General features: G+C 53.4%; 2 protein-coding genes across 2 annotated transcripts; both read left to right on the top strand.

Annotated features, from left to right (window-relative positions):
- The first annotated feature begins 10237 nt into the window (after positions 1-10237).
- Bcl2a1 (BCL2 related protein A1) lies at positions 10238-14360 on the top strand. Its single transcript, XM_048369092.1, has 2 exons — positions 10238-10651; positions 14075-14360. Exons 1-2 carry the CDS (start codon positions 10238-10240, stop codon positions 14180-14182), a joined length of 522 nt encoding a protein of 173 aa, XP_048225049.1. The 3' UTR covers positions 14183-14360.
- A 7649-nt stretch (positions 14361-22009) lies between these two features.
- Mthfs (methenyltetrahydrofolate synthetase) lies at positions 22010-32841 on the top strand. Its single transcript, XM_048329604.1, has 3 exons — positions 22010-22226; positions 23805-24066; positions 32436-32841. The coding sequence occupies exons 1-3, from the start codon at positions 22110-22112 to the stop codon at positions 32687-32689; spliced, it is 633 nt and encodes a 210-aa protein (XP_048185561.1). The 5' UTR covers positions 22010-22109; the 3' UTR covers positions 32690-32841.
- Positions 32842-69851: the final 37010 nt, after the last annotated feature.

Below are 69851 nucleotides of genomic sequence, written 5' to 3'. Positions count from 1 at the left end.
TCTGCCCACACAGCTCTCAGTTGCCCATATTACAACGACCCCCAACTGTGCTAACCTGTCCACCTTCCCTGTGCCTGTGTCAGCCCAGCAGAACCCTGCCTGACCTGCAGGTACAGATCCCTGCCTGCCCCCACCCCCACCCCCCCACCTCCCCACCCCCCACCAAAGAGTCCCTGCGCTCTTCCCAGAACTGTCTTCACCCAGAGGATTCACCTGCAGTTGACTGAAAAAGTCAGAGGTCCCATTCTGCTCCCTCATCTCCGCTGCCCAGGGAAGAGTGGTCCCACTCTGCTCCGTGTCCAGGCTCAGGCCCCAGCCAGCCTCTGCTAATGATGCCCCCAAGAGCTTGCTGGCTCCAGCCGGAGTCTACAAAAGACCCTGGGGCTCCCAGCCCGCCAAGGCTCCAGGGCTCTGCTGCAGTTCCACTGGATAGCACCAGAGGGTGGCACTGTACAGCCTTTTGAAGTTGGGTTCTAGATGCTGTGTATATAATTTGGGGGTGATAGTGGTAATTAGCCAGCTCTGCTCAGCAGCAGCAAGAGCCCTCCCCATCCTGGGGATTTGGTGGGACTCAGTGCCAGTTGGCAAGCTAGGATGAGTAGACCATCACATAGTTGTATTTATTAATTTGCATCCACCTGGGAATTTAAGTGTGCATCATTTTATCTTTATATTTTCAGATGGATTTTTTTTCCAGCTGATTCTGGGGCTTGAACTCAGGGTCTGGGTGCTGTCCCTGAGCCTCTCTGTGCTCAAGGCTAGCATTCTACCACTTGAGCCACACCTCCATTCTAGCTTTTGGCTGGCTAATTAGAGATAAAATTCCCATGGACTTTGCATCCTGGGCTGACTTCAAACCAGGATCCTCAGACCTCAGCCTTCTGCACAGTGAAGACTAGAGCATGAATCACCAGTGGCTGGCTAGATTTTTATTGTTTTATTGTTTGTTTGTTTTGCCAGGCCTAGGCCTTGAACTCAGGGCCTGGGTTCTGTCTCTGAGCCTCTCTGTGCTCAAGGCTAGCACTCTACCTCTTGAGCCACAATGTCACTTCCAGATTTTTCTGTTTATGTGGCATTGAGGAATGGAACCCAGGGCTTCATGCATGCTAGGCATGCGCTCTACCATTAAGCCACATTCCCAGCCCCTAGATGTTTAATAAACATTCATTTTCCTCTTTAACTCGTATTTCTTTATATACTTTATGAACATACATTGCTTCCTGCATCTTGTTGTTATTTGCTCTCTCATGAAGCCCAGGGTAGGCCTGACTCGCCTTGCTCTTGCATGGAGCCTGGGGCTGACTCTCGCCCCCCCCCCCCATTCACACACACACACACACACACACACACACACACACACACACGGAACCTGGGATGGGCCTGGCCTGACTCCTCTCTCTGTGTCTGTGTCTGTGTCTGTGTCTGTCTGTCTCTCTCTCTCTCTCTCTCTCTCTCTCTCTCTCTCTCTCACTCTCTCTCTCTCTCTCTCTCTTATTGGCCCTGGTTGTGGACTTAAACTCAGGACTTGCTCCTGGCATTTTTTTTTTGCTCAAGGCTGGTGCTCTACTACTTGAGCCAAAGCTCCACTTTGGCTTTTTTGGTAGTTCACAGGCCTTGGTGCCCTGGCTGGCTTCAAACCATAATCCTTCCACAGATCCCAGCCTCATGAGTAGCTAGGATCACAGACCTGAGCCACCAGTACCTGGCAAGCTTTTCTTTATATATGTGATAAGTGAAGTGGCCTAAGAAATGAGCAGTGGGAAAAGAAGGTTCTAGAAACCCCTTTCACCCTCAAGCTTCTGATGATGGAGCAGTATGGTTGATGGTGGTGTATGTGGTATGTATTATGTAGTGCTTGTGGTTTGTGTGCATATGTGTGTAATGTATATGTGTATATGTATGGTGTGTGTTTGTCTGGGTATGTCTGTGTGTGTGTGTGTGTGTGTGTGTATATTGAAGATGACAGAGGAAGGGGGTTTCTTTTGGAAGTTACCTTTTAGGATGAATTCCTTCCCCCTGTGGTATTTCAAAGCAAAGGTCATAAAGATATGAGTGCAAAGGAGATTGTTTTTAATATCTTTTGTATTATGGAAGTTTTTTGGGGGGTTTTGGTACCAGTCTTGGGGCTTGAACTCAGGACCTGGGTGCTGTTCCTGAGCCTCTTTGTGCCCAAGGCTAGTGCTCTACCACTTGAGCCACAGCTCCTTTTCTGATTTTCTGGTGGTTCATTGGAGATAAGCGTCTCATGGACTTTCTTGCCCTCCCTCCGAATGTGTACTGGGCCCTGGCCACAGAGTGTGCACAGGACCCTGGCCTCCAAGTTTGCGTGGGGTGTGCATGGGGTCCTTGCTTCTTACACAGAATTGTCCCTGAGAGTTGAGTTTCTCTTGTCACTGGAAATTTCTGGCTTTGCTGGGCACATGGCCTGTGAGCCACTCGGGGCAGGGGGCAGGGTGGGAGTGGAGTCCAGGAATCCACCCTCCCACCCCACCCCCACCCCCCACAGGGGCAGCTCACACAGTTTCCCCACTACTTCCCCCAGGGTCACACCGGGAAAAAGAAGAACATTTTTTTCTTTTCTTTCTTTATTTTTGGCGCCAGTACTGGGGCTTGAACTCAGGGCCTTGAGCTCGTACTTAACTTTGTTTCTTGGCTCAAGACTCTGGGTTAGTGGCTTACTAATTGGACCACAGCTGGCTTTTGGCTGGTTAACTGGCGATAAGAGTCTCTCAGATTGTTAGCCACCAGGCTGGGCTTTCAACCGCACTCCACCTATTGCAGCCTCCTGAGCACCACCAACAACAGACATGACCCACCAGCAGCCAGTGTTTACTTTTGCTTGGATGAGCAAATAGGAAAGATTTCTTTCACTGGGGATTAAAGATTGCACGACGTGATTATCTCTGAGAAAGCCCCTGGCAGCGTGGGTAGGCACTGCAGGACGCGACAGTGAGCTAGGGTTGATCAGAGCCGGAAACAGCCTTTTACAAGTTTGGGTCTGGCTGGGCACTAGTGCCCACGCTTGTAATCCCAGCCACTCAAGAGGCTGAGATCTGAAGACTGAGGTTCAAAACCAGCCTGGGGTAGAAAAATCTGACCGACTTTGATCTCCAGCAAAAAGCTGGAATGGAGTGTGGCTCAAGTGACAGAGCACCAGCCTTGAGTGGAAAATAAACAACGGAGAAGGTGAGGCCTTGAACTCAAGTTCCAATACTGGCATGCACACACACACACGAAAGAAACTTCTTAAGCCTTGCTCCCAAATTCTGTCAGAAAATCGGGGTATGTGCTGGGGGAATCTTATTTGCTTGTAAAGCCCTACCTGAACCCATTTCAACAGGCCGCTGGTTTTACTTTTTTTTTGGTAGATCGTGGGACTTGGACTCAGGTCCTGGGCACGGTCCCAGAGCTCTTTTGCTCAAGACTAGCACTCTACCACTTTGAGTCACAGTGCCACTTCTGGTTTTCTTGTGGTTAATTGGCAATAAGAATCTCACAGACTTTCCTGCCTGGCTGGCTTTGAATTGAGATCCTCAGATCTCCGCCTCCTGAGTAGCTGGGATGGCAGGTGTGAGCACCCAGCTCCAGTGAGTTTTCTGACCATTAAGGCTCTGCTCCCCCTAGGACTGAGGAGATGAGAGGGGAGGGGAACAAAGGGGAGAAGGGAGGAGGGAGGGGAGGGGAGAGGGGAGGAGAAGGAAGGGGAGGGGAGGGGACTGAACCTGGCTCTCTCCCACATGCCCCCCTCCTCTGTGCTCCCCACATCTGGTCAATCTTGAAGACCATTCTCTCCAGAGAATGGCCATGGTCTTTGGAATAGGGAAGTCATTGTGTTCAGTTTGAGGAGAGGAAGTGCACACCAGGGGGGTGGGAGTTCCTCCCATGTGCCATGTGTCAATCATCAAAAAGCCCAGCTGGCTTCAGGTCCTGTCTTTGGGGAAAAGAGAAGTTGAGGCCCCAGGGTCACTTGAGGGTGACGTATCTTTGTTCCAGACCTTGCCATTTTCCAGGTAGTCATCCCTCAGGCCCTTCCTTTGTGGTCTCCTCAGAGCTTAGTACTCTTCAGGACAGAACAGAGCACTGGGTGCTTACATCAGAGAGCTAAGTCCCAGAGGTCAGGAGCAGTGGCTAATCTGCCCAAAGCACCAGCCATGGCACTGGAATTAGCATCTTTGTGGTTGCTGTTTTGGTACTGGTCCTGGGCCTTGAACTCACAGCCTCAAACTTGCACAACCTTTTCTACTGAAGTCTGATTGCCACGAGCCAGCCGCAGCACAAACAAGGATTCTGAGGGGCAAGGGGATTGATGATGAAGGAGACGGAGAGAAGGCTGATGGCACAACTCTGTTTATGTCAGCAAAAGTCTTTAGCTATATACATCTGCTATATTTGTCACAAGTTTGCATAATGCTGTCCTAGGACCCACTGCTGGCAAAAGTGCAGACAGCAGGCATCCTTCCTCATTCTATTTCAATCAATCCCTGTCTACCATGCCTCCCCAGATAAGCCCCCAGGCCCAGAAGCTGAAAGAAGCATTTCCCCAAAACAAAAGGGCAAATGGGGTGGAGCCTTTGCCAGATCCTGGCACCTCAGGGTCTACACAAAAGGGCAAGCAAGCACTTGCAGCCTTGAGGGTTGGAGTCCATGGAGGTGGAGCCTTTGCTCATACCCTGCCAGTTCCTGGCACCTCAGGGTCTGCAACAGCTGATAACAATACCCTTGAGCCACAGCTCCACTTCCAGCTTTTGGGTGGTTAATTGGAGATCAGTCTGTTGAATTTGTCTGTCCTGGTTGGCTTTGAACGTCAATCCTCAACAGTCAGCCTCCTGAGTTGCTAGGATTACAGGTGTAAGCCACTGGCATCTAGCTTGATGATTGTCTTAAGCCTTGATGTGTGTGTGTGTGTGTGTGTGTGTGGATTGATCCTGGGTCCTGGGGCTTGAACTCAGGTCCTGGGCACTGTCCCTGAGCTTCTTTTTTCTGAAGGCTTTTGCTCTATCACTTGAGCCACAGTGCCACTTCTGGCTTTTTGGTGGTTAATTGAGGATAAGAGTCTCATGTATTTTCTTGCTTGGGCTGACTTCAAAGCATAATTCTTAGATCTCAGCCTCCCTAGTAGCTGGAACTACAGGCATGCGTCACTGATGCCCTGCTGTTCCTTGTTTGGATCAGTCAGAATTTAGGTTCACAATCTTGTACCATTTTCCAATTAGAAAGGGGTTAAAAGTGTATCTGAGCAACCACCCAAACCAGGACACATGGCCTAAGCAAGAGCTTGCTAGGAAAACAAAAGATGTAGCTTAGGTAAAACAGCATTCCTGTAAAATGTAAGCTACCCTGAAACAGCCGTGCTGTGCCAAGTAGCCATTTGACAGGAAAGATTCTAGCTTCTACACTTGTGTGGGGGTGGTAATGGGTTTGAACTCAGGCCCTTGAATGTGGTAGGTAGGCCTCCTCTACTGGAGCTATGCCTCCAGACACACTCACGCACACACACACTCACGCACACACACGCACACACACACACAAGTCAGGCTTAAAGCTGGACTATGCTTTCTATCAAAAATTCCAGAGTGAGGCCCGGTGCTGGTGGCCCACGCCTGTCATCCCAGCTACTCAGGAGGCTGAGATCTGAGGATCAGTTTGAAGCCAGTTTGGGCAGAAAAGTCTGCGAGATTCTTATCTCCAATGAACCACCAGAAAACTGGAAGTGTTGCTGTGGCTCAAGTGGTGGAGCGTTAGCTTTGAGCTGAAGAGCTCAGAGACAGCGCCCAGGCCCCGAGTTCAAGGCCTACAACAACAGTGAAACAACAACAACAACAAAGTTTTATTTATTTATTTATTTATTTTGCTGGTACTGGGGCTTGAACTCAGAGCCTGGTAGTTTGGTAGTTTCCTTAACTTTTAAGCTTAAGGGTAGTACTCTATCATTTGAGCCACAGCTCCATTTCTGGATTCCCACCTCTCCCTCTCCCTGCCCCCCCCCCCCCACTGGTTAATTGGAGATATTTTTCTGCTCAGGCTGCCTTTGAACCTCAATCTTCAGATCTTCAGATTTCAGCCTCCTGAGTAAATTATAGGCATGAGCTACCAGTGCTTGGCTTAAATGACCCCCTTTTGTGGTCAATTTTAATTTTAAATATTTTATTGTTATTATAAAGGTGATGTTTAGAAAGCTTACAATTACATAAGTCAGGTAAAGAATACATTTCTTTCTTTATTTTTTGGACACTGTTCAATGACCTTTTTAAAGTGAGCAATTGAGTGGCATTTGAGTCACACGGAATGAAACCCTGGCAATAGCTAAGTAGCTGTGTGTGCTTCCCCTCAGTCAGTGGCCGCCCGCCACTCTCAGTCCAGTGGTTTCATAAGCCAAATTGGGGACTAGACTACTTTTTCTTTCACCACCTTTCATTTGCCTTTTATTTGTTGAAGTCCATCCATATGTTGTAGCATAGATCATTACAGCATTCCTTTTTTTTTTTTTTTTGCTGGTTCTGGGGCTTGAACTCTTGGCCTGGGTGCAGTCCCTGAGCTTTTGTGCTCAAGGTTAATGCTCTATCACTTGAGCCACAGTTCCACTTCCAGTTTTGTTTTTTTGGGTTTTTTTTTTCCTTTTCAGTTTTTAGTGGTGATAAGAGAAGCAGGGACTTTCCTGCATGGTCTGGCTTTGAACCATGATCCTCAGATCTCAGCCTCCTGAATAGCTGGAATGACAGGTATGAGCCACCGTGAGTGCCTGGCACCAGCATTCCTTTTTAATGACTGAATACTGTCCCATAATTTGTACATCTATTCATCCAGTGATGAACTTTGCACTGCTTAGAAACAATGCCATGAGGGCTGGGAATGTGGCCTAATAGTAGAGTGCTCACCTTGTGTGTACATGAAGCCCTGGGTTCGATTCCTCAACACCACATACATAGAAAAAGCCAGAGGTGGTACTGTGGCTCAAGTGGTAGAGTGCTAGACTTGAGCAAAAAGAAGCCAGGGACAGTGCTCAGGCCCTGAGTTCAAGGCCCAGGACTGGCAAAAAAAAAAAAAAAGAGAGAGAAAGAAACAATGCCATGAATATTCATGTATAAGTCTCTGAGCACATGTTTCTGATTGTGTTAGGGACCTTCTACTTCTCCTTATGTCTCGTATGTGTATGTGTCTCTGTCTGTCCTGGGTCTTGAACTCAGGGCCTGGGCACTGTCCATGAGCTTTTTTTTTTTTTTTATGAGCTTTTTGCTCAAGCACTCTACCACAGCTCCACTTCTGGCTTTTTAGTGGTTCATTGGAGATCAAAGCCTTTAAGACCATCTGGGCCCTGGCTTCAAACTTCAATCCCTAGATCTCAGCCTCCTGAGTAGCTAGGATGACTGGTATGAGCCTCCAGTGCCTGGCTCCCCTTAGGTTTTGTATCTACTCTTTGGCTAGCTTGAAGACCCTAACTAATGTAAGAAATGACAAGTAAAAGAAAAAGCTTGAAGTTCAATTTTGAGTTTGGCACTGGTGGCTCATGCCTGTAATCTCAGCTTCTCAGGAGGCTGAGATCTGAGGATCAAGATTCAAAGCCAGCACAAGAAGAAACATCCATAAGACTCTTATCTCCAATAAAACACTCAGAAAAAGTTGGAAGTGATGCTGTGGCTCAAGTGGTAGAGTGCTAGCCTTGAGCACAAAAAGGCCCAGAGACAGTGTCCAGGCCCTGAGTTCAAGCCCCCAGACCAGCAGAGAGAGAGAGAGAGACAGAGACAGAGACAGACAGAGAGACAGAGACAGAGAGACAGACAGAGACAGAGAGACAGACAGAGACTGAGACAGAGAGACACAGAGACACACACAGAGAGAGAGAGAGAGAGAGAGAGAGAGAGAGAGAGAAGAAACTAGTGGACATTATGCACGACTTCAGAGTCTAACCTGGCTCTGGCTCTGGTGAGCCATGTGTTTTAATATCTTGGCCTGTGAAAAGTTTCCCTCCCTGAACAATCAACCTGGCATTTTGTTTTATCTGGAGAGACTGAACCACAGACCTCATACTTGCCAGCCAAACTCTTCCCCATTTGAGCTGCCCTCCATTCCAGATCTCTTGTTTTATTTATTTATTTATTTTTCTCTTCTTTCTTTCCTTCCTTTCTTCGTGTGTGTGTGTGTGTGTGTGCTAGTACTAAGTCTTGAACACAGGGCCTGGGCACAATCCCTTAGCTTTTTCACTCAAGGCTGGTGCTCTACCACTTGAGCCACGCCCCTACTTCTGACTTTGTTCTGGTCTATTTGGAGGTAAGAATCACATAGACTTTCCTACCCAGGCTGACTTTGAACCACAGTCCTCAGATCTCAGCATCCTGAGTACCAGGGATGACAGGCAGGAGCCACTGAAGCCTAGCTTGATCTCAAACTTCTGATCATCCTGTCCCAACCTCCCAAGTAGCCAGGACTACAGAAGAATAAAACCCTGTTGTTGGCAGGGAGATGGAAGGAACTTGAGATGAGCAGATTTCAGTGAAACAAGGCAGACACAGTAAGGCAAGTACCACAATTTATTATTTAAAATTTTTTCTCATATGGGAAATCTAGGTGGGAAGAAAAACCAAAGACCTGAAATTAGAAAGGGGAACATGAAATTAGGAAGGGAGTGTGGGGGAGGGGTGCAATAAGAGAAGGGATGGGGGATACGAGCAGAGCATGTTATATGCTCAAATGGAAATGTTGTAATGAAACACGTATGATTAACAGACACTAATAAAATACATACTGATAAAAATAAGACTTGCTGCATGTAAGAAAAGGCAAGCCTGTAGGCTTTTTTTTCTGAATTTCCAGTTCCTCAGGCAATTCAGCTAGAGTAAACATCGTACCAGTATTGCTATTTTTTCTTTTCTTTTCTTTCTTTCTTTCTTTTTTTTTTGGTGCCAGTCCTGGGGCTTAAACCCAGGGCCTAGGCACTGTCCCTGAGCCTCTTTTGCTCAAGGTTTGCAGTCTACCACCTGAGTCAGACCTCCATTTCTAGCTTTTGGGATCGTTTATTAGAGATAAGAGTCTCATGGACTTTCCTGCCCAGGTTGTCTTCCATCTGCCATCCTCAGCTCTCAGCCTCCTGAACAGCTGGGAGGACAGGTGTGAGCGCCGGCACTCTGCTCAATATTACTATTTTGAGTTGACATGACGTCAACAATTTCCAAATCCAGGAGTGAAAACTCTGGGTATTTCAGTAATTCCATTCTGAAGTCTTTGAGGAACTGACAGAGTTTGCACAGGAGTTGTACAAATGAATATTCACACCATCAAGTTACAAGAATCCAAATTTCTCCATTAAATTCACATCAGTACTCTGTGTGTGTGTCTGTGTGTGTGTGCCGGTAAGGGCTTGAACTCAGGGCTACAAGCTCTCCCTTAGCTTTGCCTCTCAAGATTGGTGCTGAACCATTTGAGCCACACCTCTACTTCAAGTTTTAGTTTTACTTTTATTATTATTATTAATTTTCTAGGTTGTGGGGCTTAAACTCAGGGTCTGGGTGCTGTCCCTGAGATCATTTTGCTCAAGGCTGGTGCTCTACGGCTTTGAGCCCCGTGTCACTTCTGGTTTGGGGGTAGTTCATTGGCGATACGAGGACTCTTCTGCCTGGGCTGGCTTTGAACCAGGATCCTCGGATCTCAGCCTCCTGACCAGCTAGGATGACAGACAGGAGCCACCAGTGCCCAGCTCCCGGTTCACGTTCCTTTTCTGGTTAGTTGCGAGTGGACTTTCTGACCTGGACTGGCTTAGACCCCCGGCCCTTGGATCTCGGCCTCGCGGGGCGGCGGGGCGGCGGGGCGCATGGACGGCGGGGCGGCGGGGCGCATGGACGGCGGGGCGGCGGGGCGGCGGGGCGGCGGGGCGGCGGGGCGCATGGACGGCGGGGCGGCGGGGCGCTGGGACGGCGGGGCGGCGGGGCGGCGGGGCGGCGGGGCGGCGGGGCGCATGGACAGCGGGGCGCATGGACGGCGGGGCGGCGCCACCCCCGCGCCTCGGCTGGCCCGGGAGGAGGAAGTGGCTGCTGTCTGACGGCGCCCCCCCCCCCCGGGGTGATTTCCACTTTTTCTTTCACCCTCAGCCTACTCGGGAAAGTCGCGGGGAGGAAGGAGGCCGACACGTCCATGGGGCAGACATTCCGCCTCCCCCGAGGGGTGAAGACGCGCGGCCGCCGCCGCCGGCCCCCGGAGCGGCCGCCCTCCGCCGCGCCCCGCCGCGCCGCCGCCCTCGGGGGGGACCATGGACCCCGAGTTCGCCCAGACGCACGGGCTGGTGCGGGACTACCTGCGGTGGGTGCTGCGGGCCTCGGGCCCCGCGCCGGAGCCGGGCCGCGCCGCCCGCGCCCTGCGCAGCGCGGCCGCCTCGGCGCAGCGGGAGGTGGAGCGGCGCCTGCCGCGCGCGCTGGCCGGCCTGCGCGTGGCCTCGCCGGACGCGGCGCGGGCCGCCTTCGACCGGGTGATGGCCCGGGAGTTTGAGGACGGCGTCCTGAACTGGGGCCGCATCGTGACCGTCCTCGCCTTCTCGGGGGTCCTCGTCAAGAAGCTGCCCGCCGAGCAGCGCGCCGCGGGCGCGGGCGCCGACCCCGTCTCGCTCTTCGTGGCCGAGTTCCTCATGCGCGTGGCGGGGGACTGGATGAGGCGGAACGGAGGCTGGGTAGGTGCCCGCCGGGGGAGCCCGGGAGCCCGGGAGCACACCCGCCCCCGCCCCCACCCGGGAGCACCCCCGCCCCCGCCCCCACCCGGGAGCACACCCGCCCCCGCCCCCACCCGGGAGCCCGGGAGCACACCCGCCCCCACCCGGGAGCACACCCGCCCCCGCCCCCACCCGGGAGCACACCCGCTCCCAGCCCCCACCCGGGGGCTTAGCCTAGATGGCTTTTGATTTCATGTGTTTAGCGCCAGGCCTGGGGCTTGAACTCGGGGCCTGGGCGCCGTCCCTGAGCCTCACCCCGCTCCTGACGGTTTGCGGGTTCACGGGGGACGAGCGCCTCACAGACCTTGCGGTCCAGGCTGGCTCTGAACTGCAGGCCTCCCGTCTCGGGCTCCACCGCCAGGCCAGGAGTTGGACTTTTTCGGATGAATTGATAGAATGGCCTCGAACATTTAGATACACATTCTCGTCATAGGCGACCACTTCCTTCTAGTTCATTATCTTTTTTCTTCTTCTAGTTCTTCTGTTGACTATCTCTTGAAACTATAGGTATCTCCAGGCATTAGACATGTTTAAAAATTCCATGCAGTCAAGTGTTATTACTCTTTCATTTGATGCCTTTCTATTTTGTTGGAGGATTTCTCTTCCTGCCACAGGTCTTTCTAGCTCAGATTTACTCAGGGCTTGGGAGACCATGTGAGTTACTTGGTCATGTATTATTATTATTAATTTGTGTATGTGCTGACACCGGAGCCTGAATTCAGGGCCTCATCCTCTTTCTTAGCTTTTTCTGCTCAAGGCTGGCTCTCTATCCCTTGAGCCACACTTTTACTTCTGTCTTTCTGTTGGTTCATTGGAGATAAGGACAGAGTTTCTTCCTGGAAGGGCTTCAAACTGCAATCTTCAGATCTCAGCCTCCCGAGTGGCGAGGACTACCCGGGTAAGCACAGCACCAGTCTTGTGGTCATGTTTTCTTCAGGACGGCATTGGAAAGTTCTTGGAAGGACTTGGGGAAACCTCAGCTGCACTGTGTTGATCACAGCAAAGGGAGATGATGGCCAGTGCAGAGGTAGGGAGAGAGTGGCCTGCCAAGGGGCTTTCTGTGGGCACATCATCCTGGTTAAACTACGGAAGCCCATGACAATCAGAAATGACACGAGGAACAGTTCCCACCAAAGGGTATTTCAGGCTTGAAATCATTTTGGTCACATTTTGAAGCAATTACAAGACTGTATGGGAACTTCCAAAGTGTTTAAAGATAAACTCTCACCCTTCCTGTCAATACCAACAGAAAGCCCCTCTGAAAGCAGCAGGCTATACAGAATTGAGGTACTTCCCTAGGTTCACACTGTGAAAACTTGGGTCTTTTTTATTTTTTCAATCAGTCCTGGGGCTTGAACTCAGGGCTGAGCACTGTCCTTAAGCTTCTTTTCTCCAGGTGAGTGCTCTACTACTTTGAGATACAGCACCACTTCTGGTTTTCTGGTGGTAATTAGAGATAAGAGTCATGGGCATTCCTGCCTGGGCTGGCTTTGAACTGTGATCCTCAGATCTGTCTCCTGAGGAGTAGATAGGATGACAGGTGGGAGCCACCAGTGCCTGGCTAAAGGATTTCTTTCTCCCTCCCTCAGTACCTCCCTCTCTTTCTTTCTTCTTTTCTTCCTTTCTTGGTCCAAGACTGGGGCTTGAACTTGGCACCTGATGCTTTCACTCATTGGTTAGTGCTCTACCAACTGAGCCATGCCTCCAACCCCTAAAGGGTTGGTTCTTTCTTTTTATCTTTCTCTCTCTTTGTCTGAGACTGGGACTTGAACTTGGTATCTGATGCTGATTGCTCATTGGCAGATGCCCTACCACCTGAGCCATGCATCCAATGCCTGGGGCGTGTGTGTGTGTGTGTGTGTGTGTGTGTGTGTGTATGCGTGCATGTGTATACTGGGGTTTGAACTCAGGGCCTGGGTGCTGTCTCTTACCTTGTTCACTCTAGGCTAGCATTCTTCCACTTAAGCCACTTCTGGCTGTTTGCTGGTTCATTGGAGATGAGAGTCTCACAGACTTTCCTGCCCGGGCTGGCTTCGAACCGCAACCCTCGGTTCTCGGCCCCCTGATTAGCTGGGATGAACGGCGTGAGCCCCCAGTATCTTGGCTGCCTCTCTTTTCAAAGGCATCCTCCTCCTTCATGACAACACTTGATGACATTCTCTTGGATTTGCACAAATTCTTTCATGGCTGATTAAGTATTTTCCAGTCCATGCTTCTCTTTATTGGTTTCTAGCTTGTGAAAACATCTTTTCCTCTTCGTGTGGCTGACGTGTGTCTTTCATTCATGACCCCTTGGGAAGTGGAATGAATGTAACATGCTGACAGGCCCCTGCCCGGCCGGCCCAAGCCACATTCATTGTCAGGAATGAGTCACCAGGCCTCCGAGTGCCTGTCACGTGTGTGTCACCAGGAAAGGGGGAACAGCATGTGCCGGCGTGTGCCTGGCGGTGACTCCACGCCAGGCAAGGCAGAGTGCCTTTCTTATGCAATTCTTTACAGCCACCCCTTCTGTTGTGGACCTGATAGTAAAGACAGTTTCAACACTGTAGGATTCTTCTGACTCTGTGTTCTGCTTAACTGACTCTGTGTGCGCGCACGCGTGCTCACCCACACACACGTTCGTGAGCATGTACTGGGGCTTAAAATTCAGTGTGTTGTGCTCTTGCTTAGTAATCAGTGCTGGAGTTCTACCAGTTGAGCCAGGCCTCCCATCATGCTTTTTTGCTAGTTCATTGGAGATGAACTTTTTTTTTTTTTTGCCAGTCCTGGGGCTTGAACTCAGGGCCTGGGCACAGTCCCTGAGCTCTTTTTGCTAAAGCCTAGCACTCTACCACTTGAGCCACAGCGCCACTTCCAGCTTTTTCTGTGTATGCTGTACCAAGGAATCGAACCCAGGGCTTCGTGCATGCTAGGCAGGCACTCTACCACTAGGCCACATTCCCAGCCCTGGATATGGATTCTTACAGACTTTTCTGCCTGAGCTGTCTTTGAACTGTTATCCTCTAGATTTCAGCCTCCTGAGTAGCTAGGATTACAGATAGGGGCCACCAGTTCCTTCTCTCCCTCCTTCCCTCCCTCCTTTCCTCCCTCCCTTCCTTCCTTTCCTTCCTGTGCTGGTATTAGGGCTTAAACTCAGGACCTCAAGCCCTCACTTGGTTTTCTCACTTATGCTGGCCCCACCACCACCTGAGCCATGCCTCCCATCCTTCTTTTTCCCAGAGAGAGGCCTAGACTTGGAGTGGAGGGCAATGAGGAGGCACTGAGTGCACACACTGAAAGCACAGAGAAGAGCATTTGCACGACTGAAAGCAGCACCATTACTTTTCCTGTGAGCGTACTGAGATACAAATGCTTTTTACAGATGCGAATTTCATTCTCTCCTAGGAAAATGGTTTCTTGAAGAAGTTTGAAACAAAATCGTGCTGGCTGACGTTTCTGGAGGTGACAGGGCAGCTCTTCGAGATGTTTTCTCTTCTGAAGCAATATTACTGACCATGAAGATCACTGCAAAGATCACCAGTGCAGGCCACAACACTTGTGCAGCCTGGATTTGAACTATTTTGAAACATTGGTGATGCAACTTACTTGGAAAGTCAAGTATTGTACAATGTACAAGGGTGTACACTTTGTCTCCATTTGAATGAATAAACCCTACGTATTTGTATTCATACTGGATTTTGGTCTTCATTTTCCCAAGCCTGCTCAGAACTTCAGCCAAAGCACAGAGCTGGGTATCTATCGGGCACCAGGCTGAAGTCAGGTGATGAACAAGAAGATGTGGTGTTTTCCTGCCCTGTAGTAGGCTCTTTCTCATGTTTAATTTGTGTGTGTGTGTGTGTGTGTGTGTGTGTGTGTGTGTCCACGCGCTAGCCTCAGGACTTGAACTCAGGGCTTTGTTCTCTTGCCTGAACATTCTGCTCAAGGCTGGTGTTCTACTTCTTGAGCCCCACCCCCTTCTGGTTTTTGTTTTTGTTTTTGTTTTTGTTTTTGCTGGTAAATTCAGAGATAAGCGTCTGGGCGTTCCTGGCCTTTCCTGACTAGGTTGACTTTGAACTGTGATCCTTAGATCTTAGCTTCCTGAGTGGCTAGGATGACAGGTGTGAGCCACCAACCTCTTGCTTAATTGAGTTTTGTTTTCAGTCACACTCGGGTGGTAGGAAGCTGGGTGATAGGAAGCGATAGGATGACAGAAAGGGAAGTACAGCTCCTGTTTTCCACGGGGAACAGATTTACACAAGGGTGCACACAGTTGGTCACAGCCAGCTACGGGTTTTACAATGTGACACAGGATAATCTGTCACCCTTCCCAGTCTGGCCTATGACCTGGACTTTTAACCTGAATCTGTATGTTTTGTTTAGTAATTTACTTCTGAAGCTGATTTAAATGGTTTAAGCTAGGTGCTGGTAGCTCAGGCCTGCGATCCTAGCTACCTAGGAAGCTGAGATCTGAAGATCCGGGTTCAAAGCCAGCCTGGGAAGAAAAATCCATAATATTGAGACTTTTATCTCCAAGGAACTGCAAAAAGTCAGAAGTGGAGGTGTGGCTCAAGTAGGAGAGACGCCAGCCTTAAGTGGGAAAGCTAAGGGAAGAGATTGAGGCCCAGTATTGGCACTAAACAGAAAAAAAATTACAAATTTACTAGGTTTTAGGTTAAGTTTTCTTCCTGAGGCTGAAATAGATTCAAATCGCATGAGAGAGTAATGATGCTGGCTGGTTTTTGTCCTTGTCCTGGAGACTTAGTTTCCTGCATTATTTTATTTTATTCTATTTATTCATTGCTTTTTTGTCAGTCCTAGGGCTTGAACTCAGGGCCTGGGTGTTGTCTCTCAGCTCTTTTGCAGAAGGCTAGCAGTCTTCCACTTTGAGCCACAGTGCCACTTCTGGTTTTTGGGGTTTTTTTTCCCTGAGTGGTTTATTGGAGAAAAGAGTCTCATGGACTTTCCTGTCCAGGCTGGCTTTGAACTGCAATCCTCAGATCTCAGTCTCCTGAGTAGCTAGGATGAGAGGTGTGAGCCGTCAGCACTCAGCTTACTTATTTGTTCATTTTTGGTGCTGGAATTGTACCCCAGGGCCTCACACGTGCTAAGGATTCTGAGATACATAACGTCCTGCCTTCCTCATGGCTGCATCGGAGTGGACATTTTCCCCACTCGACTAAACAGGCTCAAAGAAAGCCAATGAGAAGGTTGCCCAGGCCCCAGGCATGGTGCATGGCAGCGGCCCGTGTGGCCCCGGCTGCCCTGGCCTTGCCCTTTCCCCCTTGGCCTCGCCTCATTCCCCTGTGACAGGCTGAAGCTGGTCAGCAGGCAAGTCCAGCTGGTCGGTGTGCTGGCTCGCCTCCCCGTCCCTCCTGCCCTCAGCATGTCCTCCCAGTGAGACCATGGCCACTGCTGGGTTATGATTATCTTATTTTTGTGCCCCCTACCTTTTTCACTCCAGCTTGGTGCTCTACCACTTGAGCCACAGCCCCCCTTCCAGTTATTTCTGGTTGGAGATGATGTTAGGGTTACATCAGCAGCACACCCTTCCACAGGGCAGGTGAGTTTCCTGTGAGTCATTTGCCTCGTGGTCATTGACAGGACCCTCCAGACAGCTGACAGAGTGTGGAGTTCGGACTCACACACACCAGCTATGGTGAGAGGAGAGCCAGGCCAGGGTTCCCCGACCCGGCTGAGAGGCGGAGGTGGACTACCGCTGTGTGAGCAGCCAGATAATGTATACGTGAAAACACACCAGGGTTGTGAACCCAGTGCCAGGTGCGTGTGCTCACACCCATCCGCCTGGCTTCTCAGCAGGCAGAGATCTAAAGTTTGAAGGCACCACCCTGGCAGACAAATCCAAGTGACTTTTTTTCTTTGTGCCAGTCCTGGGGCTTGAACCCAGTGGCGCAGTGGGATTCACTGGAGGTAGCGTCTCAGGGACTTTCCTGCGCAGGCTGGCGTTGAAACTTGGTCCTCAGATCTCAGCCTCCTGACTAGCTGGGATGACAAGTGTGAGCCACTGGTATCCGGCCCGAGACACTATTATCTCCAATTAAATCATTGGGGCTTGAACTCAGGACCGGGGTGATGTCCCTTTGTGTTCCTGCTCAAGGTTGGGGCTCTATCTCTTGAGCCATAGCTCTACCTTCAGCTTTTTCTTTTGGCCTGGGCTGGCTTTGAATTGTGATTCTCAGACCTCAGCCTCCTGAGTATCAAATTATTTTTATAAAACCTTGTATTGTCCTTCCTCCCGGCTTGAGTATAAGGAGACCCCCTTCCAGTGGATGGGGTGTGGGAGGTGCAAGCTGTAAGAAAATGTTTCCATTATTCAGAGCATGAGTGAATGAAAAGAGCGGAAAGATGAACACAACAGATGAATGGGTTTTACTAAGGATGAAAACCTGGGAAGGGCTGGGCACCCTAGCTATTCAGGAGGTTGAGATCTGAGGATCAAAGCCAGCCAGGACAGGAAAGGCCATGAGACTCTTACCTCCAATGAACCAGCAAAAAGCTGGAAATGGAGTTGTGGCTTAAGTGGCAGAGCACCAGCCTTGAGTGAAAAAGGTAAGGGGACAGCACTCAGGCCTTGAGTTCACACCCTGACATTCTCATGATTCTGAGAATCAGAGCCGTATCATTCAGAAGTTCAATGCCAGACTGGCAGGAAAGTCCTTCAAAGTCTTATCTTCAATGAGCCACCAAAAAGCAGAAGTGGAGCCTTGAGTTAAAAAGCTAAGAGATAGCACCCACAAACCCTGAGTTTAAGCTCTAGTAATGGTTCGCACGTACACACACACACACACACACACACACACACGAGTACAATTTAATGGATTTTAGTATTCATTGTACAGCACTCACCGCAATCTAACTTTAGAAGATTTTTATCCATTCAGTACAAAACCTTTTCTCTGATTTCCCTCCTCCCCATCCCCCAGTTCCAGGCAAACCTGGCCTCACTTTGTTTCTTTGTGATTGCTTGTTTTGGAGATTTCACATAAACATGGTCATATAATGTTATCTTTTTCATTCAATAAGATATTTATTGGTCTTTCTATATATCAGCACTTCATTCTTTTTTATAGCTTAATAATATTCCAGTGTAAAATTATATTTTATTATATTTATATAGCTGTACAAAATGGCTACCATTCAACAGGAATATATCACATTTTATGTATTTTTGTTTGTTTTTTTTTTGTTTGCCAGTCCTGGGACTTGGACTCAGGGCCTGAGCACTGTCCCTGGCTTCTTTTTGCTCATAGTTAGCACTCTGCCTCTTGAGCCACAGCGCCACTTCTGGCCTTTTCTATATATATGGTGCTGAGGAATCAAACCCATGGCTTCATGTATAGTAGGCAAGCGCTCTTGCCACTAGGCCATATTCCCAGCTGATATATCACATTTTAACCCATTAAAAAAAAATCTGTGTTGTTGGAGTGTAAAATGGCAGAAACGGGACTCAACCACGATGCCCTGCATACAGAAGTGCATTCATCAACTTGAAACCTCCAGAGCAACTATTTGAAGATAATGGAAATGGAAATCTGGGGCATTCCACAACCAGACTGTAACTTATGAACATTCATGTACACATTTTTCTTTTTTTGGTGGGGATTAGCTTTTATTCTTCAAGGCTGGCCCTTAACCACTTGAGCCATACCTCCAGTTTCAGCTTTTTGGTTATTAGTGGGAGGTAAAAGTCTCATGAATTTTTCTGCCTGGGCTGGCTTCAAACCACAACCTCAGATCTCAGCCTCCTGAGTAGCTAGGACTACAGGTGTGAGCCACTGGTGTCTTGCTTCATTTATACATTTTTGTGTCAACTCACATTTTATTTTCTTAGGAATAGACATCAAAGTAGAATTACTAGGTCATATGATAACTCTATATTTAACTTTTTGTGGAACTGCCAACTTATTTTTCCAGAATTCTGCTTTATTTTCCATTCTCATGGCTATGAGTGTTTTGGCTTTTCTACATTCTCCCCAATCCTTGTATTTCCCTTATTTGTTCTTTATTCTTTCTTTTTTTTTTTTTTTTTGGCCAGTCCTGGGCCTTGGACTCAGGGGCCTGAGCACCGTCCCTGGCTTCTTCCCGCTCAAGGCTAGCACTCCGCCACTTGAGCCACAGCGCCGCTTCTGGCCGTTTTCCGTATATGTGGTGCTGGGGAATCGAACCTAGGGCCTTGTGTATCCGAGGCAGGCACTCTTGCCACTAGGCTATATCCCCAGCCCCTCTTTTATTTTCTTTTCTGTCAGTGATGAGCTTGAACTCAAGGCCTGGGCGCTGTCCCGGAGCTCTTTTGCTCACGGCTAGAGCTCTACTACTTTGAGCGACAGAACCACTTCCAGTTTTCTGGTGGTTCAATCGAGATAAGAGTTGCAGGGATTTTCCTGCCCAGGCTGGCTTTGAACCACAATTGTCAGGTCTCAGCCCCCTGAGTAGCTAGGATAACAGGTTTGAACCACCAGTATCTGGCTTTCCTTGAAGTTTTGTTTGCATTTCTTTAGTAGCAAATGACGATGAAGCTCTGGTCATGTGATTTATGGTGGTTCCCATGAGCTGGGTGGAGGAATGTCTACAAATCCTGTGCCCACTTGAAAACTGGGCTCCCTGTCTCTTCATTGCTGAATTGTAGGGCTCTTCCCATATCTGCACCCAAGCACCTTGTCAGGCATGGGGCTTACAGTGAGCTTCTCCCATTCTATAGCTTTTCTTTGACACACAAATATTTTTTACTTAGAGTATTATTTACCACCAAGGCCGCTTTTTTTGCGGATCCTGGAGCTTGAACGCAGGACCAAGGTGCTGTCCCTGAGCCTCTTTGCCCTCAAGGCTAGCACTCTACCACTTGAGCCACATCACCAATGCTGGCTTTTTCTGAGTAGTTTAATGGAGATAAGAATCTCATGAACTTTTCTGCCCAGGCTGGCTTTGAACTGTGTTCCTCAGATCTCAGCCTCCTGAGTAGCTAGGATGACAGGCCTGAGCCACCAATGCCTGGTTTGTCCTTTTTTCTTTTTTGGGGGGGAGGGAGGGAGAGCATATCATTGCCTGATCTAAGGTGATGGGAAGTTATGCCTGTTTTCTTCCAAAGATGTTTTTGATTTCTATTCTGGCCTTTGATCTGTTTTGAGTTACTGTGTTTGTGTGGACATGTGTGCACCAATGCTGGGGCTTGAATTCAGGGCCTTGACCTCTGGCTTGGTGTTTTCACTCAAGGCTAACGCTCTACCATTTGTACACTTCCACTTTCTGGCTTTTTGCAGGTTAACTGGAGATAAGAATCTCTTGAATTTGTCAGCCAGGGCTTGCTCCAAGCTCTTATCCACAGAGCTCAGCCTCCTGAGTAGCTAAGAAGACAGGCGGGAGCCATGGGGTGCCCGGCTGCCTTTGTTCTTATACCTGTAGGTAATTTTATTATTTTAAACTATGACTATATAAAATTGTCCCAGTACCACCATGAAAAAAAATTATCATGCTTGCCCCAGTGACAGGAGATGCCTTCTTGATCAAGTCTCCATGTAATGTTGGCTTATTCTTATTCCACTCGCTCCTCTGACATCAAGCACTGATCACACAGGGGTCCAATCACAGACACTTTAGGTGTGTTTGTGTGTCTGTTAGGACCAGTCCCTGCTTGATCTTTATTCTGTTTGCCTAGCCATTCCTCAATCCCTCCCCCAATAAAAAGCTTCTGAAAAGTTCATTATTAACATAAAACTCACATCAACCTGCAAAACTTTATTACTTATTTATTTTTAGTGGGACTGGAGTTGAAACCCAGGACCTCATGCTTGTGAAACAGGAGGTGAATGACAGAACTAGATTACTGAGGGGGTCTCACGGGGAGGGGAACCCAACCCCCCGGGGGTCTCTACACCTGTCAGCCTGGGACCCCCATGGGGGTCTCTACAGCCGTGGTGAACAGCCTGCGGCCCTGCGGGGGTCTCTACAGCCGTGGTGAACAGCCTGCGGCCCCACGGGGGTCTCTACAGCCGTGGTGAACAGCCTGCGGCCCCACGGGGGTCTCTACAGCCGTGGTGAACAGCCTGAGCCCCCACGGGGGTCTCTACAGCCGCGGTGAACAGCCTGCGGCCCCACGGGGGTCTCTACAGCCACGGTGAACAGCCTGGGCCCCCACGGGGGTCTCTATAGCCGTGGTGAACAGCCTGTGGCCCCAGGTGCAGTGCCTGCCACCCCATGTGGGTCTCCAAGGTGTGAACTGCCTGAGTCCCCAGGTGCAGTGCCCTGCCAGGGAATGCACACTGGCCACCTCTGTGCCCTCCTCTGCCACCAAGAGCTTCTGAAACAGGAGCAAGGTCCACCTATTCTACCGTGTGGTCCTGCCGGAGTCTGAGCAGCTGGGCACCAGTGAGGACAACTTACTGTGGATTTGTTGTTGTTTTGTTGGTTGTGGGTCTTGAACTCAAGGCCTCAGTGCAGTCTCTGAGCTCCTCAGCTCAAGGCTGGCGCTCTACCACTTGAGCCACAGCTCCAGGTCTGGTTTTGTGGTGGTTCACTGGAGATCAAAGTCTCATGACTGGGCTGGGAATATGGCCTAGTGGCAAGAGTGCTCGCCTCCTATACATGAAGCCCTGGGTTCGATTCCTCAGCACCACATAGATAAAAAAATGGCCAGAAGTGGCGCTGTGGCTCAGGTGGCAGAGTGCTAGCCTTGAGCAAAAGAAGCCAAGGACAGTGCTCAGGCCCTGAGTTCAAGGCCCTGAGTCCAAGCCCCAGGACTGGCAAAAAAACAAAAACAAAAAAGCCCCCAAAGTGTCATAACTTTGCTGCCCAGGCTGGCTTTGAACCGAGGTCCTCGGAGCTCAGTCTCCCTCCCAAGCAGCTGTGATGGCAGGCGTGAGCCCGCGCTCACTCTTTGACTCTGAAGTCTCCCAGAGGGGAGGCGGCCCCCTGCTCCAGGCCTCCAGCACGGAGCCGCCTGCAGAAGGCGGGGCGCACAGCAGCTCGCGCCCCTCTTCCCAGCAGGCCCCCACCTGCCGGTGGAATCGCATGAGTTTATTTCGCCCTCCGCTTCCCCTTCTTTTCCAGCCCTTATTGCTAGGGACGAGGCGGGCGAGGGTTGGGGCGTCGCAATGCCCCTGCGCCGCCGGGCACGGAGTCCCTCGTCGCTGAGTGACGCGAGGCCGGCGCTACGTGAGGGGCGGAGCCAGGCGGGGAGGTGGAGCTCGGCTGGGGGGGGCAAGTTCCGGCAAGGCCAATCAGAGGAGCAGAGCTAGATTGGGGGCGGAGCCAGGGGTGGGGGCGGGGCCAGGCGCCACGGCCGTGGCCCGAAGCCGAGGCTCTCAGGAGGTAGGTTAGGGGCGTGGCCAGCCGCAACCCGGAAGTGGGGCGCGCCGTGAGGCCCGTTCCCTGGCCGGTCAGTGGGGCCAGCTGGGCGCGGCCAGGTGTAGAGTCCCTACGGCGCGAGATGGCGGCGACGGCGGTGAGCGGAGCCAAGCGGAGCCTGCGGGCCGAGCTGAAGCAGCGTCTACGGGCCTTGAGCGCCGAGGAACGGCTGCGCCAGTCCCGCCTCCTAACCCAGAAGGTGCGCGCGCCTCCGCAGAAGGGCTCCTCGAGGGTGGCGGGCCCGAGGACGCGGAGCCGCGCACGTCACCCCGGCGCGCGCGCGCTCCCACGGTCCACATGAAGGCGTGCGCGTGCGTGTGCGTCCGCGCGCGCGCGTCCCTCCTGGGGCTGGCACCGGAGGCTCGCTCCGCCCCGTGCTCGGCTCGTGCCGCGGGAGGCGGGCGCTGCTCCCCCGCCTGGCCCGCCGCGCCACTTCCGGCGACTGGCTGGGGTGAGGAGGCGTCCTGCTTGAGCCTCTGGAGCGACGTGGGCCGCCGGCTCGGGCAGGGGATGGGTGCGCGCGCGCACGCACCGCTGAGCGTCAGAAAGGGAGGCGTTAAAGACAATTCCGCTTGGGTTTTGCCCATAAAATGTTCCTTGAGGTTTTCTTTTGAGTGTCTCGGGCTGGGCCGCGTGGTTCCCGGTGCAGCCCCCCCCCCCCCAGTAGGCGATTCCACTCAGGCAAGCGCGTGGGAGCCCTGGCTAGGCGGGGTGGCCCTGCCGGCCGTGGGTGCCGGGGTGAAGGCGGGCCCTCGGGGACGCGCCCTCGGGGACGCGCCTCGTCCCGGCCCCCCGCGGGGGCCTGACCCGGGCCTGGCCCGCCCACCCGTGCACACCCGTGCACCCGCGGTGTTAGTGAGTGTGCCAGCAGTGTAGCCAGTAGTGGTTTAATCTGCACCATTCGCTTACCTGATTGGCCACTTTGTTTTTAATATCACTTAAAATTTTACCAGAAAGTATATGGTAAAGAAAATCCACTGCACACCCTGTCTCAGCTCTCCTGATAGTTAAGGTGAGAGAATGAGTGGCTTTTCGTCTCCCTCTCCCAATTGAAATATCAAACTTGACCTGATTAAATTGTCAAGGTTCATATTTAGACTCTCTTCCATAATTATTCATCTCCTGTAATTCAAGCTCATTTCCAAATTTGAAATTCCAGTACTACCATGTTTCTTAGCTTTCTTTCTTGTCTTTCTTTTTTACCTACTCCAAAGCTTTTTCCTAAATTGTTTTATTTAACTTATTTTAGTTTCCAGTAATATTTCTTAAATTATGATGGCTGCCTTCCCATAGCAGTCTGTTGGTGTTGGTGGTGTGTGTGTGTATGTGTGTGTGTCTTTTACTATTTTCTAGATGCGCTATGCAGTATGATAAATTTTGTTTATTGCTTTCTGGTTTACTTCTGTTTATTTTTTTGTGTGGTACCAAGGAATTGAACACAGGGCCTCGTGCATGCTAGGCACACTCTCCACCATTAAGCCACATTCTCAGCCCCTGTTGATCAGTTTTCTTTCTGAGTTGCCTGAGAAGCTCATTTCAGGAAACTTCCCTGTTCTCTGAATTATCTGACTCATTTTCTCCTCTTTTCGATGTACTTCTGAAACCGTTTTGTTTTGTGCTTTGGCTTTCCAGCATACTTGGTGATCCTTGATTTTCTGTAGGTATCAGTGAATAAACACATTGCTTGTCTTGGTGGTTGGGCCACTGAGGGATGGACACGCATGCATGAGCATCTGCTATTTTGTCTGTTAACCCTCTCGCATCTTACTCCTGTTAGGTGCTTGCCCACAGCCGGTACCAGCATTCCCGGAGGGTCGCCATCTTTCTGAGCATGCAGGATGAGGTGGAGACCGAGGAGATCATCCAGGACATTTTCCGACAAGGCAAGGCTTGCTTCATTCCCCGCTACCGGCTCCAGAGCAACCACATGGACATGGTGAGGCTGGCGTCGCTGGAAGAAATCCCTCTGCTGCCCAGAACCTCGTGGAACATCGCGCAGCCTGCGGAGGGCGAGGCGCGGGAGGAGGCCCTGTCCTCAGGTGAGGGTCTCAGCATCAGCACTGGTCTTATCTGGAGGTCCCACTGTGCTGAGGGTGTTGTGTTTTTTGTTTTGTGCTGGTCCCGGGGTGCTGTCCCTGAGCTTTTGTGCTCAAGACTGGTGCTCTACCTCTTGAGCACAGCTTCACTTCTGGCTTTTTTACTGGCTAGGTGGAGATAAGAGTCTCGCAGACTTTGCCTGCTGGGGCTGGCTTTGAACCTTGATCCTGGGCTCTCAGACCTGAGTGGCTGGGATGGCAGGCGTGGGCCCTGGCGCCTAGGGTGTGGTATGGTTTTAGTCTTCCAAGTCACCTGGGGCCAGGAGAGGCTGTATTTCCTGCACAGTTGACTGTTTCACCTGTGTTCTGAGAGCTCCACCCCTCCTGGCGTAGGGTGCGAGGGCTCTGTGAGCCACCGCAGCAGTGCTGTCAGGAAGCATGGGACAGGGTTCTTTGTGCCAGTGCTGGGGCTGGACCTCAGGGCCTTGCATTCACCTCCAGCTGACATGCTACCACTTGATCCACACCTCTACTTCCAGTGTCTGCTGGGGCTGGCTTTGAACCACCATCCTCAGCTCTCAGCCTCCCGAGTAGCTAGGATTACAGGCAGTAGCTACTGTGCCCGGCGTGCATGAGACACTTTCTGAGTATTGACTTTGTTTCATGGAGCATTTTAGCTCTGAGACCAGGAGGCCTCGGAGACCTACCCATGGCTAAGGAGGCTAGAATCACATGTTAATAGACTTACTCTCCCAACGTGTACGATACACCAGATGTACATATCAAGTGAGAGATACAGGTCCAGGGATTGGTCCTGGGTAGGAAAGGTCCAATCCCCTCCTCCCCTCAACCCCCAAACCAGCCCTGGTTGTTTATTTTCTCCTCCATAGCATTTCTTTTGTGCTATCTCTGTGGCACTAGTGGCTTGCCCCACCCACTCTTTTTTCTCACAGTTACTTGCGGTCTGGTTGCTGTGGGTGGGGAGGGGACGGGTGATGCTGTGGTTTCTTGTAAATGCAGTTGTTTTTAGGAATATTTCAGTCAGCAATGCCTACTGTTTCCTGTCCACACAGAGCAGACTCTGCGCTGTGGATTTTTGTGTGTGTGTGCCTGGACCGAGGCCTAGAACTCAAGGCCTGGTCACTGTCCCTGAACTTCTTTGCTCAAGGCTGGCACTCTACCCACTTGAGCCACAGCTCCACTTCCAGCTTTTTGGTGGTTCATTGGACATAGCATCTCATGGACTTTCCTGCCCAGGTTGGCTTTGAACCTTGATCCTCAGATCTCAGCCTCCTGAGTAGCTGGGATTACAGGCCCGAGACACCAGAGCAACCCCATAGATCCTGGTCCAGTGGTTCTGTGTTTACATACTTCCTTTCTCATTCTGCTAGGTTGATGTACCTTGGGTTAGTTTCCTTGGTCAGATGGCATATTCCTTAAAGTAATTTTCCAGTATGGTCTATGTGAGATGTATTGTTAGAGTGCTTTCATTTTTGCTGTGTTGCTGTACTTCATTGTGTGTGTGTGTGAGTGTGCGGGCGTGCGCGTGTGCGCACTAATACTGGGGCTTGAACTCAGGGCCTGGGTGCTTTTGTGTAGCATTTTCAGTCAAGGCTAGTGCTCGACGACTTGAATCACAGCTCCATGCCTGGCTTTTTGCTGGTTAATGGGTGGCAAGAATCTCAAGGGCTTTTCTGCCGTAGTTGGCTTTGAACTGCAGTCCTCAGAGCCCAGCCTCCTGAGTAGGTGGGAGGACGGGCGTGAGCCACCAGGGCCAGCTGGCTTGTATTCTTCATGGTAGTCATTCTAACTGGGGTGAGGTGGAATCAGTGTTGTTTTGATTTGCATTTCCTTTATAGCCAGAGATGTTGACCATTTTTTCATGTGTCTGTTGACCATTTTCACTTTCAAGAAGTTTCTCACTCCTTTACCCATGTACTAATGGGAGTATTGATTCTTTGGGGGCTTCGTTTTTTTGTTGTTCGTTTGTTTTTGTTTTTGCCAGTCCTGGGGCTTGAACTCAGGGCCTGAGCACTGTCCCTGGCTTCTTTTTGCTCAAGGCCAGCACTCCGCCAACTTGAGCACAGCGCCACTTCTGGCCTTTTCTATATATGTGGTGCTGAAGAATCGAACCCAGGGCTTCATGTATACGAGGCAAGCACTCTTGCCACTAGGCCATATTCCCAGCCCCGAGGGGGGGGGGGCTTCGTATTTTTATGCCCCCTATGTATTTTGGTTATTCGAATCTTATCAGATGTTTAGCTGGCAGAGATCCCCCACCCCCACCCCCACCTACATTGTCTTCTTAACTTAGTGACTGCTCTTTGTGGTACAGAAACTAGTGGGATGCAATCCCGTTTGTCAGCTCTCTCTGCATTTGGATGAGCCCCTGAACTTTACTCAGAAAGTCCTGCCTGGGCAGACAAGCTCTGCTTCTCATCCTTGTGATCTCATGGTTCTTTGATCCATTTTTAACAGATGTTAGTACGGGGTGAAGACAGGGATCTGGTTCCAGCTATTTATTTTTGTGCTGGTCCTGGGGCTTGAACTCAGGGACCTGGTGCTGTTGATGAACTCTTTTTGCTCAAAGCTAGTGCTCTACCACTTGAGCCACAGCTCCACTTCTGGCTTTTTACATTATCGGGACTGAGTTGCTGAAAACGGATACTCCAAGCTATTGTTGTTCTAAAGCTGGAATTATTCTGAAAGCCTCGATTTTACTAGCTGCAGGTGCCACCACGCTGGGGAAAAAACCAATGGTGATTTCAGTAAGAAATGCACGCGTACACAGCCGCGCCCCCAGAGGTGCTTTCCATACTTAGCTCGCAGCGTGCCTGTGAGAGCCCGCTGTGAGGAAGCTGGAGTGTGGACGTGGTGTGCAAGCCCCCGCCTCCCCTCCCACTGGGGGCACCTCTCCTCAGGCCCGTGGGTGCCCCTGTGTGTGCCTGTCCATGCTACTTAGCTGGGAACCCTCACTTCCCGACTGTTGCCGTATGGATAGATACACACGTGTGCACACACACACACGCGCACGCGCGCTTGCTTTGTTTTGCAGCAGGATGTCAGTGTGCGGATCAGGCCATCCCCCGCTCTTCAGTCCTCCTCTCTCAGCCTCCCAGGTGCTGGGTGCAGGGTGTGGGTCAGGCCATCCCCAGGTCTTCAGTCCTCCTCTCTCAGCCTCCCAGGTGCTGGGTGCAGGGTGTGGGTCAGGCCATCCCCAGGTCTCCACTCCTCCTCTCTCAGCCTCCCAGGTGCTGGGTGCAGGGTGTGGGTCAGGCCATCCCCAGGTCTCCAGTCCTCCTCTCTCAGCCTCCCAGGTGCTGGGTGCAGGGTGCGGATCAGGCCATCCCCCGCTCTTCAGTCCTCCTCTCTCAGCCTCCCAGGTGCTGGGTGCAGGGTGTGGGTCAGGCCATCCCCAGGTCTCCAGTCCTCCTCTCTCAGCCTCCCAGGTGCTGGGTGCAGGGTGTGGGTCAGGCCATCCCCAGGTCTCCAGTCCTCCTCTCTCAGCCTCCCAGGTGCTGGGTGCAGGGTGTGGGTCAGGCCATCCCCAGGTCTCCAGTCCTCCTCTCTCAGCCTCCCAGGTGCTGGGTGCAGGGTGTGGGTCAGGCCATCCCCAGGTCTTCAGTCCTCCTCTCTCAGCCTCCCAGGTGCTGGGTGCAGGGTGTGGGTCAGGCCATCCCCAGGTCTCCAGTCCTCCTCTCTCAGCCTCCCAGGTGCTGGGTGCAGGGTGCGGATCAGGCCATCCCCAGGTCTTCAGTCCTCCTCTCTCAGCCTCCCAGGTGCTGGGTGCAGGGTGTGGGTCAGGCCATCCCCAGGTCTTCAGTCCTCCTCTCTCAGCCTCCCAGGTGCTGGGTGCAGGGTGTGGGTCAGGCCATCCCCCGCTCTTCAGTCCTCCTCTCTCAGCCTCCCAGGTGCTGGGTGCAGGGTGTGGGTCAGGCCATCCCCAGGTCTTCAGTCCTCCTCTCTCAGCCCCCCAGGTGCTGGGTGCAGGGTGTGGGTCAGGCCATCCCCAGGTCTTCAGTACTCCTCTCTCAGCCCCCCAGGTGCTGGGTGCAGGGTGTGGGTCAGGCCATCCCCAGGTCTCCAGTCCTCCTCTCTCAGCCTCCCAGGTGCTGGGTGCAGGGTGTGGGTCAGGCCATCCCCAGGTCTCCAGTCCTCCTCTCTCAGCCTCCCAGGTGCTGGGTGCAGGGTGTGGGTCAGGCCATCCCCAGGTCTCCAGTCCTCTTCTCTCAGCCTCCCAGGTGCTGGGTGCAGGGTGTGGGTCAGGCCATCCCCAGGTCTTCAGTCCTCCTCTCTCAGCCTCCCAGGTGCTGGGTGCAGGGTGCGGACCAGGCCATCCCCAGCTCTTCAGTCCTCCTCTCTCAGCCTCCCAGGTGCTGGGTGCAGGGTGTGGGTCAGGCCATCCCCAGGTCTCCAGTCCTCCTCTCTCAGCCTCCCAGGTGCTGGGTGCAGGGTGTGGGTCAGGCCATCCCCAGGTCTCCAGTCCTCCTCTCTCAGCCTCCCAGGTGCTGGGTGCAGGGTGTGGGTCAGGCCATCCCCAGGTCTCCAGTCCTCCTCTCTCAGCCTCCCAGGTGCTGGGTGCAGGGTGCGGATCAGGCCATCCCCCGCTCTTCAGTCCTCCTCTCTCAGCCTCCCAGGTGCTGGGTGCAGGGTGTGGATCAGGCCATCCCCCGCTCTTCAGTCCTCCTCTCTCAGCCTCCCAGGTGCTGGGTGCAGGGTGTGGGTCAGGCCATCCCCAGCTCTTCAGTCCTCCTCTCTCAGCCTCCCAGGTGCTGGGTGCAGGGTGCGGATCAGGCCATCCCCAGGTCTCCAGTCCTCCTCTCTCAGCCTCCCAGGTGCTGGGTGCAGGGTGCGGATCAGGCCATCCCCCGCTCTTCAGTCCTCCTCTCTCAGCCTCCCAGGTGCTGGGTGCAGGGTGTGGGTCAGGCCATCCCCAGGTCTCCAGTCCTCCTCTCTCAGCCTCCCAGGTGCTGGGTGCAGGGTGCGGATCAGGCCATCCCCAGGTCTCCAGTCCTCCTCTCTCAGCCTCCCAGGTGCTGGGTGCAGGGTGTGGGTCAGGCCATCCCCAGGTCTCCAGTCCTCCTCTCTCAGCCTCCCAGGTGCTGGGTGCAGGGTGTGGGTCAGGCCATCCCCAGGTCTTCAGTCCTCCTCTCTCAGCCTCCCAGGTGCTGGGTGCAGGGTGTGGGTCAGGCCATCCCCAGGTCTCCAGTCCTCCTCTCTCAGCCTCCCAGGTGCTGGGTGCAGGGTGTGGGTCAGGCCATCCCCAGGTCTCCAGTCCTCCTCTCTCAGCCTCCCAGGTGCTGGGTGCAGCTCTCCCCAGGTCTAAGGATCCATCGCTGGTTATTTTCTTTTTGTTATATAGGAAATGAGAAGACCATAGGCTCAAATTTCGAAATGGAAACTAGAGTATCTGAATTTTAATATTTAAAATTATTTATTTGTTCATTCACTTTGTGTGTGTGTGTGTGTGTGTGTGTGTGTGTGTGTCCTGGAGCTTGGACTTGGCCTAGACGCCGACTCTGAATTGTTTTTGCACAAGGCTAGTGCTCTACCACTTGAACCACAGCTCTGTCTCTGGCTTTTTGGTGGCTAATTGGAGGGAAGAGTTTTTGGAGACTTTTCTGCTCAGGCTGGCTTTGAGCTGTGATCCTTAGGCCTCAGCCTCTTGAGTGGCTAGGATTATGGGCATGAGCCGCTGGTGCCCGGCTGAATGTTTCTTTTTCAAGCTTTTCTGAAGTTTGATTTGATTTCATAAGTATAGAACCTCTGTGATGGGTTTTTGGAGCATGCTGTGCAGCACTGGGGGTTTAAGGGCAGTTTTCTGGACCATCTAGCAAGTGGGAGGCCCGGAGTTCAAATCCCGGGACCACAGGGGAGAAGTCAGTAGTTGTTGTTGGAGTTGCCAGCAGAGGGCAGTGCCGTGCCCTGGGGGCGGGGGGGGGGGTGGATAGTGTGGGGGGGGCGGGGCTGGTGACCAGGCTCTGTGCTGGGTGTGGCTGAGCCCACAGGCTGGCTCTGACTTCCATCTGCTGCCTGAACCATGTGTTAGTGAGCAGGGGCAGCTGCCCAGAGCAAGATCTTGTTTCCAACTAAGTAAAAGGAGGAACCAGAATTAAACAGTGCAATGCTGGGCACCCAAGCATCCCAGGTCTGGTCGGAGCCTCAGCTCTAGCAGGCACTGCCGTTGCTGCCCACTGTTGCCCGCCACTGCTGCCCACCACTGCTACCCTCTGCTGCCCACCACTGCTACCCTCTGCTGCCTACCACTGCTGCCCACTGCTGCCCACCACTGCTGCCCACTGCTGCCCTCTGCTGCCCACCACTGCTGCCCACCACTGCTGCCCACTGCTGCCCACCACTGCTGCCCACTGCTGCCCACCACTGCTGCCCACCACTGCTGCCCTCTGCTGTCCACCACTGCTGCCCACCACTGCTACCCTCTGCTGCCCACCACTGCTGCCCACCGCTGCCCACCACTGCTGCCCACTGCTGCCCACCACTGCTGCCCACCACTGCCCACTGCTGCCCTCTGCTGCCCACCACTGCTGCCCACCACTGCTACCATCTGCTGCCCACCACTTCTGCCCACCACTGCTGCCCACCACTGCTGCCCATCACTGCTACCCTCTGCTGCCCACCACTGCTGCCCACCACTGCTGCCCACTGCTGCCCACCACTGCTGCCCCCACTGCCCACCACTGCCCACCTGCTGCCCACCACTGCTGCCCTCTGCTGCCCACCACTGCTGCCCACTGCTGCCCACCACTGCTGCCCACCGCTGCCCACCACTGCTGCCCACCACTGCTGCCCTCTGCTGCCCACCACTGCTGCCCACCACTGCTGCCCTCTGCTGCCCACCACTGCTGCCCACCACTGCTGCCCACCGCTGCCCACCACTGCTGCCCACCACTGCTGCCCACTGCTGCCCACCACTGCTGCCCTCCGCTGCCCACCACTGCTGCCCTCTGCTGCCCACCACTGCTGCCCTCTGCTGCCCACCACTGCTGCCCACCACTGCTGCCCACTGCTGTTCACTGCCACACACTGATACCCACCGCTGGCATATAGTAGGGAGGAGTGGAGAGCAGCCGGGTCGGCCTCAGGGTCCCTGCAGCAAGGGCAGCATAGACTCCAGGCTGGGCCACACCTCCATGCACCCCACACTTGACCCTGGGATGCCGGGCCTCTCTCCTGCTTCCACAGCTAGCCCCGGAGTTGTGGGGTTCCCACCCCGGCCTGGAAGGCCCTCAAGTCGGCTTTGGTGCTTGTCAGCCTCCGAGCCACCTCAGAGGAACCACAGGTCCACTTCTGGCTTTTTGCTAATTACATGGAGATAAGAGTCCCACGGACTTTCCTGCCCTGGCTGGCTCAGAACTGCCATCCTCAGATCTCAGACTCCTGAGGTGTGAGCCACTGATGCAGTTTTTCAAACTCTATTTTGTATACATACATACATATATACATACATAGATATATACATATATACATAATACATATATACAGGCTTATGGATATATGGTCTCTATATATTTCTGTATATCTCTCCCAACTCCTTCCTTCCCTCCGTCCCTCCCTCCCTCCCTCCCTCATTCCCTTCCTAACTTCTTTCTTTCTGCCTCTCTCTTTTTCTCTTCCCTTCTAGTGCTGGTCCAGGTCTGAGGGAGGAGGATTGGGACCTGGGCTCTTGGGTCTGGGTGAAGATGGCTGGGGTTTAGAATCTTGAGTCTGTGGGAGGAGGTTGGGGTCTGGATCCATGGGCACTAGACTCCTGCATCTGAGGGAGGAGGCTGGGTTATGCCCTGGCCTGAAGGAGGAGGCCTGGGGCTGCTTCCTTTCCTTTTGAGTGGATTGACCTCCAGATGCACAGAACTTGAAGCCTGGCCTTGCCATGGCCAAGGCTTGTGTCAGGCCTAAGCTTGAATCCAGAGCCTGGGTGCTGTCCCTAAGCTTTTGTGCTCAAGGCTAGCTCTACTGCTTGAGCCACAGCACCACTTTCAAGGGTGTTTTTTTGGGGGGGAGGGGTAGCTGATTGGAGATCAGTCTTACAGACTTTTCTACAGGCTGGCTTTGAACGTTAGTCCCTGGACCTCAGCTGCTGCATAGCTGGGGTGACAGGCCTGAGCCGGCGTTCTAAGGCAGATGGGACTGAGTTGCTGAGAAACGAGTTCCTTCTTTGTCCAGCTCAGGGTTTTGGCCTTTTCTGGAGTCCAGGGCCGAGATGGGTGTCATTGGAGCCTGTGGTCCTCCCCACACGGGCCGCAGTCCTCCCCATGTGGGCTCAATCCTCCCCAGCAGGCCTTGGTCCTCCCCCATGGGCTGTGGTCCTCCCCACGTGGGCCACGGTTCTCCAGTGTCTGTCTCTGTTTCCACAGGAGGACTGGACCTCATCTTCATGCCGGGCCTGGGATTTGACCAGGACGGCAACCGGCTGGGCCGGGGCCGAGGCTACTACGATGCCTATGCCAGGCGCTGCCTGCAGGGCCCAGGGGCAAGGCCCTACCTCCTGGCCTTGGCCTTCAAGGAGCAGCTTTGCTCGCGGGTGCCTGTGGGTGACCATGACGTGAGGGTGGACGAGGTCCTCTATGAAGACGGAGCGGATGGCACGACGCCTCAGTCCCAGGACTGACAGCAGACCCCACGGAGCCGGCTTGGCGCCTCAGGTCCCTCGACCCACCGCAGACTGGTCCCCCAGCAGTGCCTTCTTCCCGCCTACCCGCCCCTCTAAATCTCGATCGGGCGGCTCTGAACCGGGAGTGGTGGCTCATGCCTGTCCTCCCTGCTCCTCAGGAGGCTGAGATGTGAGGATTGCGTTCACAGCTGGCCCAAGCCAGAAGTGGAGCTGTGGCTCAAGTGGTAGAGCACCAGCCTTCAGTGAAAAAGCTCAGGGACAGGGTCCAGGCCCTGAGTTCAAGCCCCAGGACCAGCACAAAGGTGGTGATGGACTGTGCTGTGGGTGGGCGTGTGCAGCTCCCAGGGTTCCATTGTCTGTCAAGTCAGTGCAAGTGTGGACGCGAAACTAAAGTGAGGCTCTGCGAGCGTGGCTCTCAGCGGCTCTCTCTTGGTGTGAGGGTGAGGCTCCGGCTCCGGCCTCTGCTGCCTGAGGGTGCCGGGCTGGGCTCCGAGGGGCGAGGGGCTCCCACGCTGGGCGGACGCCATGTTTCCTCCCCTCCTGTGGCCACTGTGCACGCTGGGGTCAGCGATCACTCACTGATCTTGCTGGTGCTTAGTCTGGGGAGAACTCGCTGGGAATGCTGCCCTCTTTCCTGAGGACTTTATTTCCCCAGCCTGAATTTCATGCTTGACGGCGGCTTGTGCTGGTTCCTGGATCAAAGCTTCCTGGTTTTTTTCCTTGTGCTGGAACTGGGGCTTGAACTTAGAACCTTGCATTCTTGTTTTGCTTTTTTGCTCAAGACTGGCATTCTGCCACTTGAGCCACACTTCCACTTGTGAGTTTTGGGTGGGTCATGGGAGATAAGAGTCTCACAGGCCTTCCTGCCCAGGCTGGCTTTGGGCCTTGATCCTCAGGTCTCAGCCTTCAGAGTAGCTGGGACTACAGGGGTGAGCCACCTGCACCCAGCTCAAGACTCTGGACCTTCTTTTTCTTCTTCCTTGTTTTTTTGCCAGTCCTCAGATCCTGGGCGCTATCTCTGAGCTTTTTTACTCAAGGCTAGCATTCCACCACTTGAGCTATAGCTCCATTTCCAGCCTTTTTGGTGCTTAATTGCAGGTGAGTCTCACGGACTTTCCTGCATCGTCTGGCTTTGGATTGTGATCCTCAGATCTCAGCCTTCTAAGTAGCTGGGATGACAGCTGTGAGCCACTAGGTGGATATAAAAAATATCCTGACTAGATTTGTGTGTGTGTGTGTGTGTGTGTGTGTGTGTGTGTGTGTGTGTGTGTGTGTGTATGCCAGTCTTGGGGCTTGAACTCAGGGCTGGGGCCATGACCCTGAGCTGCTTTTGCCCAAGGCAGCACTCTATCACTTGAGCCACAGCGCCACTTCTGGCTTGTTCTGTGTATGTGGTACTGAGGAGTCGAACCCAGGGCTTCCTGCATGCTAGGCACTCTACCGCTGAGCCACATTGCCAGCCCCATGACTGGATATTTTTTAAAGGTGAATTAATTTTGAGCAATATTCATACATCTCTCTCCCCCTGGTATCTTTTCCCTTCCAGTGACACTGCAGGGCAAGCAGGCTGGCGCACGCATTGGCTCACCTCCCGGCCTGAAGAATGTCCTCCTGTCCTCGTCTGCAGACTGTCCCCAGGGCTGTCTGTGCCATGTGCCCCTGGGAATGGTGCCCCCAAATGGTGTCTCCCCCAAACAGTGGCCCCTGGGGACTGATGTCCCCCCAGCTGTTCCCCTGGAGAACAGTGCTACCCCTCCAGAATGGTGTCCCCTCCAACAGTGCCCCTGGGGAAATGGCGCCTTCCCCCTCCCTGGGAAACGGTGATTCCCCCCCCCCCCAGGGCGCCCTACCCTCCTGCCCTGGGGGTGCTGTCTGCACTACTCAACCTGCCCTCACTTCTGCAGTGGGAAGAACCGGGGCTTCATCACACGGTGCATTCTGTCTTTTGCTATTGAGAAAACCTTTAAAAGGCTGGTGAACATTGGTTGTGATACACACACACACACACACACACACACTCAGAGCAAGAAAGGGGGGGAGAAGATTAGTTATAAAGAAGAGTGAACTATTATTTGAGAGAGAATTATTTAGCAGGGTTGGAGGAGTGGCTTGGTGGGTAGAGCACTAGCCAGTGAGCCAAACTGCCAGGTACTGAATTGAGTCCAGGCCTCACACCTCAAAAAAGAAAAGAGAGAACGATTATTTAGCTATCAAGAAGACTGGAATTGCACCGTTTGCAGGGAGATGGGTGCAACAAGCCTGTCAGGTGAAGCAGATGAGCTAGGTCCAGGACAAAGGTTTGCCAGGTCATCCCGGCACTCAGCCAGGGCAGAGACTTATCTCCAGTGGGCCAGCCAAAGGCTGCAAGTGGAGCTGTGGCTCGTGTGTGAGCACACCAGCCTCCAGCAAACAGCTCAACAAGCGCTGGAGGCCTCGAGGGCCAGGCCCAGTGCTGGCACGCTCGTGTGTGCTCACACACCCCACGTGGGGGGCTTGGGTCCAGACTCACTACCTTATTATATAACTGTACCCCCTCTGTACACCACCTTGTCAATAACAGGGGCCCTGGGGGCAGAGGTGAGTGGAGGAAAGCCTGCTGGCTGTTGGCCGCTTGCTGCACATCCCTAGCTAGGACTTGGTGCTCCTATGCCACGGGAAGTCTTGTCTGCCTGCGTCCTGGGCGGGGAGGGTTAGGGTTAGGCGTCCCTGAGGAGGGGGTCGGGGTTACACGTCTGTGGTGGGGAGGGGGTTAGGGTTAGGCTGGGCAGAAGCACAGGAGCTGTGCACACACTGGCTAGACCAGAACCCGTGGGTTCACGCTCCACCTCCGCGTAGCCTCGTGAATTTGAACGTGTGTGCGTGTGGGCACTGAGCCTAGGGCATGAACTCAGGACCCAGGCACTGTCCTCGACATAAGCAGCTCGTGGCATTTCTGGCCCAGGCTGGCTTTGACCCAGGATCCTCAGATCTCAGCCTCCAGAGTGGCAGGGATGACAGGAGGTTGTGCGAGGGGGTGAATTTGGGACCAGGCTTGTAAGGGATCTGAGCAAGGAGGCAGAGGTCATTGAAAGTGCCACTAGGTCCAGAAATTGGTGGCTTTTCCTTGGACCCACAATGGATTGTTTACAGCTGGGCTTGGGTGAACTGCCCTGCCTGCACATCAAAGCAGGTCATCGCATACCTGGGGTTTTGCCTGATACCTGTATGGGCCTGGGCAAACTGGGTGGGGGGTCAATCCTTCACTCTCCTTCCTCCACCTCCTCTTCCTCTCCCTCTTCTACCTCCTACTCCTCCTCCCTCTCCCAGAGGTGGTAGCCCCTCTCCTGTCCCTCCCAGAAGAGGTGGAGCCCAGGTGGACAGCTTTGGTGGTTGCATGCTTCCACTCAGGCCTCTGGAGGGTATGGCCGCCCTCATCCTTTGAACTCCCAAGGTGAATCTCTGTGGAGATCCTTGATCAAACCCTTCCCGACTCCCCACTGAGTGCTACCTGAATCAGCATGAGAACAATGTGCCTGCTGGGAAAGAGCAGAAGGAAAAAGCCTGACTCATAAAAAACAGACACAAGCCCTGAACCCTGGCTCCCGCCTGCCATCCCAGCTATTCAGATCACAGTTTGAAGCCAGCCCAGGCAAGAAAGTCTGTGAGACTCTTACCTCCAGTGAACCAGCCAGAAGCCCAAAGTAGAGTTGTGGCTCCAGCATTGGAGCCTTGAGTGAAAAGCTCAGGGTCAGCACACAGGCCCTGAGTCCATGTCCCCGGACCAGCAGTCCCTCAGTGCCGGGGAAAAGAATCCGTTGTTTCCTTCCGATTCATGAACAAGTTCAATGTCCAGGCTGTAGCTCCAGGGCCTTTGCTTGATTCTGGGTCACACTCACCTAGAAGTCTCTTTTTCGGGAAGAGGCTCGATGTGAAAATTTCAGATTGCCTCTTTTTATTACCACATACACCCAATTTTATCCTCCAATGATGGCTGAGATTGTTCTTGTTTATTGTGACATTCCTTCCTTGTAAAAGATCAGTGTGACACTGAAAACAATAGGAGCCAGTCCTTGGCAGCGGATCCAGACTGATTGATTGTTACTTTTCTGTGAACACGCCACACTGGCGGGTGCTGTCCTGGGTGCACGCAGCGTCTGGGTACAGCCCATGCCACGTGCCTCACATCCCAGCCGGCAGAGCCATAACTCTGCAGAATTACCCGTGGGAAGGCTGCGCAGGGCCCGGCGCAGAGCCTGGCGTGACTGTGACAGCAGGTAGGCGAATGCCCATCATTTCTACAGTCGCTGTGGAATTTCTGCAGAATGACTTTTCCCCATTAGTCCCAGCCCTGATGCTGACTCCTCTTGCACACGCGGAATGGGGGACATGTCTGCAGACCTGCCATCCTCCAAGGCTCCTCCCCACTGTTATGCCCACCGAGAGCCAGACGTTCCAAAATGCAAAAGCAAGGCTTTATGCAGACGGGCTGCAGATCGGGCCTCGTCCTACACTCCAGTGCAGCAGAGGTTAGGAGGAAGGCCTGAGCTGGGATTTCACAGGGCTTATAAAAGTAAAAAACCACAAAGTTACAGCAATCAGGTGTTGAAGCAAGATTAGGATACGGGTACAAATCTGCTTGGCTCAGGGCTAGAGACATTCTAAGGCAGTTAGAGTTAAGCAGGGAGTTTCCTGACCAGCTGGGCCCTAATAAGAATTGGTGGCCTGGGTTACTCATAGTTTAAACAGTCAACAAAATGGCTACTTCCTCAAAAATGGGGTTTACTTCAACTCTACACCCACACCACATTTCCTTCATAGCAAATCTTTTCTGACACAAAGTTCCCCCTTCCCCCAAAGTTCCCTTCCAGAAAGTGAAGTTGCAAGAGCCAGAGGCCTCTGGGGGTCAAGGTCGTTCACGGGTAGGTCATGATTCAGGCCTGGCAGACTGCCACTGTGGAGCTTCTGCTGTGGGGTCCCCCTCTAGTTTTCCTGTTTTTCCATCTGTTGGGCCACTGGGAGCCTAGTTCCTTCCCCTGTGAGGCAAGCCAGATAACGGGGTGGTTCTGCTGGGACCACCATTTCCTGTCACCTGGATACTTGGCTTCCAGCAGAGCCGTAGGAGACCTGACGTAGACATGGTGGGATATCTCATCGGGGCTGCTGCAGGACTTCAGTTCTTGGGGCCCCGGGGCTTGGGAAGTGGCAGGGAGCAGGCCACAGTGAGGGACAGGGCCCTGCAGGTGGGCCGGATCTGTCACTGATGGGGAGACAAGATGTTTTGCTGGACCCAGGACACTTCATCTTGAAGCTGAAATAAGGACACTGGATCTAAACAGTGCCATCTTGGCCATGTGGTAGATGATAGGGAATTGGGTTTAACTGGTGCCATCCTGTCTTCTTGGTGGAGGCAGGGACTGTCCCATCTCCACGTGATGTGAGTGCCTGAGTTCCTAGAGGAAGGGAAGTCCCACCCCCAGATGATGAGCAGGCCTGAGTTCCTAGAGGAAGGGAAGTCCCACCCCCAGATGATGAGCAGGCCTGAGTTCCTAGAGGAAGGGAAGTCCCACCCCCAGATGATGAGCAGGCCTGAATTCCTACAGGAAGGGAAGTCCCACCCCCAGAGGGTGGGCAGGCCTGAATGCCTAGGGGTCTTGAAGTCCCATGGGGGTGGGGACTTGGATGATAGGTTACTGGACCTGTCAGTCCTGTTCCTTGAACTTGCAAGACTTGAAAGAGTTTCCTGTGACCCTGGCCCCTGCCCCTGTCCCTATTTAGGTCCAGACCAGCTCAGGTGCCATGATGCCATGTGAAAGGATATGTCCCAGCCATCCCAGGGGACCATGCGGAGATAGTCCTGGAACGGAGAAGGCTTATAAGGAGGTTTATTAGTGGGGCCATATCTCCCACGGGAGAGGGAGCAACATTGCGGCAGCACCTCATCCAGGAGGCAGCTTCTCTGGGGCTAAAGGGGAAGTAGGTAGGTCTGAATGGTGAGTGGGAGTGGCCCATTATGGGCAGGGAGTTTGGGTATAGGTGGACCTGGGGGCTAATGGGAGGAGCAGAGGACCCGAGGGGGGGTGTGGTGGGGGGAAATGCTTGCACCATGCCTCTTGGCTCCTGGCTCTCCTGTGGTCACCATGGCGTCCCACCGCTGCTCTCCATTGGAGCTGATCTGGTTTGTTGGTGTTGTTTTTCTGCTCTTCCTTCCCTCTCCTGCTCTCACAGCTCGGTTTTCTAGCCATGTGGAGTGTGTTCGAGGGGCTGCAGGTCTTTGGGACAGGAGTCCACCCGGCAGTCGCTGGCTCTGCAGTAAAGACTCCCAATTTGAGCTCTCAAAGTGTGGGTTCTCTGTTATCTCGCTGACCGAGTTCCTGTACAGCAAAACCAACTGTCCATGTCTGGCCAAGGAATTGTGGAATCCAAAGCTGAGAGCAGGAAGATGAGGGAGCACTGGGCTAGCGGCTGACGGAATGGTGGCATGTGGAGCAACTGGCGGTAGCTGCTTTTCATCTGCCCTGGAACCTCGCTTGGGCTCTGGACTCTAACCTGAGAACTGCAGCAAAGGAAATCCTGGAATTTGTAGTTTAGCTTAACCACAGGAATCCTGGGATTTGTACTCCTGCCCAACCATGGGACTCCTGGCTAAGCTGTATCCTGTAGTTCAGTAGCCTGTAGTTCAGCCTAACCAAGTTCTATCAGAAAGTCACTATGGTCCACTCTGTCAACCCAGTGCCTCACAGGTGTCACCTTAAACCATAATGTTCTCCATATAGAGAGTGTCAAGGCCATGCTCTGCCTGACATGTCACACACAACGCAAAGGGAGAGCCTATAAAGTGCTTTGGGGCCTCCCCTTTGATCTGAGTAGCTGAGTACTGGTACTGAGATTCACATGGTACACAGGAAGTGCAGATGACAGGCTATGGTGAGGGGTGGGGCAAACGTAGTTTATTCAGTGGACATCAAATAGGAGAGAGATGCTTAGGAACGTTATAATCTCCTGCATGCGATTGGCCGGTCATAGCTGGTCATGCCCCCAGCCCATTGTCACAGCCTTACCTTTGAGGTAGGTCTAGCCAGGATCCAGTAGAGTCAGGCTGAAAGAGTTAGGGAGTCTCTGCCTTCACTACTCAACTAGATGTTGCCCTGTGGCAATAAAACTTCATTGGTACAAAGTCCCAGGGTAGGAGGCCCAGGCCCATTCTGCAAATCTCCCCCAGCCCCCCGTAGTGACAGTCTGTGTTCCCCTCATAGTCTGGACCTGCCAATTCACTGCCCTGCACCCTTGATCGCCTGGCCAGTCACTGGCTGCAGAGCCCAACATCACTACAATGAGAAACACAATTTTTCCTAGTGGCAAAAAAGGGCAACTCTCCACCTGTGCCCCACCCCACCCTGTCAGCACCGGTTTACTTTCTGTGTCTCGGGTCCCTTGTATAAGTGGAGTCCCGTAGTGTTTGACCTTTCATGACTGCTTTACCTCACTTTTCACAGTGTCTTCAAGGTTCTTCCACGTGACCTCAGAATGTCTTTCCTTGTCAAGGGTGAATCATATTCCAGTGTCTGTGTGTGCCACATCTTGTTTCTCCATTCATATTTGATGAACTTTGATGGTTTACTTCCACCCGCTGACTATTGTGACCAATGCTGCTCGGGACACAGTTGTGTGATTTCACCTGAGTCTCTGCTTTCACTTCTCTGGCGTATACCAGTGGGATTTTTTGAGAAACTGCTGTATGATTTCTCAGAGTGGCTGCACCATTTTACCTTCCCCACAGGATGGAGCCTTATTGTCTATTTTTCATGAGGTTTGGAGTGATGTCCTTGGGGTGTTGATCGGCTGAGTCTCAGCATCTTTTGCCGAGGACCTTGGGGAGGCCCTTGGTGAAGGGTGGCAGGCTGGAGTTAGATGGAGGGAGGGGTTGGGACCGTGGCTCAGTTGGTAGAGCACCAGCCAGTGAGCCCAAGTGTCAGGTCCCCTGCGGGGGCCCCAGTCTCAAGGAAAGGTGGAAGGTGAGGTTCCATTGTTCACTGATGAGTGAGTGAGCAAAAGAGAGAGGGGAGAGGCCCGGAGGAAGGGAGAACACAATTACGGATACCCCAGTCCCAGAGGTGCTCCTTAGAAAGCCAAAACATCTTGTCAGGAGTTTCTAGAAGCACCTGGACTATTTTCACCTCTGTCTAAACGGCTCTCCCTCCCCTCAGGAAATCCCCCGACTATCTCCCATGCCTCTCATTCAAACCTGCCTTCCATCTCCTATACGGACACTGCTGCTTGCCTTCATTTATACACACTTCTTTGTGGCTGTTTAGGGGGTAAAAAATAGAAAAGGATAATTAAAAACACATCCAGTTACTCATAGATGACATGAATTCTGTCCTGGAGAATTCCAAAATGCCTGACTGAGAGGGTGATGAAGCCAGGTGCTGGTGCTGAGATCCGAGGAGCTCAGTTCAAAGCCAGCCTGGGCAGGAAGAACCATGAGACTTATTTCCAGTTAACCACCAAAGAAGCCATGAGTGGAGCTGTGGCTCGAGTGAGTGGTAGAGCACCAGCTCAGAGAGAGCACTCTCTGAGGCCCTGAGTTCCAGCCCTAGGACTGGCACAAAAATTTAAAAAGAAAGAGAAAAGGGTCAGCTCTATTCCTCTACCCCTGCCCACACACCCAGCTGAGATTGTCAGGCGCAACGTTATTAGAGTTACTCTATATGCTATGCCATATACATGACACCCATCTATTCATATGCATAGGAACCCACAGATATAATATAGATACTTTCAGTGGACATCAGTGACTCAGATTTGAAGAAAAGTCCCAGCCTCATCCTTGACCCAAGTTGACAGGCGCCCCTTGCATTCTTGGGCCCGGCTGGTAGAGCAGTGAAGGTGGACCATGGTACATGGCTTAGAACGCAGGGCTTCTACCCCACGGTGAGACTGAGCCAACTACAACCTGCACTTTCACCATGAAATCCCACGGCCATAACAGAGCAGTCCCTGTGCCTTTCATCCGATGCATGGACGCCACTGTCCTCCCCATTACACCTCCCTAAAGCTAACCTCCCTGGGAGACGGGGGCCAGCCTTCTGGGCCTCTGTGTGTGTGTGTGCGCGCGCACACGTACGCGCGTACGTGCACAGGCATGTGTGACCTGTCCCGTTTTTACAAAAGCCCCCTCTGTCCTCTCTCCTTGTCACATCGTTTCTCCCAGCCCGGTTACCCACACTGGCTCAGGTTTCTCCCGGGAGGGCTGGTGGCTCATGGGAACGGTAGGGACTAACGAGGCTCTGGTGTCTGGAGGCCTGGAATTGGGGTCTGAAGGTGAATCTCAAGGTCACAGATGTTGTATTTGACTTGAAAGAGAAGAGTGTGTTGCTGGGCTGGTGGCTCCCGTCTGTCTGTCATCCCCGCCACTCGGGAGGCTGAGATCTGAGGATGGGGTTCAAAGCCAGCGTGGGCAGGAAAGTCCGTGAGACTCTTCAATGAGTCAGCAAAAGCAGCCTGTGGAGCTAGCTGTGGCTCAAATGGAAGAGGGCCGGCTGTGAGTGGAAAGGCCCGGGATCGCGCCCGGCCCTCACCCCTCTGCCGTCCCTCTCCTGGGGGCGGGCGGGCCTTCTGCTCTGCCCGCCCGCTGGGTGCTGTGGAGCAGCTGGTGCCTAGTGATAGCCCTGGCCAAGGACCCAGAGTGTCGGGAAATGAGCCAAGATACTGAATCGCTGGTGGGCAGAATCGGCACCCCCCAGCTTCTACCACCGCCGCCACCACCACCGTCACCATCACCACCATGCCCATCCGTAACACAGGGTTCCCTCGAGTTCTCCCAGCAGTAGCTCACAAAGCATCCTTTAGGTGAGTGAGCTGCGTGAATTCCTTGACCTCCTCTGTGACTCTTGGGCTCGGCGCTCTCCAGCCCCACCGAGGAACTGTCAGAAGAGTCTGTGAGCCAGCAGTGTTGGCTTCATTTCACCGATCACCCTGCGTGAAATACGCAGCCGTGAGCCTGCTTCCTGGGGGTGTCCACGCACTGCGCGCAGAATGTGGCCGGCAAGGATTTCAGTGAGGCCGAGGCAATTCTCCTGGAACTGGTCAGAAGCAAATTTAAATATACTTAAAGCTGTGTTAGTACAGTATTTTTCTTTTGATGCCAGTAGTGGGGCTTGAACTCAGAGCCTGGGCATTCTCCCTTAACCTTCTTTGCTCAAGGCTGGTTCTCTCTACCACTTCCTGCTTTATGGTGGCTCATTGGGGATAAGAATCTCAGGAACTTTCCTTCCCTGTGCTGGCCTTGAACCACGATCCTTAGACCTCAGCTCCTGAGTACCTGGGATGGCAGGCGTGAGCACCGGAGGCGGCAGAGTCGGTACAATATCGGGACGTCTACGGGCAGTGGTGCTCTCTGCGGCATTGGCACTGAATTGCAGAGGCAGCTGGGGCCGTGTGGATGCTCAGATGTAATCAGAGAAAGGCAGCCGGCCGTGCTTTGCTGGGGAGACTGCAGGATGCACCTCTGATTTGCATGTGCAAGTCATGCCCCTGTCCGATCAGAAGCCCATCTCCTTTTAAGGAAGCCCCCAGCCCGCAGGGAAACGGCTGTGTCCACAGGACACGCTCACCAGGTCTTCGTGCACGGGTGTGGGGGCGGGCGGATTGACTGTGCACACATGGGTGTGCGTGCACATGCATGTATGCACACGTGCGAGAGAGGCAGAGATGAGCAGACAGCGGGAGAGATGTGGACACCGTCATCCAGGTGCAAGGCGATGACCGCGGAGCTGCCCCGGTGACCACGGCCTCCGGCTCCTCAGGCGCCGGCCCTGGCCTCGGGGCCGCTGGGCCTGGGTCTGCACCGGAGCCAGGGCCATCCTGCCAGCTGCCCTGGCCTGGCCCTCTGCAGCCCGGGGACCCGCGGCGGGCCTGGGCACGGGCCGGCTTGTGGGGTCCGGCAGATGGGGCACCCTCTTGTTACGGTTATCTATCTATCTATCTGTCTATCTATCTATCATCTATGTATCTATCGTCTAATCTATGTATCTAATCTATCCATCATCTATCTGTCCATCCATCATCTATCTATCATCTATCTGTCCATCATATGTCTATCTATCACCTATCTAATCTATGCATCTAATCTGTCCATCTATCTATCTCTCTATCATCTGTCCATCTATTTATCTAATCTACCTATCTATTTATCTTGTAGCTCCTCTGGTTGGGCTCAGCACCTTGGCTTATGGCTGGCCCTCTCCTGCCTGAACCATGTACCCAGCCCAGATTTTTGCACATGTGTTGAAGATGGGGTCTCTCCGATGTTTCTTTCCAGCCCAGGTTGGCTGTGAGCCTCCCCTCAGCCTCAGAGCCGTGGGGATGGCAGGTGTGAGCGCCGGTGCCACATGTGGAACCCATCTTTAGGGCAAACGATCAGGTGTAGGCCCCGGCCTCCCAGTCGGGCAGAGACTGGACAAGTGGTCACGTCTACTTGGGGTCGGTCTCAAAGATGGGGAGTTCATTGAAAGTATGTGTGTGTGCGTGTGCACATGTATGTGTGCATGTGTTAATAATGGGGCCTGGCCAGTGCCTGGGCATTGTCCCTGAGCCCTTTTGCTCAAGGCTGGTGCTCTACCACCCGAGCCACAGTGCCACTTCCAGTTCTTTACTGATCTCACAAAGCCAGGCTGGTTTCGAACCGAGATCCTCAGATCCCAGCCTTCTGAGTAGCTGGGATGACAGGCGGGAGCCACCAATACCTGGCCACATTTTTTGGCCGGAATAGGCCATGTTTCTGGGGTAAACACTGTGGATGCAGGATAAATGAGATAGAAATACCTGTTCTGGTTGAGAGCTGGTGGCTCACACTGTCATACCAGCTACCTGGGGGGCTCAGATCTCAGGATTAGGGTTCAAAGTCAGCCTGGGCAGAAAAAGTTCATAAGACTCTTCTCTCCACTTCACCAGCAAAAAGCCAGAAATGGAGCTGTGGTTCAAATGGTGGAGTATCAACTCATGAGCAAAGAAGCCAAACGAGAAAAACAAGTCCTGAGTTCAAGCCCCAGTGCTGGCACACACTAAACAACAACAAAAAAAAAACACTTATTTTTCTTTAAACAAAGTCTTTCTTCTATTCAGGCAGAAAAGAAAAGAAAACCTTTGAGCGCAAAGGCTTTGCCTCTGCCGGCAGAGGCTCTGCACCGTGGCTTCAGCCTCATTTCAGAGACACAGGAATTTATAATTGGTTTTCCAATTGTCACCAAGGCACCTTAATGGCTTTTCACAATGATTCGTTGTATGAGCAACATTAATGGAAACCAAAGTGGAAAAGAAATTACCCCATGCTCTGACCCCCACCACCAATGTGATGCTGCCTGTACTTGCAGTACTTAGTTCAGGCTTTACCCGAGTGCACACAAAACTGGACCCCACGACCGCCACCCGTGGCACCGGCCCGGCCCGTTCTGCTCACAGTCTCCGCGTAGTTACCCTTTTATAGCTGTGGGGTGGGGGTGGGGGTCTATCCGAGACCCTTGAGAATGGAAATTGATGGCCTTGGATCCAACAACCCCCTCCCTTTTCTCTGCATCATGTCCAGCTTTGGGATTTATTCGGGGTTCATTTTTCCTCCCTTCCTGCTTTATTTTTGCAATAAAGAAACGTACGGCTCCCCAGCAGAGGGGATGCGCTGTCCTGAGGGGATGTAAATCCCCGGTCTCCAGAGAAACACTTCCTCCGTGAGCAGTATCATTTCCCCTATTATCTTGCTATTTTAATTGTACCAATAGTCTCTGCACTCTATTATTTAAGAATTACACCCTGCACACTTCCCAGAGAAACTGTAGAGATGGAAGCTACGGGAACCCTGCTTAGGAACTCTCCCTCCACACGGCACCCCTCCCCCTCCACATGGCACCCCTCCCCCTCCACATGTACCCCTCCCCCTACACACGGCACCCCTCCCCCTACACAGCACCCCTCCCCCTCCACACAGCACCCCTCCCCTCCATACACACCCCTCCCCATCCACACGGCACCCCTCCCCCTCCACACAGCACCCCTCCCCCTCCACACAGCACCCCTCCTCCTCCACACACACCCTCCCCCTCCACACAGCACCCCTCCCCCTCCACACAGCACCCCTCCCCCTCCACACAGCACCCCTCCCCCTCCACACACACCCTCCCCTCCATACACACCCCTCCCCCTCCACACAGCACCCCTCCCCCTCCACACAGCACCCCTCCCCCTCCACACAGCATCTCTGCCGTGGCACTGGGGACTTAGAGCTGCTGTCTCTGCAGAACAAAATGGTGCTCTAATGACCCCCTCCAGACCGCACGATCCCCACCCCCACCCCGGTCTGCTCCCCCTGTGAGCTCCTGTCTCCTGAGCTCTGCGATGGCAGCAATGAGTGAACAAGCAAGCCAATGAAGGAATGAATGAAATTAATTGTGCAGAAAGTGGGGCTCTTCTTTACATGCTCAAGCTAAGGAGATGGGGTCCACGGAAGGGAGACAGCTGGGAATGGGGGGGGCCACAGAAGGGAGACAGAGATGGGGATGGCGATGGGGGGCCATGGAAGGGAGACAGAGCTCAGGCCAGCGTCAAGATGGCAGCCACTCTACTCGCTGCTTAGCAAGGCAAGTGTGGCGTTCACATGCACTGGCCTGAGGTCTAATGTTGACAGGAAGGAGGAGAAAGCACTCAGGAGATGCTAACAATAAACACTAGCACACGTTCTTTGTTGACTGATTTGTCGTGTATGTGTTAGGAGAACATGTAAGTACTGACATTCATTTCTTTAGTCCTTATAAAAATGTGGCGAGTTCTGCTAGTGGCTCGCGCCTGCCACCCCAGCTACTGACTGAGGAGACTGAGAGGTGAGAGCTGTGGTTTGAAGCCAGCTGGGCTAGGAACGTCCATGAGACTCTCGTCCCAGTGAACCCGCAAAATGTCAGAGGCAGAGCTGTGGCTAAAGTGGTAGAGCACCAGCTGGGAAGGAGAAGGTCGAGGGAAAGCACCCAGGCTCTGAGTTCAAGTCTCAGCACACACGTGCACATGCATGCACACACACACACACACACACACACACACACAGGGCCAGTGCTACCGTGAGCAGTGCCGTCCCTCCTGGCTGGGCTCCTGGCCGGGCTCTCGGCTGGTTCTGAGGCTCTGCCCCACACATCCACTCGTGTCCGCTCGTGTCTGCTCAAGGGAAGATTTCACTCTGTGAGACCAAAGGAGAATCCGGCGCCAAGGCAGGCACTGGAATCAGGGGCGTGGGAAGAGCAGCTCCCTGGCACCCTGTGCCACTGAGGCCACCATGCCCAAGGGTCTGCAGGGACGCACGCAGCAGGCAGAGGGGAGCTCAGGCCTCAGCCTCCTGGCCTCCTCCTGGCCTCCTCCACAGCCTCCTCCTGGCCTCCTCCTGGCCTCCTCCACAGCCTCCTCCTGGCCTCCTCCACGGCCTCCCCTTGGCCTCCTCCATGGCCTCCTCCACGGCCTCCTCCACAGGCTCCTCCACAGCTTCCTCCACGGCCTCCTCCACATCCTCCTCCACATCCTCCTCCACGGCCTCCTCCACAGCCTCCTCCACAGCCTCCTCCACGGCCTCCTCCACGGCCTCCTCCATAGCCTCCTCCTGGCCTCCTCCACGGCCTCCTCCTGGCCTCCTTCACGGCCTCCTCCTGGCCTCCTCCACAGCCTCCTCCTGGCCTCCTCCTGGCCTCCTCCTGGCCTCCTCCACAGCCTCCTCCTGGCCTCCTCCACGGCCTCCTCCTGGCCTCCCCCACAGCCTCCTCCTGGCCTCCTCCACGGCCTCCTCCTGGCCTCCTCCACAGCCTCCTCCACAGCCTCTTCCTGGCCTCCTCCACAGCCTCCTCCTGGCCTCCTCCACGGCCTCCTCCTGGCCTCCTCCACAGCCTCCTCCACAGCCTCCTCCACGGCCTCCTCCTGGCCTCCTCCACAGCCTCCTCCACAGCCTCCTCCTGGCCTCCTCCACAGCCTCCTCCTGGCCTCCTCCACGGCCTCCTCCTGGCCTCCTCCACGGCCTCCTCCACGGCCTCCTCCTGGCCTCCTCCACGGCCTCCTCCTGGCCTCCTCCACAGCCTCCTCCACGGCCTCCTCCTGGCCTCCTCCACGGCCTCCTCCACGGCCTCCTCCTGGCCTCCTCCACAACCTCCTCCTGGCCTCCTCCTGGCCTCCTCCACAGCCTCCTCCACAGCCTCCTCCACAGCCTCCTCCTGGCCTCCTCCACAGCCTCCTCCTGGCCTCCTCCTGGCCTCCTCCACAGCCTCCTCCTGGCCTCCTCCACGGCCTCCTCCTGGCCTCCTCCACGGCCTCCTCCTGGCCTCCTCCACGGCCTCCTCCACGGCCTCCTCCTGGCCTCCTCCACAGCCTCCTCCACGGCCTCCTCCACGGCCTCCTCCACGGCCTCCTCCTGGCCTCCTCCACGGCCTCCTCCACAGCCTCCTCCTGGCCTCCTCCACAGCCTCCTCCACAGCCTCCTCCACAGCCTCCTCCACGGCCTCCTCCTGGCCTCCTCCACAGCCTCCTCCATGGCCTCCTCCACGGCCTCCTCCTGGCCTCCTCCACAGCCTCCTCCACGGCCTCCTCCTGGCCTCCTCCACAGCCTCCTCCACAGCCTCCTCCACGGGCTCCTCCTGGCCTCCTCCACGGCCTCCTCCTGGCCTCCTCCACGGCCTCCTCCACGGCCTCCTCCACGGCCTCCTCCTGGCCTCCTTCACAGCCTCCTCCTGGCCTCCTCCACGGCCTCCTCCTGGCCTCCTCCACTGCCTCCTCCTGGCCTCCTCCACGGCCTCCTCCACAGCCTCCTCCTGGCCTCCTCCACAGCCTCCTCCACAGCCTCCTCCACGGCCTCCTCCTGGCCTCCTCCACAGCCTCCTCCACAGCCTCCTCCTGGCCTCCTCCTGGCCTCCTCCACGGCCTCCTCCTGGCCTCCTCCACGGCCTCCTCCAGGCCTCCTCCACAGGCCTCCTCCACAGCCTCCTCCTGGCCTCCTCCTGGCCTGGCCTCCTCACGGCCTCCTCCACGGCCTCCTCCACGGCCTCCTCCTGGCCTCCTCCACGGCCTCCTCCTGGCCTCCTCCACAGCCTCCTCCTGGCCTCCTCCACAACCTCCTCCTGGCCTCCTCCTGGCCTCCTCCTGGCCTCCTCCTGGCCTCCTCCACGGCCTCCTCCTGGCCTCCTCCTGGCCTCCTCCACGGCCTCCTCCACAGCCTCCTCCACGGCCTCCTCCACCGCCTCCTCCTGGCCTCCTCCTGGGCCTCCTCCACGGCCTCCTCCTGGCCTCCTCCTGGCCTCCTCCACAGCCTCCTCCTGGCCTCCTCCACAGCCTCCTCCTGGCCTCCTCCACGGCCTCCTCCTGGCCTCCTCCACAGCCTCCTCCTGGCCTCCTCCACGGCCTCCTCCTGGCCTCCTCCACAGCCTCCTCCTGGCCTCCTCCACGGCCTCCTCCTGGCCTCCTCCACGGCCTCCTCCTGGCCTCCTCCACAGCCTCCTCCTCCTCCCGGCCTCCTCCACAGCCTCCTCCTGGCCTCCTCCACAGCCTCCTCCTGGCCTCCTCCTGGCCTCCTCCACAGCCTCCTCCTGGCCTCCTCCACGGCCTCCTCCTGGCCTCCTCCACGGCCTCCTCCTGGCCTCCTCCACGGCCTCCTCCACGGCCTCCTCCACGGCCTCCTCCTGGCCTCCTCCACAGCCTCCTCCTGGCCTCCTCCACGGCCTCCTCCTGGCCTCCTCCACGGCCTCCTCCTGGCCTCCTCCATGGCCTCCTCCTGGCCTCCTCCTGGCCTCCTCCACGGTCTCCTCCACAGCCTCCTCCTGGCCTCCTCCTGGCCTCCTCCACAGCCTCCTCCACAGCTTCCTCCTGGCCTCCTCCACAGCCTCCTCCTGGCCTCCTCCACAGCCTCCTCTTGTCCTCCTCCACAGCCTCCTCCTGGCCTCCTCCACAGCCTCCTCCTGGCCTCCTCCATGGCCTCCTGGGCTCCCACATGTGGGGACCGTGTCTCCTCTGTGGCCTCTCTCTTGTGCTTGGCTTTTTCCGGCCGAGGCTGGTCCTGTACCACCTGAGCCACACCACCACTTCTGGCTTTGTGCGGGTTCACTGCAGATGAGAGTCTCACGGGTTTTCCTGCCCGGCTGTCTTTGAACCATGGTCCTCTCGTGGGAGCCTCCTGAGTAGCGGGGATGACAGCGGAAAGCTGTGCGCCAGTTCTTCCCTGAAGTGGAATTGTCCCTTATTTTTTCACTTGGATAACCTTTCTATTATCTTGGGCTGGGTTGGGTGTACTTGAAAATCCCTGAGGTGACAATTTTCTTTTTATTTGCAAATGAATATTTTAATAGGTGTTTCTAATGTTTTTCTTTTTTCTTTATTGCTACATAAACTTATTTTAGATAGCTCTGTGTTCCCTCATTTTGTTTCTTTCGGCTACTATGTGATGTAGCTCTCTTCATGGTTTGAAATTTTGTTTTTTATCACTTTGGGGTGTTTATTTTTCTTTACATCATTTAAAACTTTTTTGTGGGGCTGGGGATATGGCCTAGTGGCAAGAGTGCCTGCCTCCCATACATGAGGCCCTGGGTTCGATTCCCCAGCACCACATATACAGAAAACGGCCAGAAGTGGCGCTGTGGCTCAAGTGGCAGAGTGCTAGCCTTGAGCAAGAAGAAGCCAGGGATGGTGCTCGGGCCCTGGGTCCAAGCCCCAGGACTGGCCAAAAAAAAAAACCCAAAACAAAAAAAACCTTTTTTGTTTCTGTCCAGCATTGACTGGCAAAAGTACTTGGGCCCACTGATATTTGCCAAAGGAATGAAAATAAACATGTGTTTCCCTCTTGATTTTTCCCTCCCTCCCTCCCTCCCTTCCCCCCCCTTCTTTCTTTTGGTGTCCCTCCTGGGGCTTGAACTCCGAGCCTAAGCCCTGTCCCTGAGTTGGTTTGCTACTTGCGGCGTTTCTCTTCTTCCTTTTCTTTCTGTGATTAATGAGAGGGAAGAGTCTCCGGGACTTTCCTGCTCAGCCTGACTTGGAGCTGCACTCCTCAGCGCTCTGCATCCCAAGTAGCTGGGGCGGCAGGCATGGGCCAGGCGGCGGGCTGAGAAGTCATCTTTAGGTCTCCCGACTCCATGTCACAGGAACCGCAGCTCTTTCACCTGGCCGGGATGGAGTTCCTGGCCACGCAGCGGACTGAGAAGTCATCTTTAGGTCTCCCGACTCCATGTCACAGGAACCGCAGCTCTTTCACCTGGCCGGGATGGAGTTCCTGGCCACGCAGCGGACTGAGAAGTCATCTTTAGGTCTCCCGACTCCATGTCACAGGAACCGCAGCTCTTCACCTGGCCTGGATGGAGTTCCTGGCTTCTGATGGTGACCAAGCTTCCCGCCCCGCTCCATCCTCAGGGATGGAGTGCAGGGTTTCCCGAGGCGCTGTCAGCCTCCTGTGTCTCGAGGGCACGGCCAGGCCTCCGCCAGACACGTGTGTGGCTCGAGGGCCCCCCAGCCCCAGGTGCCCCAGCGTCGCGGGGCAGTGTCATGGTGCCATGTGGTCACTTCTGAAGAAGTGACACGGTCTCTTTGAGAAGTGTGCTGTTAGCCAGGCACTGGTGCTCACCAGTGCAGACACCGGTCATTCTAGCTTCTCAGGAGGCAGGGATCTGAAGATCATGGTTCAAAGCCAGCCCGGGCAGGAAAGCCCGTGAGACTCTTACCTCCAATAAGCTACTCAGAATAAGGCTGGGCATGGTGCTGTGGCTCAAGTGGTAGAGCCCATGCCTTGAGCACAAAGAGGCTCGGAGACAGCGCCCAGGCTCTGCGTTCGAGCCCCAGGACCGACACACACAAAAAAGTGTGTGGCGGGAGGGCTTCACTCCCGGGAGGCCGCCTTCTCTTCACCGCTCTCCCCTGTTCTGTGGAATGACTTTCAGGGCCGGAGTCCTGCCTACCTCCCGGCGGAGCCTTGGCCTCCCGCCTCGCCTCCCTGTGATATTTCTGGTGACATCAGCAACCACAAATCAAAATTTTCCACCAGTTGAGACGTTTTCACGAAGCAGCCTCCGTCTCAAAGGCCCTTTCTGATGATAAATTTATTTTTTCCGCCACGGCAGCCTCATTAAAATAAGTTTATGGCCTCATCTTCACGCAGCAGCAACGCTGAGGGGACGACATAAATCCAGATAGATAACACCACCATCTTTATCCAAGGCCAGGCTTGCCTCAAAAGCTCTTCTTTTTTTTTTGGCATATTCATTTTTAACTCAATGGTTAGACAGTTTAACTGGAACTGTTCACATTTTCTATTCCCAAGCACATTCTAGTTTTGCTCACACAGGTGAAAGAAGTTGCTTTATGTTCTTCAATCCTTTAATATTCAAAAGCAGCTTTAAAGTTTCTGAAGAGCAAACACAGAGACAACACTTAATACAGTGGCCCTCAGCTCACACTGGGGTTTAGCCTGTCATCCTAGCTACTCAGGAGGCTGAGATCTGAGGATCACAGGCCAAAGTCAGTCCAGGTAGGAAAGTCCCAGAGACTCATCTCCAAGGAACCAGCAAAAAGCAGAAGTGGAGCTGTGGCTCAAATGTGTAGCACACTAGCCTTGAGTGGAAATAGCTAAGGACCAGCACCCAGGCCTTGAGTTCAAGCCCTAATACTAACACACACACACACACACACACACACACACACACACACCACTAGGTTTAAGAACTACCTATCCCAGAGGGAGGGCAGACAGATGGAGAGAGGAAGAAGAGGGGGCAAATGCAGTCATCTTATTTAATGTCCACCTGTGAAAACACCACCTGGTAACTGGAGGGAGGAGGGGGGGAAGGGGAAAGGGGGGGAGGGGGAGGGGGAGGGGAGGGAGGGTTGGAAAGGCGACATTTGATTGAGCTGCTGTGTATTCATAAATGGGTGTGTTGAATTGAAACACCTTTGTACCACTACTTAAAAACAATAAGAATATCTAAAAAACCCAAATCCCAACCCACCCAGACCCCTCCCCAGAGCGATGGGTTTCCCGTGCCCTTGGCCACCTGAGCCACCCAGTTATGAAACCTTCACGCAATGGCGCACCCTCTTTCTGGGCACAGGAGGAGGCAGGCCGAAAGCTCTGAACACCTACCTGCAGCCTGTGTAGTGATCATGCATACAAGGATTCTCCCCTCCCCTCCCCTTCCCCTCCCCTCCTCTCCCTCCCCCTCCCCTCCCCTCCCCTCCCTTCTCTTCTCCTCTCCAGTCCAGACAGGAAAGTCTAAGAGACTCTCATTTTCAATTTATCACCAAAAAGCCAGAAGTGGCGCCGTGGCTCAAGTGGTAGAGCCCTAGCCTTGAGTGAAAAAGCCCAGGGGCAGCGCTCAGGCCCCGAGTTCAAGCCCCAGAACTGGAACACATGCATGCGTGCGCACACGCATATGCACACACACAGACAACACTGGGATGGGGGGGGGTAGTCGCCCTGATTTCCTGTCTCACGGTGCCATTTTCTTTGCATCTTCACAGAGGAGACACAATTTAGACAGGAAAACCCACTAGGCGGAAAGCTTCTAAGACAGAGGCATAGCAAGCCTGACCGGTCTTCCCATCCTGTGGTTTTGTGTTCTTAAGCAAATGACTTCCTTAGGTCCTTAGCTGTGAGGAGCAGAATCCGACGGGCTTCTGTCTGGCAACTCGTAGCATCTTCGAGGCCACAGAACCCCAAGATTTGCTGTGCGTTCTACGCTGAAGCCAAGCAAAACAGATGACAGGCCTGGGCGCTGTCCCTGACGTTTTTCACTCAAGGCCAGTGCTCTACTTGAACCACAGATCCATTTCCAGTGTTTTGGTGATGAATTGGAGATAAAGGTTCATGGACTTACCTGCCAGGGCTGGCTTTGAACCTTGAGCCTTAGATGTCAGCCTGAGTTGCTAGGATTACCAGCAAAGCCTGTCTTAAATTCTTTAAACAAAAAATAGTAATTTCAAGGAAGTGGAAGTTTGGCTCGAGGAGTAGAATGCTAGCCTTGAGCAAGGAAAAAAAAAAAAAAGCCAAGCAAGAGTGTGAGACCCCAAATTCAAGCCCCAGTACACTTAATAATACTTTTGTATAAAACAAGGAATTGGGACCCCCTGACTCAGAAAAGGATTTCTTGAACCTTTCCTATTTTCAATGAATGGGAAGTATATTAAAAAAAGCTTGCAATATAATTAGTTGTCTATTAATAACCCCAAGTATTTCTCTACTCAGATGAAACTGGGAAAAATAAAGCTCTACTTTTGCTAAGATACTTTAGATATACAATAATTTGCTTGTTATCATGCACTTTAAAAATATATATATATATGTATATTTCCTGGAAACTCTAGTTGGGTGTATGAAATATATGTGAGACAGCTACTCTATAACCTAAAACCAGTCAACCAAATATACCCTTACTTCTCACATAGATAAAAACCTAGCCCTGCCTTTTTTTTTCAGTTCTATCAAATATACTAATAATACATATTTCAAGGACTCTTATATATACCACTGGAGGAAAAATTATGGAACCAGTCTTGTGGGGGTAGAAAATAAAATCAGTCAGTGTAGGAGGAAAATGATGCAGCACTAATGTAATTTTATCCATTTTATGATGTTATAAAGCTAAGATCATAAATCAATCTGCTGTTTCTCCTCAAGTGAATTTGTAATGGGGCAGCACTGTGTGTATTTTAAGAGGTCATTTACAGTGTGTGTTTCTGTTTTGGAAAATAATTAATAAGAATCCAATGGAAAGATGAGAGAGGACGCCATTAATTTTATGGCACAGTGTGATCAAACTTTCCTTTTCGTTTTAGTGTTTGTGCTGACATGAGGACATGAACTTGGCCTTGCACTCTTGCTTGGCCTTTTCTTTCAAGGCTGGAGCTCTACCGCTTGAGCCACAGCTTGCTTCTGGTCTTTGGTGATTCACTGAAGATAAGAGTCTCACAGACTTGGCAGCCCAGGCTGGCTTTGAACCATGATCCTCAGATCTCAACCTCCTGAATAGCTAGGGTAACCGGCGTGAGGTTTGTCTGATTATACATGGTCTCCTGGTGCTCTGTCTCTCTGTCTCTGTCTCTCTGTCTCTCTGTCTCTCCTATAAGCACATGAGTGCAGGCTGGCTTGTGCTGTTCTGTCTCACCCTGTGGAAACTTCTGGTACTGACAAGTTCTTCTCCCTCCTGAAGACCCTGCTTTGAATGAAGGTGACAGCAGAGAAACACACGCCGGCTGCTCCCACATCTCCTTGCCGCAGGGCGGTCGCGTCCAGGCGAGGCTGAGCCAGGACGCCCCGAGGGCCGAGTGCCGTCCGTCCTAACGTGGCCCCACTGTGTGAGGCTGAGGTTTGTCACCAGAGAGGAACTTGGGGCAGAAGCTGTGTGCACATAGAAGAGCAGACGGAGCGGGTCAGCAGGAGCCACCCGGAGTGGCGGGGCCTGGCTTGGGAAAGCCCTGAGCCCCTGCCCTGCTGGTTCGAGGCCAGCCCGGCTTCACAAACAGGTGTGGCGTGCTGCTGTCGGCCGGTGCCGCCCTCCAGGCCTCTCTTCCTGCCTCAGCCCCTCCCGCACCCACTCAGCGTCCCCTCTGCAGCTCACACCTGTCATCCAGCCTCAGCAGGTGGAGATCTGAGGATCGAAGTTCAAAGCCAGCCCAGTCAGGAAAGTCTGTGAGATTCTTATCTCCAACGAACCCCAAAAAGTCAGAAGTGGAGTTGTGGCTCAAGTGGTTGAGCACCACCGTTAAGCCACAGAGCCGAGTGAGAATGTAAGATCCTAAGTTCAAGCCTCAGTACCAGCTCTACACAAACTACAAATCCATTGGCAGCTAAGGGCAGAACATCTGTGCCAGCCGACACTTGAATGACGAGTCGATCTGGGCCAGGGATTGGGGCTCTGAGCTGTGGACACTGGGCCAGGGCCAGCAGCATCAGAACAGCTGGACTGGTCACTGGGGTGACCTGGGCAGGTCACCAGGCAGCCTCCCCATCATTTGCACAAGCCTGCGGTGGCGGCTCAGGCCGGGAGCAGAAAAGCCAATGGGGAGCTCAAGGCCCTGTGCTCCACCCCAGTATGGGGCACGAGCGTGCGTGCACACACCGCCCCCACGCACACACACATACACTGAGCCAGGGAGGGTAAGCAGTAGCTCTGAAGTCACTACAGGAGCAGGAGATTCTGTACGAGTAGGAAGTTGTAAAGTCAATCATGTCCGGAGGCAGCTCACGCCTGTCACCCCAGCCACGCAGGATGAAGAGATCTGAAAGTCACAGCCCAAGCCAGCCAGGCTGGAAAGGCGGTGAGACTACAGAAAAAGCCAGACGTGGCGCTGCGGCTCAAGTGGTAGAGCACCATCCCTGAGCAAAAGAAGCTCAGGCACAGTGCCCAGGCCCTGAGTTCAAGCCCCAGGGCCAGGAAAAAAACCACACCTATATCAACATGTTTATGATCTACAAAGGCAGAGAGAGAGAGAGAGAGAGAGAGAGAGAGAGAGAGAGAGAGAGAGGCCTCTCGCCCCCATCGCCCTCTTTTCTTTCCAAGGGTCTCCAGCTGAGCTGGCCCCCCCACCCTCTCAAGCCAGCAGATGGCTGCTATTTTTGTTCTCCACGCCTGGTGCGGCTCTCCCGGCCCTCCTGTGGCTGCCCTTTTCTCATCTTTAGTGTTTTAATTAATAGTGCTTAATTATACTTGGCCCCCTGAGGGTTGATCCGGGGAGAATCCAAGGGAGGAGTTGGGTGAATGAATTCTCTACCCATCTGCACAGTCACCAAGACCCCTCCCCCATCCTGTCCCCTGGGGGTCCCCTCCCCCCAGGGGCATCCCCGCTCCACCTCCCTTCCCCACAAACCTCCTCAGGGACATCCCCCGACTTTCAAAGATAGCCAGAACGACATAAGATGGTATCGTGGCACATTCAGATAGAACACTGGGCCTGAAAAGTGGCTATTTGGTTCCCATGAGGTCAGATAAAATCTGGTATACATATATTTTGTTTGTTTGCTTGTTTGTGCCAGTCCTAGGGCTTGAACTCAGGGCCTGAGCACTGTCCTTGAGGGTTTTCTTGCTCAAGGCTGGCACTCTGCCACTTGAGCCACAGTGCCCACTTCTGCTGGTTAATTGGAGATGTGTCTCATGGACTTTCCTGCCCAGGCTGGCTTTGAACCATAATCCTCAGATCTCAGCCTTGAGTAGTTGGGATGACAGGCTTGAGCCACCGGTGCCTGGCGTGGGATCATGATAGAGCCAGCGGCCAGCCCCCAGGTGCTGGCGGGTCCCACCCGCCCCCATGACCGTGACTTCAGTGGGTTTTTTTCCTCAAGGCTAGTGCTCTACCACTTGAGCCACAGCTCCATTTCTGGCTTCTGGGTGACTAATTGGAGAGAAGCGTCTCCTGGACTTTCCTGCCTGGCTTCACACCCTGACCCTCAGATCTCAGCAGGCGGGAGACACTGCCTCCTGGCCTTTCCTTAAGCCTTATTTTTCACTTCTGTATTTAATGTTGTCCTTATCTCCACGTGGCTGTATGGAGGGGCCCTTTGAATCCTTGGGTGGCGGCAGTTTCTTAATTTGATTCTCTTAGGCTCTTTCTAAGCCTGCAATTTGCAAGGCAAAGCTAATGCTAATTTCTAGTCAGCCTACCTTTCTGTAACCTGGCAGCTGACAAGGAGAGTTTAAAATAGGCCCGGATTGTGTAAAAAATAATAACAATAATCTGTTCATGAATGAAGACCACAGTCATCTATTTTACTCCAAGAGTTTAAAAAAAATGCTCTATGGAGAATTCTCAGTCAAAGAAATTGCACTTCCTAACTATATTTAGCTCTTCTGTGTCGTTCTCTTTTGGCCAAATACGCGCTCTGTGGTTCCAGCAGCGCTGTGTGCGTGCCTGTGGGAAGGAGGTTGGGTGGCTTTGCAGGAGGGCGCTCTGACCCGGTCCTGGCGCGGGGCTGGGCAGGCAGGCCACTGGGGCGCTGGGCAGAGCCAGCGTGACCGACACCCCCTCCTCCCCACGTCCCCAGCCACAGGGGGACCCAGCGATGCCGGGCGAGGCCTCACGGGAGGGAGGCACGCAGCTCTTGGAGAGGCGGCGGGAGCTGCTCGAGGCTGAGAGCCAGAGGTCTGCGTGGCTAGCCAGAGCCTGAGGCTGTTTTGTTCAGATCTCCTTACAGGGGGCATGCATTATAATTTTAATGTTATTTTTAAGGTGTAAAGGGGTTGCCATGTCATAAGTCAGGTCATGAGTCTATTTTTTCTTTTTTGTCAGTCATGGGGCGTGAACTCATGGCCTGGGCACTGTCCCTGAACGCTTCAGCACAAGGCTACTGCTCTACCCCTCGAGACACAGCTCCACTTCCAGTGTTCTGGTGGCTCCTTGGTGATAATAGTGTCACAGACTTTGCTGCCGGGGCTGGCTTTGAACCTGGATCCTCAGATCTCAGACTCCTGAGGAGCTAGGATGACAGGTGTGAGCCATTTGTTAAGCAAGCTGCAGGAACCCGTGACATCCTCCATGCAAATCCCTCAGCCACATCCTGGCAGAGCTGGTTGGCTGGGGGGGGGGGCGGGGGGGGCTGAATAAATCAGGATGCTTCTGAGTAAGTGACAGAAAACTTGCTTCCTAACGCCCGGGGGAATGGGGAATAAAGGCGTTATTATGCCTCATCATGAGAAACCAGGGCCTGGGTGCCGCCCCTGAGCCTCTTGTGCTCAAGGCTGGCGCTCTACCACTTGAGCCACAGCGCCCCTTCTGGATTTTGAGTGGTTTGTGGGAGGTAAGGGTCTCCCAGGGACTTTTCCGCCTGGGCTGGCTTCGAACTGCCATCCTCAGATCTCAGCCTCCTGAGTAGCCAGGAGGACAGGTGGATTCCACAGAGCCAGTGAGAGAGCGGAATCCCCCTGTCAGATCCCAGCGGGGTTGGTTTTCTAGTTTCCTCAGCAGTGGCTGGCACTGAAGGCACCAGCTCAGATAGCCTGGCCTGGGGGGGCGGGGGGGGGGGCGGACGCCTTGCAGATGGAGACTCGAGGCACACACGAGATCACTAATACTGAGCCTGGAGTATGAGTAATCTAGGTCGTGGGTCTTGGCGTGGTCTCCCCAGAGTGACACGCGTGCTGTGGACGACAAACAGAAAGACAGTTCTCCTTCACCTCTAGTCTGCAGAGTCCCTCTGAACACGGGACTCGCCCGGCACCCATGATGAAGCGTGAAGAAGCGTGAAGAAGCAGGACACTACAATGACCCCGGGCGGCTGGGGTGGGTGGCTCAGAGACAAATGATCTCAGCTGACATTTGGGGTCCCCTAGATTTCCAGTAGGCACAGTCTGGCCCTCCCTGCCCCCTCCCCTCCCCTCCCCACACTCTTTCCCTTCCCCTCCCTCCAGCACAGCTGTCCATCTCCTTCTCTATTATGCTGTGAGTTTTGTTTTAAAATAACTTCTTCATGCCATCCGTCCAGATCTGGTTCCAGCATTATCTCTGCTGCCTATTTCCCCTGACAATTCCATTATAATGCCAAATTCATCCCAAACTGGAAATATCTAAACCACAGATTCTAGAAACATCTGTTCTACTAGAACAAAATAAAACAAATTGGAGTTTAGTAAGCAATATGGGACAAGAGGACAAGGGACGGATGGGTGCCAAGGTCCTTTCACAGACGTCCTTCTTCCAGGGCTGGGGGCATGGCTCAGCTGCTAGAGCCCAGCCAATGAGCATGCCAATGAGCAAAGCATCAAGTACTGAGTTCAAGTCCTGGTCTTGCCAGAATGAAAGAAAAAGAAACAAGAAGGAAGGAAAGAAAGAAAGAGAGAGAGAGAGAAAGAATGAAGGAAGGAAGGAGAGGGAGGGAGGGAGGGAGGGAGGGAGGGAGGGAGGGAGGGAGGGAGGGAGGGAGAGCAAAGACTAGGCTCTGGAGGCTTCTGGAACGCACCCCCTCCCCTGCCCCGCTGTCCACTTTCTATCTCCCTCAGCTGGCGGAGCTGGCAGGAGGTCCGGCTGCCAGGCGTCAGGAGGAGAAGCCATTGGAGGAGCAGAGGTTGACGCGGGTGAACTGTGTGTGGTTAGGTGGTCTACACAACTTCTCTGAAGTTCTGCCCACAATTCTGGCCCCTCGACGCTCTTCTGGACCCTGGGCCTCGAGCGCTTGACCACTGTGAGGTTTGGGGGAGCCATGGCTGCACGGTCTGTGGTGCTGTCAACCCATGGTCTCCCCAAAGACCATCTGGCCTGGCACATGCTAGTCACTTGTTGGTGCCTTTTGTTGGCTGAGACAGTGTCTCACTGTGTATCCCCCGCGGGCCTTGAACGCTGGCTGCAAATGCTGGGATTCCAGGTGCGGGCTCTGAATTACCTCCTGGAGAGCTCCACTGCCGAGAACGAGACGCAGAGCTCACAGCTTTCTCCTGGTGTGGATTCCTGGCTGGCACCAGTGTGCTCCAACTGAGCATGTCCAAAATTAAATCCATAGTGTTTTCTCCCAAAGTTGATCTCTCCTGTTCAGAATTCTCCTGCGGTTCACAGCCTGGAGCCTCGGGGTTTGCAGGCCAGAGGGCTGGGGTCGCCCCTGGCTCTGCGGAATGACCACAAGGGTTTTCTTCCACACGAAGACAGGAGTATTGGCGCACACCTGTAACCCCAGCTACTTCAGAGGCTGAGGCAGGAGGATTATGAGCTTCAGGCTCCCTGTTAAAAGCCAATTGCATTTATGTTATAAAACAAAGCAAAAACAAAAAAACATCTACCAGAGCCAGCCACCCGAGGCTCACCTGTCCTCCCAGCTACTCGGGAGGCTGAGATCTGAGGATCATGGTTCAAAGGCAGCCTGAGCAGGAAAACTTGTGAGACTCTTATTTCTAGTTAACCACCCCAAAATCCAGAAGTGGAGGTATGCAGCTCAAGAGGTAGAGTCCAGCCTTGGGCCAAAAAGCAAGAAAGCTATAATATAGGATAATAAGACGTAATATAGGATAATGATAAGTAATAATAAATAAGAAGGCTAGATAGGATACAAATAAGAGTAGCTATTGGGAACAAAGAGATAAAACGATTACCATGTGCAGATGTTTTGCTCATCTGCACAGCAGAACTAATAGAACCAACCTGTCAGCAATCAGAATTTACTGCGATTGTCCTAAAATAAGTGCACAAAACCGGGTTTTCCCAAGCGAATGCTAACCAATTAAGAAAAGCCAGCACCATCTCATTCAACTTGTTTTAATAAAAAGCACAATTACATGTAAACTGCAAATACATATAACACAAAGCATGCAGGATCTGTGTAAAGAAATGGCAAAATACCACTGGGAAACATAAAATAAGATTTAAATAGAAAGACAAATATGTCATATTTCTAGAGAAGAAAACTTTATTAAAATACATCACTTCTTGCTAAATTAATTTTATCAATTGATTCTGCCATAAATCTGAACGAATTTGGGACAGGCAAATTTGATTCTAAATTTAATCTAAGAAGGTAGACAAGTTAGGCATGCGGGGTGGCTCACGTCTGTAACCTCAGCTGAGATCTGAGGATCGTGGTTCAAAGCCATCCCAGGCAGTTAAGTCTTTGAGACTCTTACCTCCAATGAACCATTAGAAAGCCAGAAGTGGAGTTGTGGCTCAAGTGGTGGAGTTCCAGCCTTGAGTGACAAGACCAGGAGAGTGGGAGAGGGCCACAGTTCAAGCCCCACAACCGGCACCCAACAACAACAAAGAGATGTCATTCTCTCTAAGTGAACTTCTCAACTGAGTGTCTTTCCAAGGAGAAGCGCAAAGAATCTGGGTCAGGCAAAGGTGCCATTCTAAACTTCATTTCCCCAGTGCAGACGCATGAGGAGAGGCAAGTTGAGGGCGCTGGGCTCTTCTGCACTTCAGGTGTCAGAAGTGTCCAGGGGTGAACAGTTGGAGAGTGGATTCTACTTCCAGCAGTGATGTAGCTCTTGGGAGCAATGGGGTGCGGGACGCTGGCAGAGGCCACAGCTCCCGTGGCCTCTCCCGTGGCCTGAGACAGAGCCCCGCGATTCCTGCCTCACAAGCATCCTAAATACCCTGCCTGGGCGCCGTCCCTGGGCTTCTCTTGCTCAAGGCTGGTGCTCTGCCACTTGAGCCACAGCTCCACCCCAGCTTCTTGACTGGTTCAACGGAGACAAGAGTCTCATGGACATTCCTACCAACCTGGCTTTGTACCATGATCTTCAGATCTCAGTATCCTGCATAGCTGGAATTACAGGTGTGAGCCACCAATTGGGGGGGGGCCTTAATTTTCATCTTTATTTGTTTATTCGCCAATTCCGTTGTACTCCATTCCCATCTCTTCTGCTCTGCCTACCTCACCTCGACCAGATTCCTCAGCTCCTGTGGCCCGCGTCCTTCCTGTGCCCTTGTGGCCAGCCTCTCCTCTCCATTCCTGCTTCAACCCCCCTCCCCCCGCCAGCGTGTTTCCTTTATTACAAGCCTTCTGAGTGTTCTCATGGGCTCCCAGGGGCTATGAGGTAAAGTTAGGCTGCTCTTGCCCGTATTCAAAGCTGTTCCTGCGCTCCTCAGCCTCTTGCCTTCCCTTCACCTCTTCAAATCAGTTCAAACTTGTGAATATATATATAATATATATATATATGTGTATGTATATGCCATATCAGTGCCAGGCAAAGCTCTGGTGTGTTTCTGTTATGGCTTGCCTTGGTTTTTGCGAGCATCTTTGCCCTGTAACTCAGCCTGTCCTTGAAGTAGAAGTAGAGACACCACCCCCCAGCCTGGGGCTGGAGGCAGGGCTCAGTTGGTAGAGCACCAACTGATGACCAAAACTGTCAGGTACTGAGTTCAAGTCTCTGTCTTGGACCTAAAATAAAAAGAAAGAAGGAAAGAGAGAGAGAGAGAGAGAGAGAGAGAGAGAGAGGAGAGACCCTCCATCCTTAGCTTTCTAAGTGCTGGATTATAGGAGTGCACCACTAAGCCCAGAAAGATTCATTTTTAACTTTCTGCCTCATTTGAAAATTTCATCTTATTTATTTCATTTTATTTACTTAACTCATATCATTTATTTCATTTTGTTTATTGGTGTTTTGTTTATTTCATATTTTAAACTACATTTATTTATTCATTTACTTATTTAATGCCAGTTCTGGGGCTTGACCTCAGGGACTTGTGCTCTTTGTTAGCTTTTTTTCAGCTCAAGGCTGGCACTCTACCACCTACCTGAGCCTCACCCCCACCTCTGCAAATTCCATTCACAAAGAATGACTGATTGAATGTCTGCCCCACACCAGATACCAACCCAGCTACCTTCCCTATAAAAGCCACTCTGACCCATTCGTCCATAAAGACTTGTCTGCTAGGCGCTGGTGGCTCATGCCTATAATGTAGCATCTCAAGAGGCTGAGATCTTAGGATCACAGTTCAAAGCCAGCTCAGACAGGAAAGTCCATGAAACTCTTATCCCCAGTTAACACCAGAAAAAATGATGGAGGTGGAGCTGTGGTTGAAGTGGTAGAGCCCCAACCTTGAGCCCCAGGTCTGGCAAAAAGAAAAAAAAATACAAAAAGCTATGTCTGATGATGTTCATGGACGTACTCAGATATGTGAGAAGTGAACTCTGTCTTTTCTTTTTCTTTTCTTTACTGCTCAACCGATGGGGTGCACAGCACTGCATGCAAGACCTTGGAGAGAAAGAATGTCATCCATCTGCCCTCAAATGCTCTGATTAAATTCAGGGAGGAGGCCTCAGGAGGGAAGGATAAACAAAAACAGCCAGGCATTGAGTCATCGGATATCTTGTTTGTTTGGCTGGAAATGTATTTTTCATAGCCTTCATCCAATCTCCTTCAATCATATTTTCTATGAGATCTTTAAAAAAAATTCCTCAGAGCGGAGCTAACTTATTTTCTGATTAAAAATGAAGGACAGCAAGTAAGTGGACAGGGAGAAAACAAGATGGATTGCTGACGTGAAAGGGTTCATGATGCTCCCTTGCTCACGGCAGCCAGGGCCCAAGGGCTTTACAGATGCTGGCGTGGTGTTGTTCTTACAAAGACTGAGAGGCTGAGAGGCAGCCTGCTTCCCATTCAAGATGAAGAAGACAGGTGCCAGTGCCTCAGGCCCACAACGCCAGCTATCAGGAGGCTGAGGCCTGAGGATCACAGGTGGAAGCAAACCTGGACCCCAAAGTCCCTGGGACTCACCTCTAATTAGCCAGCCCAAAGCCAGAAGTGGAGCTGTGGCTCAAGTGGAACAGCGTCAGTATTGAGGGGAAAGTACCCAGACTGGCACCCAGGACCTGGGTGGAATTGGGTGCCCGGCCTGTGGCTGGGGCCTGGTGCTCAACCATTGTCAGCGGTGTGCACAGAAACTCTCCTCATTCCTGGGAGCCGAGCCAGTGGTGTTAGACTCAGAACTCATCACAGTAAGCATGCTAAACACGTGCACACACACGCATGTATACACACATACACACACACCTGGGCTTGGGTATGTACAGGCTGAATGGCAGGAATTTACGGATGACATGGATGTCCCCTCCACTCAGGATTTTAGTGTCTTAGAAAGGACCAGGAGAAAGTCCCAAAGAGCTGTCAACCGGCTCCTGACCAGCAGAGACCTGCAGTGGATTACCAGGAGATGCAGGAAATTGCTCAGGCAGCACACGGAGGCAAGGATCAGTAGGTCCAGAGAGGTGAAAACATTAAAATGGGATTCTTGTATACGATAAAGGTGTTCCCCTTTCTGAGATGTGTGTGAGCCCCAGAGGACATTCCCTTCCTTAGGACAATGCAGACACTGGAGGGGAAAATGTCTCAAACAACAGAGCTGACTAGAGCCCCCCAGGAGTGGCTGTGCTTGGCCAGCGGGGAAAGTAGTAGACTGTGCTCTCATGCCGAGGGTCGGGGGTGATCCTGAGCCATCTAGAGGAGGAGGGCACAAATTCTGGGATGGATGTCAGGGTAAAGACGCAGAGGAAGGAAGGTCAATATTTCCACCTGGTGAGCCTACCGCCTGACCAGTAAAATTTAATGGGTAGCTGATAAAGGCGTGCCTTGGCTTGATCAGTGAAAACAACTAGACAAGCCTAAGGTCTGAGCAGAAGGCTAATATCAGTTATCATGATACAAAGTCAAGGTCAAGGTCGGTTTAGAGCCCAGGCTCATCACAAGCCAGCACTGATGTGACTGAAGGCCAGACCAGGTTCTCTGGAGGATGCTACTGGAAGCATTTCCAGAGAATATTCCTCCACTGAGTCCCCAAAGGGTTCACAGGCATCAGAATAAAAGCAGACGTTGCCAAAGCCAGGGTGCAGAAGCATAGGCTCCCGGCTCATGTTCACACTAGGCCCAAGGATCATTGCATCCCCTGTCCTTGAGAGTATAGCCGGACATACTTAACAACTGATAGAAGCTGGCCTAGGTGCCCTGACAGTGAGATAAGAACCAAGTAAGATCTGAGCGTCCTCCAACGACTGGGCCGAGTTGGGAAGTCAGAAATAATACCACAACGCTGAAGAAGTTGAAGATAACATCATCTCCAACAAAGACCCAAGGCACTGATTTTCAAAGCGTGGTTTCTGGATCAGAGCAATCAGCATCATTCAGGAACTTTCTAAAAAAAAAAAAAAATCAAATTCACAGGTCCTATTCAAGCATACTGTATGGAGAGTCTGACATGAGTCCCAGAACTCTTGTTTTCATGAGCATTCTGGGTGACAAACTTTAAGGTTTGAAAACCACTGTCCTAATGAGTGAATGGATGGATGGATAGGCGGGTGGATGGATGGATGGGTGGGTGGATGGGTAGATGGATAGGTGGATGGATGGGTGAATGGATGGATGGATGGGAGATGGATAGGTAGATGGATGGGTGGATAGGTGGGTGGATGGATGGGTAGGTGGATGGGTGGGTGGATGGATGGGTGGGTGGGTGGATGGATGGGAGGGTGGATGAATGGATGGGTGGGTGGATGGGTGGATGGATGGATGGGAAGGTAGGTGGATGGGTGGGTGTTGGGGTTTTTGGCCCCCCGCGCTCCCCCAAACCGCGGGAGAGACGGGGAAGGCACGCCCCGACTGGACGAGCCAAGAAAAGAGAAGGGTCGACAGGCCACCTGCACCCAGCCCTCTCTCACCGGAGGACAATCAGACAGCCCGGGAGTCAAGTCGGCGCAAAATCTTGTTTATTGGGGAAGTACGTGCCACTAATATAAGGCACAGGAGCCAATCAGGTCTAAGATCGGCAGGAAGGGGAGGGGTGAGCTGTCCATCCAGGGCGGAAGAGCGGGGGCGTCACAGCCCACAGAACCACCTCCGGGTTATAACCAAAGACACTTGTAGCAGCTGCGTGTTGTTGTTAGGCACCGCCATCTTAGCCACACGTGGCCCCAAGACTGAGCAACAGGCGGGGCCAGCTCGTTGACTTCCAGGTGTGCCCCACAGGTGGGTGGATGGGTAGATGGATGGATGGGGGGTGGCTGGATGGATGAGTGGGTTGATGGGTGGATGGATGGATGGGAGGGTGGGTGGATGTGTGGATGGATGGATGGATGGATGGATGGGTGGGTGGATGGGTGGATGGATGGATGGATGGGTGGATGGATGGATGGATTGGTGAAAGGGTAGGTGGATGGATGATGGATGGGTGGGTGAATGGGTGGATGGATGGATGGATGGGAGGGTGGATGGGTGGATGGATGGTGGATGGGTGGGTGGATGGATGGGTGTATGAGTGGGTGGGTGGGTGGATGTGGGCCTTCCCTATCCAGGACTACTAAAATGGCTGATTCCCTCTGGTAAAAGCAGCCTCTCCTCCAGTGGCTGTGTCTGTCTCGACTCCTCATGCAGTGGCTCTCTCTGTCTCAGCTTCTCAAGCAGTGGCTGTGTCTGTCTCCACTCCTCGCCCAGTGGCCGTGTCCCTCTCAGTCTCCCTCAGTGAGGAGAATGATGTGTACATTTTCTGCCTGGCTTGGGGGCTTGGCGTGGACACGTTCCCAGAGCCCGGAACTCTTCTCTTCCCTGTCGTAAGATGGTTTGAAGGGATCTTGGGTCATCTTGATGTTCATCTTCAGAGAACCCAGGCCTCCTCCATGATGGATGGCATCAATCTGCCTGTTCCCCAGCGGGACAGTCAATCGTGAGAACGCTCAGGACCTAGACAGTCACATCTATCAAAGACTGGGAGATAATGTGGAGGGAAGATTGAAGCCAACATGGGGACATTCAGGCCTGGGCCCTGTCCCTGAGCGTTTGTGCTCTACCACTTCTGGTTTGGGGGTGGTTGATTGGAGAAAAGAGTCTCTTAGACTTTCCTGCCTGAGCTGGCTTCAAACTGCAGTTCTTAAATCTCAGCTTCCTGAGTAGCTAGGATTACAAGTGTGAGCCATCAGTGCCTGTCTGTCTGTCTGTCTGCCTGCTTGCCTGCCTGTCTGTCTACATTTTGAAGTAGCTGTTCAAAGGGGCTACCATTCAACAAGTCAGTGTATGAGTACAACGCCACCCCTTTCATCATTCTCCTTCATCTCTCCCAAGCCCTCCCATCCCTCAGGGCTCTGGGCTTCAGTGGACGTGTCTTGAATTACGGTTCTCTTCCTGCTCCCTGACTTCACCTGCCCCACCCCCCTTTGGCCTCTCCCCTGCATCTCAAGTACCTGGTATTCGTTTTGTTCAGCTGTGATTTAGTTGTAAGGACTTCCACGCTTTGAAAAGCCATTTCATCATGTTATTTCTCCACTTGTTAAACTAGGGGAAAAACAAGCAAACCTGAAATCCAAGCCCTGGGACCGGAAAGCTGCCGGGAAGCTGGGGAGGAGGAGCCTTGGGAGCAATTTGTCGGTGGTAGCGATGAGCGGCCACCCCACCCGTCCTGCCCTTCACACGGCCTGGCTCGCCTCCCGCTCCTGCACGCTTGGCCTCTGCTCCAGGGCCCCCAGAGGGAGCTGCTTTCTGAGAGGGCAGAGCAGAGCAGGCAGGCGTGAACTTGACCAAGCACCTGGCCGGGGCAGCCGGACAGCTGCGGCTCACGGCGCTCCCTGGTGCCCCTAGGGGCCATTGGCCTCGGAGCTGACCCTTGTGCTCTGGGGGGGAATCAGGGCTGCCAGAGGGGGCGGAAGGTGTCCACAGGGGAGGTGGAGAGGAGCGGCCCCTCCAGCCGGGTAGCATGCTCCCGGGGGCCAGCCCTGAGCCTCCCCAGGCTCCGCGGCTCCGCGTGGCACCTGCAGGCTGGACCAGCACAGGCCAGGGCCCCGCCAGGGGCAGGGGTGCCACGGGGCTGGTGGACAGCGCCCAGACAGAATCTCTCCATGATGGGTCTGGGAATATGGACTAGCGGTACGGTGCTGGCCTTGAGCAGGAGGAAGCCAGGGACAGTGCTCAGGCCCTGAGTTCAAGGCCCAGGACTGCAAACACGAAAACGAAACAAAGCAACAACGAAACCCCAGAATCTCTCCCTGAGTCAGGTGCAGGCGCCACGCCGGTCACCCCAGCTACCCGGGGGCTGAGATCTGAAGGTCACGGCTTGAAGCCATCGCCAGCAGACAGACCCCAAGCTTCTGATCTCCAGCTAGCCAGCAAAAAGCCAGAGGTGGCGCTGTGGCTCCAAGTGGAAGAGCACCAGCCTTGACCAAAAAGCTCAGGGACAGCGCCCAGGCCCTGAGTTCAAGCCCCACACCCCTCCCCTCCAAAAAAAGAAACGAGTTCTTTTTCTCCTCACTCTCCCTCCTCTCGTTTCCTCTCCCTCCCTTCCTCCTCCCCCTCCTCTTTCCTTCTCGGCCTCTCTTCCTCCTTCCCTCTCTTTCCCTCCTTCCTCCTTCTCTTCCTCTCCTGCTCTCTCTCTTCCTCTTCCCACTCCTGCCTCTCCCGTCCTCCTTCTCTCTCTTCCCCCAGAGGACGAGCATGACCCTTACCCAGTACTAGCCGGAGCCCGGCCCAGTGACACCCAGGGGCAAGGGAAGGAGCGCCGGAGCAGTGGCCTTTGTGGAGCGCCACGGCCCTTGCCAGGCACGTCCTGTCCCCCGTGGGGGTCTGGACAAGGACGGGGGCTCCGCATTGCTTCCACTTTCCTGACCGCCTTCCTGGGTCAGTGCCAGGGCTCCTGCCCTCATTGGATGTGTAAGCCAAGCCTGGAACCACATGGTACGGTGCCCTCCATCCTGGCAGACGATCTCACTGGAGACTCAGAAGGCCCTCATCCAGAGCTCGCTGGTGTTCAAGTAGCTGGTTTCCATGGAGATGAGTCTCATCACTCCAGAACGTGCCTCTGTCCCGGCCAGTGCTGGCCAGTGGCTTCCCGGCCTCTGGCGGGGCGATGGAGCCGGGGCCCTGCTCCAGGCCTCCGCCCGCGCCGTGCAGGGGCTAGGGGGGAGGAGGAGGATGGCCCCCTGCGGATGTGCCTGGGGGGAGGCACGGATGACTTCTCAACCCGGGCACACGAATGCCGGCCAAGTTCTCAACACTGCAAACTCCCACTTGTTTTTTAATCAAGGGAATGGAGATAAATCCTACTTCATAGTGGAGGGACAAAATGAGAGATTAAAAGCTGGGTGGCAAGCGATGCCTTATCATGGTTGGAGTTGTCATTGCAAACTATTTAAAATGTGTAACTAGGGGTTGGAGGCACGGCTCAGTCGGTAGCACCCCAAGGCATCAGGTACAGATGGAGTCCCCGTCTTGCACATAAAAAATAAAATAAATAAAGGATGGCTCTCATTCCTGGGTCCTTCCCTAGCCCTCTTCCAAAAGGCATCTTGTTCCAGTTATTCTGCACGACGAGTCCTTGAGGAAAGCAGTGAGCTGGTTACCATTTCACTGAGGGCCACGGCAGAGCCCACGCCTCCACAGGCTAAGAGACCGGAAGAAACGGGATCTCGGTGCTGATATTTCCACCCTCTGCTCTCATGTTTTCCTAGGAGGAATGAGATGTAAGCTTTGCCTTCTCTGGACTCACAGTCCACTCAAGAGAGGGCATTTTGTCTTTGTTGTTTTCCCCATTTTTACCATGGTCTTTATTGTTTCTACTTCTTTTGGGGTCAGTTTTGATAACTGGTGATTCCTTCCTTCCTTCCTTCCTTCCTTCCTTCCTTCCTTCCTTCCTTCCCTCTTTTCCTCCTTCCTTCTTTTTCCTCCTCCTCCTCCTCCTCCTCCTTCCTCCTCCTCCTCCTCCTCCTCCTTCTTCCTCTCTCTCTCTGTCTCTCTCTCTGTCTCTGTCT

This window comes from Perognathus longimembris, chromosome 20 (genome assembly GCF_023159225.1).
Source record: "Perognathus longimembris pacificus isolate PPM17 chromosome 20, ASM2315922v1, whole genome shotgun sequence".
Taxonomy (NCBI): Eukaryota; Metazoa; Chordata; class Mammalia; order Rodentia; family Heteromyidae; genus Perognathus; species Perognathus longimembris.
The sequence above is the reverse complement of the archived record's forward strand: the minus strand, read 5'-3'. Positions and strand labels throughout refer to the sequence as shown.

Coding starts and splice junctions, on each gene's coding strand:
- Bcl2a1 (XM_048369092.1), top strand. CDS start 10,238: ATGGACCCCGAGTTCGCCCAGACGCACGGGCTGGTGCGGGACTACCTG. Junction 10,652..14,074: donor TGAGGCGGAACGGAGGCTGG/GTAGGTGCCCGC, acceptor ATTCTCTCCTAG/GAAAATGGTTTCTTGAAGAA.
- Mthfs (XM_048329604.1), top strand. CDS start 22,110: ATGGCGGCGACGGCGGTGAGCGGAGCCAAGCGGAGCCTGCGGGCCGAG. Junction 22,227..23,804: donor CCCGCCTCCTAACCCAGAAG/GTGCGCGCGCCT, acceptor TACTCCTGTTAG/GTGCTTGCCCACAGCCGGTA. Junction 24,067..32,435: donor GGAGGAGGCCCTGTCCTCAG/GTGAGGGTCTCA, acceptor CTGTTTCCACAG/GAGGACTGGACCTCATCTTC.